Genomic DNA, 72,089 nt, shown 5'->3' with positions numbered 1-72,089 from the left:
GGATCAAATCTCAGGAACAACATGATGAATAAAAATACACTGTTTTAACTAAGTTTCATTTTCTCCTTTCACTGAAGCCCATATGTCTTTTAAATACAGAAAAGGAAACTGCCTTCTCCTTTTGGCAAATCCTGTAAGAAAGGTTCTGTGGGAAGGAAAAAAACAAGAGGTGGAATATAAATGCCACTTCATCATAATTTTAAGCACTTGGCCCTGGGAAGAAATCCAATCCATATGACATACTGCTCTATACAATCACTGGAGAGTAATCAAGTTCAAACACTTCCCCCTCTCCTCTGGCAACATACCACAGGGACTATATGCACCCCAGCCACAATTCAGTCTGCTCGAGTGTGTTGTTTACCTCCTTCACTAATAACATATGGAACTGGGGGAAAAGTTATGCCCCTCCATCCATTTGGCATTGTAGCCACAGGACAGATGCCAGAAAGACTACAGCTGGAGCTTATACAGTAGTCCTTCAAGGTCTAGGAGTTAGAGGCTGAGTTTTGAGGTATCTGTGTAGCCCCATGTCAGATGAGAGCTTTAACCACCTGGGCTGGACACTCTGGGTGAACATGCTCATGGCTGACCTTTGGAAGTCAGACAGCAATTGAAATCTGCAGGACCAGGCAGAAAGCAGGGTAGAGGGATCCTCATGATCGCCTGGCAGTTGGGTCACTTTGCTTATGGTAAAGCAGAATTGATGTTCAGATGCTGCTTTCTGCATCAAACTACTTACCATGGGATAAAAGATTGTTTCTCTTCTGCCACTGACATGATGTCCTATTCTCCAAATGCATCAATCTTTTAAAAACTGAAAGCAGCCTCAAATCCCACCTCCAGCTGTCACTGCTTTGGCTCTGAAGCTTCCTGGCACTGTACTTGAGAGGCTTCTCTGCCTTTTTCTGATCCCAAGAGCTTCAGAAGCTTCATTGACTCAGTAAAACCCAAGTCATTTAAAAATAACATTTTTTGGATGGCAAAGTCAGTCACTTAAAAGTTAGGAAATACTAGATCTGTGCAATTTCAGTTTTGATCTCTTTGAAATTCATTTTGCCCTGTCCTGTCAGTGAGCATGTGAACTACTTAGTTTAATTACAGTTCTGACATTACTGTCAGCACCGTCCTGAGCATGCATGGAAGGGAAATAATTACAGTGGCACAAGCAGTCAAATAATTTCCTCTTCTAAGCATTTGCCTTTGTAACCTAAATAACATTAAAATGGTCTTCCTCCCACCCTTCCTCTTTCTGTCCCCTTCTTTCTCTCTTTCTTCCTTCCTCCCTCTCTTCCTTCCTTCCCAGCCATAGTAGCCCTCCCCATTGAACTATCAGCAGCATTTTGAGCTCTGAACCTTGTATATTGCACTAAGATTCACGACTAACACTAACTAGCAAAAAAGAAAGCTATACTCTTAAAGCCATGGAGAGTTTGTAGACCCCCAGCTCAAGACTGAGAGCATCAGGATAAAGCCTGACCTGATAGTCTTTCTGTCTTGTGCAAAAGACAGGGAACTTCTGCTGTATGTGTTGCTGCTGATATACACAATAATTAGGTACTAGGGCCATGGGCCATGTCCACTTGATGTTAGCCTATCCGCTTCTTTCTGCTTAGGACCTGAAGAGTGAGAGAAGGATTGGTGCCTCCAGTATCATGTTATTCCTGAAGAAACCATAAAATAGGAGCATGTGTGCTGTGTGAAGGAGGTAACCCGAAATATCTCTCCCAACCTTCAAGTTTTTTCCCCTCAAAATACAGTCTGAGTGTCTTTGTTCTACATTAAAAGATTCAATGCTTTATGCTTGGAGAATAAATTCATAATCAGTTGACAACACGTGATTTTAATCAGTAAAGAGGTTCATGATCCCTTATGATCACTTATTTTCCTGAGTAAATAGGTTAGCTAGTTCAGCTTACAATTAAGTAAGTTGGACATTTTAAGCACCTTCCTATCTCAAAATCTGTGGAGGATATTACAGGTTAAAACCTAAGATCTGTGGAAAGCCAGACAGTTTGTAAAAAACTAATTAAAATCTTATAAAAAAATTATAAAAAAAAGTGGACGCAATACCCACTGTTCATTACATTCATTATCTCACCTCTTCCTCAACAGGTTCCATTTGTAGTATAATTACTGAAGTTCTTTATCTTGAGGATTTTTGTTTCTTGATTGACTGCCTTGTGTAGATAAAACCTTAACATAGGTCATGGTACACACGGTTGCCAGCCATGTGCTATACACCAAGCTCAGCTGTGTGACCCAGCTGTCAGGATCAGAAGTCACTAGGACAGATCTTGTGCTCAGTCAAACTCAGTTCTCTCCTCTCCCTAGTAACTGGTTTACACTGGGCATGTAGGAACACCATTTTATATTGAGACATATACCCCTGTATTAGATGTGGTCAAAGCTGTCAGTAGACTGAAAGATGTTGATGGGAGGGACACACAGACGTAGAGGTGATTATACAATTTTCCTTCCCTAGAAATAGTGGTGAGTGGCATGTTGCATGCTGGTGGAGAAACAGATGGAAAACACCATCAGAGAGGCTTAGTATTGGATTGGTCCTTTGCTTCCAGGGTTGTCACATCCAGCAGTGACTCCATGGGGTGCTAATTCCATTGGAAGGGCTCCTGCTGCCAGCTCAAATGCATCACAGCCATCTGACAAAAGGTGTTGAAGGGGTGCAAAATCTTTCTTCTGCCAGTTCAAGTGTGTTAAAAAGAGGTTAAAAGAAGCAGTTTTGTCCCTAAAGACTTTTTTTTTTTTTTTTTTTTTCTGATCAGGTGTAATCTGTCCTCATCCAGATGGCATTAACATTACTGTTCTGGGAAATTCAACAGAAATACAATCCTGAGTTCACATCAGACCTGCATTAGAGTAGTTAGTGGGTGGCTATCCACAGTTTTAGCAAGAGCAGAGCTATGTCCTGATATGCTGTATGGTGTCTGTATGTGCAAAGGACTCAGAAGTCATGAGAAATAAACTCTTATTTCAAGCTCTCTCAACTGCCAACTTCACCTTTGGCAGGTCACTGAATCTCTTTGTCTCCCTTTTCTTACCTGCAAAACAGGAATGATAGTTTCCCAGGTAATGAGCTAGGGATTTCAAATGGGAAGCATTGCTATCGTACAAACAAGTCTTAGCTCCTCAGTATTAATTCACATCTATTAATCTGTTCAGGAGCACCTTGTTAGTCTCAGGACTTGCAAACATTTTTGCTTCTGCTGTCACATATATAGGAACAGATCAGGATTAACTCTGCTGAAGTTAATAATAAAGCCTGGCTGAGTAAATGCAGAATCAAACCCTTCCAGTAATGAAACACCCCAGACCCACTCTTACAGGAGCTGAACTTTCTCTAGCCATTTTCAGCATCTTTACAATCTTCCTGTGACAAAAGACACCTGTTTTGCACTTTCACTCCACCAGAAACCCATACAGATCTAACATTTCTCAACCTGACCTGCTTCCCAAGTCAAGAGTTTAATTTTCTCACCTGGAAAGCAGTTAGGTCACCGATCTTGGTGTTTTACTCCCACGCACAGACACTTTGCAGCAAGAAGCTTTCACAACCTTTACCAATGTTGAAGACCACACACTGAATAAATCCAGTCACTTAATCTCTACAGTATCCATTTTACTCAGCTATTACTCAATGTTGGTGACTATTTCAAATGGAGAGTCCGTGACTGTACAAAGGACAGTGAGCACCAGCTCTAACATCTTCACTGCCCATGTAACCATGCTGTCTGAAGTCAAGCAGTCCTGTTGCATGTCGTACCTTCCAGGCTCCTTCTAGGTTTTATATGCCACCTTTTGCATCCAAAACATGCCGGGCAGAAACCTGTTAAGATGCATTCGGCCTCTCAGCATAAGATATAAAATAAGACATAAAACTGCAAATTTAGCTGCAGCTATATTACAGTGCTTCAGAGAGCTGAAACATAATAAGTAAATCCCATATACATCCCACTGCTTATAGATCTTGAATAGGTTTGTTTGAGGTTTTTTTAATGCATACTATATACCACCTCCCAAAATAAAGAAAATTCTCTCTGTAACATTTTTATGTCTTTTGTAGGCTTCCATCCCAGCCTGAAGTTAAGTAAAAATGTCTCTGCTTCGGTGTAAGGTAGGTTTCTTTTTAAGGCATGCATTACTTTCTGTAAAGAAACCAGGTAGTCTGTAGCTCTGGACTCCATAACTCAGAAAGGAGCCCTCAGGATATACAAGAGGAGGTGGGCTGCTCCAGAGCACAGATGCATGCAGAGCAACTGTGCCTCCCACATCAGGGACAGCAAACTTTTAGGGTGATTGACACCAATTATATTTGAGAAATGACTGTAGCTTCTGATTGCTGGACCAATACTGCCCCTCTATATAAGTAGCCACAGCACAGGCTAAGGGCAGAAGACGGCAAGCCAGTTGCATGCTAAGAATTTAACTCCAAATGCAGTGGGGATCCTGGCTTTTATGCAGCTCAGAGACCACCGCTGTAGCAACACCGATACCATTTCATTCAGCCTCTGCTGCTGCCAAGAATTTAGTTTGCAAACTACTTTTCCCTCTTTCTCCCTCAGCTATGATCCAGCCTTGGCGCCTTCTGCATGGTGGCTGCCAGGACGCTCATCTGCAGGACCCCGAGATCCCCCTCACCTCAAACGGCCCGACCTTGCTCCAGCGTCTACGCTTGGGCTCCCACTATAGTCTCCTCACCCAGCCCCCCTACCCTATTTTACCTAGAGGTGGGAAATGAGTGTAGGGGAGCGTGAGGCTTCTCCACCCGCCCACAGCTGCGCAGCAGCAGGGCACAGATCATCCCCGCCAGCACTGCCTCGGCTGCCCGAGAATTGTTGCCTTATAAAGACCGTTTTGTCTGTGGCTCACACCCATGCCCTGTATACATAAAGAGAAACTGAAATTTTCCAGGCTCCACCGTCATCTTGTAAGCAAAGTAATAATATTTAGCCCTGTGTCTCCTTTTCACCAAACCAGCTGCTTCGGTTGTGTTCCTCTCCCCACGTGTGGCTTCAGCGCTGGCCAGGACAGCAACAGTCCGGTGACCCAGCTGCCATGAGGAGCTCCCTGGGATGGCTTTACTCAGTCTTCACAGTTGTCACTGCCGTTTTTTCCCAAGATGATTGTTGGTCTGGAGTCTTGATAAGAAAAGGTCTCAAATTCCTGGTATTAGCAATAGACCGTGTTGCCTTTACAACACACAGACCATTCATACAGCTAACAACCACCCCTACTTTGTCAGCTACCTGGTAACAAAGCTGTACAATTTGCTGGAGGGACTTGTAGTGGAAGATACCTCAAAATCTCAGGCAGGACAGCTCACATCTTTCCACTTAAAAATCTGCAAGAGCACAGAAGAGCAGTGTTTCATCCTCAGCAGCTCATCATGTATTTCATGGCAATAGAAGGGCACAGCCAGAGGTTGGATACACCAGCCCTCAAACTATAACTCACTAAAACAGCTCAGAGCAGAAAAAAGGCTGCTGCCACTGAGAGAAATGAATTTGGCATGATTTCTGTTCCAAACATGTCACAGCTGAGGCTGTGGCATCAGGGGGGAACATGGGGAGCTGGTTCTCGGCCCCTCTCCTCCCTCCTTCTGCAGTTACAGGGGCTTGAAGGGAAAATCAGGCTCAGCGGTTTTGCGTAGTGCCTTTTCCAGTGAGAACGATCAGGAAACTCTTCCTTTATTTACAGAAACACTGGGCAACACCTGTTTTGGACACAAGTATATTTGGCTACTGGTGGTAAAGAAATCCTTCTGTTTTATTGATCTGTTACCATTCACTGCAGACAAGAAAACACCGTGAAGTCTGTGACCTAAACCTCTCTCTTATAAGCAGAGATTTAGACTAAATATGTATTATTCCCCTTAGACATATTGCATTGCGTATGCCAACATATATTCTGCATTCGGTTCTAATTATACAAGTAGTGACCTCTTCTATTTACAGAAGGGGAAGCTGGTCATGCAAGCATTTCTCTTTTTTCCCTTTTTGGCTACATGAGCCCTTCTGACACAGATATGTTAAAAGCTTCTAGATTAGTTGATTTATGTTGAAAACCCAGCTTCAGGCTTATGGTAACTGATTCCTATTGAAGCCGTTCTTGTTAGCCCATCAATGCTGTATTTCCTCAGCAAAGATGTTTCACAGCAAAACACTCTGTACCTTTCCATATGATACTTTCTGTTTCTCCCAGGCAGAACTCTGCAATACAGAGAAGTGGGAGACCAGAGGAGACCATCACAGCTTACCATGCTTTGCTGTTTTGCTTTTGCTTTACCAGGCTAGCAGGGGCTTTACTGCCTTTCCTCAGGATGGGAGTTGGCCATCGTCTCCCACTCATTTCCCAGTGTGAGAGAGAGGTGGGCAGCCCAGGCCAGAAGGGTCCAGGTCCTCTTGGATGGCAGATAGTCAGGAGAAAGGAGAGGCTCTGCATGCAAATGTAGGGAGAGAAGATCTTGACATGACACAAACTCAAATATACTGCTGTCCTATAAAGACTGAAGTTGGGACAAAATTATATATATATATAATATTTCTATGACATATATATATAAACATACAAGAAGCAAACACTTTCAGGTCATTTACAACAGATTAGCTCCTTCTTGGTTCAGTAGCCTCAGAAGATCTGTGTCAATAGGAAGGAGAGAATCAAGACAAAGTTCCTGACTTAAACTTGGATTATTTTTTCCCCCACAAAATAGGCATGTGTGTTCTGCAGGCTGGCAAAAGACCAAGAGCAAATTCTGGAGGACAAAGGAGATAAACAAACAGTGGTTTAAATTAGCAAACCACAGACTGATGCACAGCATACACAGCTAGAGCAAAAGTGAAAGCTTAGGGAGAAGCTTCAAAAGGCAAGAAGACTGTTTTGCCAGAAGCAGGATAAAGACTTGCCTGCAGCCTGGAAACAAGCTTGCATCAGGAGCACCCAGCTCCCCACAGCTGCTATATTTGCAAGACTAAAATTATTTTCTGCAAAAACTTCAGACAGGTTGATGTGGTATCTGCAGTTACAGTCCAGACTTTGCAAAGAAAATCTAGGCATGCTGAATATAGACTGGTAATACCTTTTAGAGTGGGGAAAAAACAGTTATTTTGGGAAAAAATATGTTTGTAGTCATTTCAGCTAGAGGGAAGGGTTGAAAAACATGAGTTCAGTAATAAGGACTCAGTTCGGTTGCCTAAATAAGTCATTTACTGCACTTAAGGTGCCCCAGAGAGTACTGTCTGACCCCATCTACTGTTTCAGTAGGGCATGGTGTCCTGTAGACCCCATGCTTTATCCATCAGGGTACGTGGATGTCTCACATGCCAGTCAGGACACTCTGGGGTACCGGCTACCAGTGTCCAGCAAAATCAACCTGATCCCTCTGTGTCACTAGCAGAGCACTCATGATAGTCAGACAGGCCCATGAGGACAGAAGAAAACAACACTAAATACAAGTATAGAAATTACGGGGAAATGCCCCCCAAATTTACAAGAAGTAATGAGTAGCAAATGGATAAAATTTTGCTACTGCTAAGTGTGACTTAAAAAAGTTACAGCAAAAACCAGAATCCAATGTTGTGTAAACTAATGTACTAAAAATGTATTTGCACTGATGGATGTAGATTTGACCCTTGGTCACAACCTGGGCCCAGAGGGCTGTGATGGGAGGCACAAACCCCAGCTGGAGCCTGGCCACCGGGGGTGTACCCCATGGGTCCTGGGCAACCTGCTCTAGCAGACCCCGCTTTGAGCAGGAGCTTGGACCACACAATTTGCAGAGGGGCCATCCATTCTGTGATTGCATGTGGAAAACAGTTACATGCTGTCTCTAAGTTATGATTTCTTCTATCCAGAAATATATGACACAGCTGATGAGCATATAGTTGACGTCATAGTCAAGGTATTTGCCAGAAATAGCTTACTGATAATGGCAGTGGCAGACAATGGACCACAGCTTCATTCTTATGAGTTTAGAAATCAAAGCCTTTGCAAATCATGCAGACATTTTACTTGGAGTGCAGGATGTTCACAGTATAAATATATTGTGGATAGTGGTGCTACAACAGCTAATCGTCTAAGGACATTACAGCATGCAGATTTTAGGGAAGCCACATGTTTTGTGAAAAATAACTAGAAAAATGTAGAAGAGCTCATATGAATGATAGAAAAGAAAGGAATACTCAAGTGTCAGCAGCCTATAAAATTGCCTAAGGAAAATCTGGAGTGAGTTATACCAGAGGAATGTCTGTGAAGGGAGGAAAAGAGATAGAACATAACCACACAGAGTAAACTTTGCCAGTGCAGGACATTCAGAAGGACTAGTCAGAAATGTAAGATGGGATCTATGAAAAAAAGATGGACATAAGCAGCCCATGACAGATGGTAGCAGCTGAAAGATTGAGAAGGATATGAATAAATGAGAAATTTATTTAAGGAAGAACTGTAAAGGAGATGCAATCACATCTTCAGCAAAATGCTTTGAAAGAAAGTTGCTCAAGGGGATCTCCAGTAGGAAATGGGATGGAAGAAAGATTGAAAACTGTGAAGCCTCTAATGTGAAAAGGAAGGAAGGAAGATTAGGCAATGATTGTTCAATCTATGACAGATTCTTGGAGAATGGAAGAGCTCATCATCCCACTGTGTGAGGAAGATAAAGACAAGGCAGAAAAGATTCAGATGCACATGCAAAATTAAATTTTGTAAAGGGCAATACTTTGAAAAAAGGAAACGTGTAAAAGCATTTGTTGTCCATGGAGAAGAAAAACTTCCACAGGACACATGGCCAGGTTCATCTCTGCATTTGAACTGAGCTGGCCACAAAACAGAGAAGGTGTCTGTGGAGTCTCTCAACTGTTTGAGCAGCTGGGACAGAGGAACCACTTCCTGACAAAGGTCTTTGTGCCAGGATCACTTGCAAGGGACAGACTGTTACCGAGACTGTTATGCTGACTCTGCCTGCTGAAGACTTTATTAAAAGAGTTTCTTAGGCAACCACAGGTGGTTTATAATTACCTTATTCACACAGGACCAAGGCAACCCAATAAAATACAAAAGGACAAATTCTGTGGAATAGGCCATAAACAGGACAAGAGATCAGACAGTGAAGGATGAATAACAGGTAAAAATGCAGCAAAATGCATTTGCACAACATGAGACTGAAAACACAAGAAAAGACCTTGGAAAGAGTGAAAGAAAGGTGGAAAAAATCGTGTGAAGATAACAAGTATCACTATTAGAAATGCTGGTATCACTATCTTCATTAGCCAAAACTAAAAGCCAAAACCAAACCTTCAAAGATGGATTTGATTTGAAGAATTAGGCACTTGAAAGGAGTCTGGACTTTCTCCAGCTCCATTCAACAGCCGAAGGTGTGAGTAAGATGAAAAGCAGAAACCAGTCAACACTAAAGAGTGTGACAGATGCCAGAATGTGAAACAAGAAGACCGAAGACAACTGCAGCAGGAGGACACACGAAGTCCACAACCAGCTCAGGGGAAACACTCCCTACCCCAGGTCACCATGTTATTTACAGGAAATGCTAGGACAATGGGGTTCATGGAGACTTTCATATGGAAGTTTTTCCAGTCTGTGGTATCACCTAAAAGGAGCTGAACCGAGCATGATCTGATTCAATGGCCAAAACTTCCTGAAGAGATGTGGCATTTTGTTTGTGACCCTGCAGGCCACATATCCCCAGTGCAGACCAGAAGCTGAATGCCATAGATAAAAGTATAATTTGGCAACTTTGCTGAAGACATTTTGCAAGAGCCCACAGTGAAAAAAAGAAAGGGATGGGGAAGAGATTTTCTTTCCAGCTGAGCTCTTGACTCCTTTCTATGCAAAATTATTCCTTTCCATACTTCTCTGAAGAAGGTGTGACTGAAGGAATCTCTTCTTTGCAGAGTTTACCAGGACAGGCTGACAAGAATCTACCCTAACTGAACTGCTCAGCAGCTAGCATCTGCCGTAGTCACAGTATTGACTGGGACTTCTAGAGAAAGCATCCATGCTCACTAGCACTAAGCTAGTGTGTATTAGGTGTTGTGAGAGAGCTTGTCTACCCTTGCTGATCCCAGGGCAGAAGGCTCCTAGTCCACCAGTGTTTGCTAACACGTTCTGCAGGCTCATCACACCTCTCTCTTCTCCCTGCTGACCCACATGGATTCAGTATAGGACATTAATCTGCTCCTGCATTTCGCTACCCTGATGACTCACAAGGATTTAAATCAGACATACAGGACATGAAGAGGATATGTCAGGAATGATACATGATTTCTGAAGGCAAATTTTGATGATGTAGTCACATGGGTTTGCTGGTGATGTGACAGACTGAAGGCATCTGATGCAGGTTGTGATATTTTGTGTATAGTAATTCCCAACTTCGGTGCAGCTCCACTGTCCTGAAACTTTGAAAGAGTTAACAGCATCTCCAGAATTTACAGGGAACATATAACCCAACCATCCAACATTGAAGGAGACTATGAGGGACACTCTCCTAACTCAGAAGCAGGTTGCTGCTGCTGCTGCCTGGAAGCTTACTAACCTAAATGGCCACAGCTTGGTGGCTAACCAGCCCAGTGTTGGCAAGTCAGCTGTGGGTACTCCGTGGAACATCATGGTCACTTTTTAAAGACACAGACCTGAAAACTTGATGTAAACTATGTAACCAGCAGCATGCGTGCTTTATCTTATGATACAGACTGGGACATTCAGTAAGAACATCAGAGTAACTTTGTGAGTCCACACGCTAAGTGATGAAGGTACTTCACATTCTCTGCAGAGTACGAACACCCACATGGGGATAAAAGTGCAGCTGAGGCATTGCCTCTTTATATCTTAACTTGTTTGCAGTAATGTGAACATCTGTCTATGCTTCATGCCATTGAATGTATAATTGAAACAGGACACTCAAATTTGCAGTTTTATCTTTCCTGAACATGATGGTAGGTCCATAATAATAACATTATTTATTATCATCATCATCATCAACAACAACGTCCAGGGATGTGGAGGGGAAGGGAAGCAGGGGGTAACTAAAGGGTCTGTAGTCCTCCCCATTAGCACTACCTGGTTTAACATGCACTCCAGGCCATGTAATTCTAGAACATTCCTGTGCCTGTGCTTCCAGCTCCAACAGCAGCTGCATTCAGTTCAAAGGACTGAATCTGCATCTGTATTTATTGGGTTGCACACATTGGCCAAAAGCCTTCTGGTAATAAGTGTGAAACCACCTTTGCTGGTAGGTGAGGGAGAGAGAGCAGGAAACTGTATGTTTTTAATTTCCTATATAACTTGACAATATTATTATTTTTTTTTAAGATGAGGGTAAAACCAAAATTATACTAGATTTGCAGGAACATTCAGCAATGATTCTTTTCCAGAAGTCTGAAGCAAAAATTGCGCTGTGAAAAATCCTACTATTGAGTGTCATTTACAGATTAGTTATGCCATATATTTGGATTAGATTTTCAGGAGCAGTCATGAGTTACCATAGTTCACAGTAGGTAGTTCTGTCTTGAAAACATTGCACAAGCATGAATTAATTAATTCACTCGAAAGAGTAGAAAAATTCATCAAGTGCATTTGTTAATTGAGAAATATAACCAAAGAAGGCTAGTGGTGATGTTTCGGCCAAGAATTTCAGAAAAAAGACATGGTTCTGTAACAGCCATTTTGAGCAATATGATAACTCTCAATAATATTCACTAATTTCTTCAGACATACTTCTAGAAATACTAGAAAGCCATACTTCTAGTTAGAAATCTGTCTACTTGCCATCCCACCATAGCTTACTTTTTACTTTAACCATTTATTTTCAAAGTTAATAGTTGTTCAGATAGAAGGTTTAATATATTCAAGATTCAAATAGTTCATACTAACAGAATTAATCCTGCATTTTTGTTTTCCCACATGAACATTTGTTCGTGACTTCTATGTCTGTTGTAGATTTAAAATATTGGCTTCGATACAAAACATGCATTATTTATGAAGGACTGGACAAGAGGCAAGTTGCTAGTATACTTACTGAGCTATTACACAAAATGTTATGGAAATGTTACTAAAATGCCCTACCTCACACTCAGATCAGCTTCCGGAGAAGCATTTAATGAGAAAAGTTAAGTGATAGGTTTATGCAAAACTTGTCAAGGAAGATCTTGTTTTACATCAAGCTAAATTCAGAATCCCCTTCCCTCTGAAAATTAAGAAGTGTCAGTATCCATTTACATCCTGTTTTATGATCCCAAAGAAAGTTGACATTTCAACATTTCCTGCATGAAACTGGCACTTAGTCATCACCAAGAATCAGACTTCAGCAACAGGCAAGACGTGAACTTGTTAAAGCTGGTCGAGAGGATGGCCATGAAAATGATCAGAGGGCCGGAACACCTCTCCTATGAAGAAAGGCTGAGAGACTTGAGGTTGTTCAGTCTGGAGAAGAGAGGGCTCTGAGGAGACCTTATTGCGGCCTTTCAATACTTAAAAGGGGCTTATAAAAAAGGTAGCGAGAAACTTTTTACCAGGGCCTGTAAGTGACAGGACAAGGGGCAACATTTTTAAACTGGGGTTTAAGAGGGAAGGTTTAGACTGGATATAAGGAAGCAATTTTTTATGATGAGGGGTGGTGAGACACTGGAATAGGTTGCCCAGAGAAGCTGTAGATGCCCCATCTTTGGAAGTGTCCAAGGCCAGGTTGGATGGGGTGTTGAGCAACCTGATCTAGTAGATGTCCCTGCCCGTGGCAGGGGGGTTGGAACTAGGTGATCTTTGAAGGTCCCTTCCAACCCAAACTGTTCTGTGATTCTCTGGATCTATTAATAGACACAAATTCTGCTGCAGTTTTATTTATTGTTATACTAGTCAACCAAGCTGTTCGTATTTTTCACCAATGGTTACTCTCCCACACTCAAAGATATCAATAGCTGCATTTGACTGTTTAAAGATACTATTTCAAGGTACATCCTGGAGAAGCACAGAACACAAATTCCAAAGCTTTTGATTAGGAAACATCATGGTAGAGAATCATGTTGAAACAAGGCTAAAAATCTTTGCTTCCATTCATCTCAATATTAAACTTTCATTCCCCATTGTGGTGCAGCTCCATAGCTTCAAAGATCTTGTTGTTTTAAGTAAAGATGCCCCGTTCTTTCCTGCAGGCACATCAAGCTGGTCAAACTACATCTTCCATAACATACCAGCCAGAGTGGTCAGAGGGAAAGCACTGTGCTACAGTGATAGATGTCATTTCCCAGGAACATCAGCCAAACAGAAATATCATAACAAAATACAAAATTACCTGTAAAAAATCCAACTTTTTTTCAGAAAGTACATTTTCCAATGTAAAACACAAGTTTCTAGCCAGCCCTAATCATTACTAAAACCTAGACTGCTTTCTTGTCATAATCAGAAAAGCAGTGAATGAAGTATGAAGTCAGATTCTTCCCATTCCTACATGCATCTGGAAACCAGATCCTGGGTGAATGACTTGCTATAAACGAGGTAGGAGCATGCAGCCTGTCTTTTCTAGTACTTTCCCTTGTGCGTAAGACACAGGGGCGGAAAAAGTCTTGACTCCAGCTTCGTCCCAATTCATGCAATGACTGGGAGAGATAGCAAGGCACCAAGGATGAAATAAACTTCACCCCACAGGTAAAACAGTAGTGTACCTCCAGGAAGGCTGGGATTCACTGTCCTGTGTATTAACTATTTGGACCCAGAACACTTCTTTGAACCAATTTTGGAAGCAAGTAATTTAAAGGTTGATCTATATTTCGAGTTGTGCCAACAAAGCAATCCAGCTTTATGATCCAGCTTTAAATATGATCCAAGAAAGCCTCTTGAAGTGATCTCAAGAAATTAGCTTATTTTACAGCCAGACACAGCTAGAGTCAATAATTTATAGTAATTTACTCATGGTTCCACAGTCAGAATGCCACTGTGGAAGCAAGAAAACAATAGAAGAATCATAAACAAGTAGTATTCAATTACAAAATGAATATATAATGCCTGTTGACCTGAAATGAAGATTTAATTCACACTGGTGTAGCTTTTTAATTGAGTAGAAACAGTAACAAATACAGTTTTCTATCACACGCTAGTCTGTTCACATTCTCATCCCATTGCAGCAATACCCAATTGCTTTCCAGTAGTGCATTAAGCAACACTTTGTTTGTTCTCCCTTCCTCTGCCCCAGGGGATAGGTTTGTAGAATGATTTGCTTTGATAATTTGGGTGCTTTTCTTTAATGTATATGTTGCAATGTATTTATGTCATAAAGGCAGGTTAAAGAAATCTTGTTTACATTTGGATGATGATGTTTGTGATAGTCTTAGTTCCTGAGGGAATTAATTCCATAGTCTTGGACCAGACTTTGAAAGTCCTTAACCTCCTGCACGAAGTATATTAAGGTCAAAGAGTAAATAATTTTTCTTTATTTTTGTCTTGGTTTTTTGTCTTGAGCTTTAGCCCATCTTCTAGATCACTGGTTTTGAAAGTGAAGTGTGCACACCCAAGGGGTGTGCAAGACAATCCATTGGGGTGCAATAAGAAAATACATTTTTTACCATTAATAAATAAATAAAATTTAAAAGGTGTTTATTTTATCTTTAGCTTACCCTTTTAAATCTCTTTTTTAATTTTTGTGTATGTTTTATAATGTACATAATATATTAGGAGAGTAGTACATGTATATAATTTACAAATAAAAAAATATATGTACATTAGGGGTGCATGCTCAAAAGTTTTTTAGTGATAGAGGTACACTATCAGAAAAGTTTTGGAGACCACTGTTCTAGATAGCAATTCCCTGATGATAGTGCACCCTAACAACAGACTGATATTCTGAGTTTCGATCTGTATTCATAAATCAGTGCAAAAAACCCTGAAAATATGTGTCAAGCATACTTAAAAGAACCGCTGCTGTTGTGGAGAGTTGCTACAACCTTCCCATACCGCATGGATTTCCCTGGTGCCAAGAATTTCCTGCAGAAATAGTGTATGGCTACTTTCTAACCAAGGGGTGGAAGGAGTATGAGAATAGGGCACAAGAGATCTGCTGACACAGGAGTCTCCCAGATGAACATAAATGTTTCAACAGTGCCGGCTTCATGAACTGCTATTTGGGTATCAAGCAAGAAACCCAGAATTGCCCCCAAACTGTTGACTGAATGGACTGTGGGTTTGTGCATTCGCACAAAGGAAACTATGGTGGACATGTAAATTCTTCAAAAAAATTTCTGTGAACACCTCTTCTACCTTGCTGAGATTTCTGATCCAAGAGCCGATACCTCGAAAACTCAAACTGCTGAAATGAGTGTGTTGATGTAGCTGGGTGACCAGCATTAAGTGCTTTAGCATTAGCACCTGGTTTTGAAAATGTAGCCTCCCTAGACTAAACCAAAATATTACAAAGGTGCCAACTGTAATTTTTAAAATCCATGTGCATAGATGTGTCTGCAGGGCTTTTTTTGTTTACTCTACTTAATCATAATTAACTCAATTATGATATATGCCTAATTTCTAGGAACGCTTACAGAATACACTGACTAAAAGTCAAGTAACCACTTTGATTTAATGCTGATACCTTCACCCATTCTCTCACACACAAAAACAATTAAATGTTTTCCAGTTTACTAACAAGTTCCAGAAAAGCCTGAGTAGTTACACTGAGGTAAGCTTGAAATGTTCCTGACTAAACCACGATTTTACAAAGCATCAGAATTCACATTTTAGCAATATTATAAAAATGTGGGGTTTTTTTCCTAGTGAAAATAGACATGCCTTTCTGAAACACCCATTTGGCAACAACAACGATGTTCCCTACAGCAACATAAGGCTGTTAAGATTCAGTAGATTAGAACAACAGCCTGTCCATACCACAAAGAGGAGGAAGAGGAGGAAAATAAAAGATATTGAGCAAGAATACTTCAGACAGGCACCAGAGGTGCTGATGCTTCTCAGACACACTCTAGGTCCATGTCATAGTGAAGGGAACAGCCACCAATGTTTAGGCAACATTTTCCCAGGCCCTAAACAGGGTATCCAAGATGGCCATGGGTATGACTACTATTATAATTTGGATAGGGGAATGCAGTAGGCATAAGGTCATCGACACTGGATGTGGGAACCCATGCAGCACTCTGTGTAGAGAGGAGCATGCTGGCACGGCTGCGGGCTTTGATGGTTTGGGGAAATGTACGTTAGGGAGAAGAATGGCACGGAGGCAGTGTGCAAAGGCAGTCAGCATTGCTGTGGACTCTTTCCCTTGCTTGCACTAGTCTGTTTTGGGAAAAGAAAAAAGAAAAGGAAGCATTAGGTCAGGGAATGGCTGGTGAAGTGGGCAGGGGACTTCAGTAAGGACAAAAGGGAGTGTCAGGGCCCTGAGCCCAGTCCCATCCTCCCAGGGGTTTGGCTGCCTGGGCCCAGAGCCAGCTCAGAGATAGTGCAGCTGGTGACCTTGGGGAAAGCTCTTCCCAAAAGCAATGCAGGAAGGCTTCAGCCAGGGCTGCCCCTTCTTTCCCGAGGGACCTGCTTTGAAGTTGAATTTCTTCCCCTTGGTCCCTGCCTGAGTTACGCTGCAGCTGCACTGAGCCATGCCTGTGCATTGCCTGCCAAAGACTGACAGAAGAAAAGATCTGCATGACCGTGTCTGGCATTGGCAACAGCATAAACCACAACATCCTACAACAAGTACATCAGTAATAACATTTGAGAGCACTAACCCTGTTCCTTACTGATCTGGTATTAGCATCTTTGCTGACAGATGTCACTCAATTTAACGAATTTTGTTTTAAATTTGTTTTTCTGAGTGGTTAAAGATATCCTGTAAAAATATTTTTAGGAATCACGTCAATTCCCTCCAGCAAATATAGTTGTAATTATGACTGCTGTATAGAACTGCAGGATTAGCAAAGTGTGCCACAATAAATCAGTTTGCTTTGTTTCCTTATCTCCTCCCAAGGCAGAAATTCACAAACATTGTCTTACAAGGACATTTTAATATGCAAAATTTTCAAGTTTCACTCCTGTTCACCACTGCATGGACTAACTCTGCTCAGCTGAGATTCTGCAGCCCATGATAACTGTAATAACTGCTTGTTAATTAATATGAGGAAGGTTTAATGGAGATAGATGCTTTCTATGAACTTTGGTAACTTAAGACAAAGAGTACCATTGGCCCATTGGCAGACTTAGAAATAATATAAGATCATCTAGAAAAATAAGAGATGGAAAGTAGGCTAAAAAGAGAGGGCTAAATTGGATTACCTGAAGTCAGCAGTCAGATCATTTGGAGAAGGCTGTAACTTAACTGAACGGGCACTGATCAAAGTCACAGAGAAAGTGCAGTTGTTTAAATACCCAGAAGGGAAGCTTCATTCCCTTCCTGATTAGGGCATACCTTTCACAGCTCGTTCACTCCCTGATAAAGCACATCTGTCCTAGCTGCAGACTAAAAAAACCAGGACTACTATGGAGGACCATCAAAGAAACAAAAGACATGAAATACCAAGAATGTACTATTTTTCTCAGTCAGGTAAAGGTTGAATTCAAGCGACTTTCAGAGCTGACCTCCATTCAGAGTAGACGCCTAGCCCAAAGACAGACAAAAGGATCAGAAAGATCAGAAATACGTGAATAAGACTAACAAATCTTAGGTAGAAACAGGCTATGCTACTTTAAAAGAGGGCTGGAACTAAGAGGAAATGCCTTGCATTTGCTAAGGCTAAACTGGCCATAACTGTAGCCATAGGAATACAGAAAAAAATCCCTCCATTGCCTGAGCACGTGGCCCCAAGGAGTGAGCAGGTTTCTACCTCCTGCAGCACTCTTCAGATCAGCTCTTCCAGTCCTACTTCAGAAAAAAAAAATCTCTTTAGCAAAACTCCATGTCCTTTCTTCATGGAGGCGCATGAAAATGTACTTATCTAGAGGTAAACACATGCTCCAGTGCTTTGATGGAAAAAAAAAAGTATTTTTCATTTAGGCTGCAGGTGACTGACTAAAACAAATAGCAGTGCCGTCCATGTGTAGAATAAGAAAAAAGTGGAAAAAAAAAAAAAAGAAACAACAAAAAACAACTGTGCAAAGCTACAACATTAAGAAGATCAGACTAAGCAGAATTTTCCAAAAGAAGCAATATAGTTAGTAGTGATAACATCAACAACAGCAGTGGATAAAACATAATCTCTTGGTAAAGATGTCTAGAAGCCCCAACCTGAAAATACAAGAAAATACAAGCTAAAGAGATTAGGAAAATACTGAAAAGGAGAAGAAAACAGAAAGCAGAAGATAGACTCTGCAATGAATCTGACACATGGCAACAGTTCCCCAAAGACAGCAGGGGGATCCATGAAAAGAGGGAAGCCACTACACATCCCGTGGGCCTTTCAGGCAAAGTGATGGTGCAGCCAGAGAAGAAGGCTCTACAACAGGAAGGACACACCTGGAAAGAGGGTGACAAGGATATCTGTTCACAGCCAGGCAGATAAAACTCTTCTGAGGCCTGTGTGCAATTGGACCCCTCTACGTTTAAGAGTAACAGGAGTCACACACACAGTGACCATGAGAAAATGTGCAAACTGGGAATGAGGGCTGGACCCTGCACCAGGAAGTGAACTTCCCTCAGTAGTGTAAAATCAGTGTGACATAGCACCAAGGACTGTCCCTCGGCTGAGAGGCAGCAGTGCCACCCTGCACCCAGGGATCCCTGTGCATCTGGTACCCTTTAGAGGAATAGCTCCAGTTCTGGATAAGAAAATTATGGATTTAATTCTGCAAGACTAGCCACTGATACTCACCTGCTTGAGCTTTTCACATCGTTTTGCCAAATAAGAAGGCTTTAACACCTCTGGATGCTTTCAAATTGGTTTGTATCGCCAGAACAATATAAAAGTACTTAGTATAAAAGAGAATTAAGGCAGGAATGCGTTAACAGAAAAGGCACGGACATGTTTGGAAGAGCTATAATACCCACAGCACATGCAGGACTAAGTCATGCGCTGGCACTCAGCTCGCAGACAGGTGTGCCAGTCGGTGACATTATCATTCTTTCAGTTGTTTCTTACCACTCCTCTTCTGAGAGCTTCCACCCCTGCAGCTCTGTTGGCAGAAGGAATTAAGCGAGCGCTCCCTCGTGTGCTTCCAACCAGTCAGATGGATTAGTCAACGAAGAGGGTTTAAACCAACCTGCTCCCTTTGCCTGAAGCAAATGAAAGCGCTCTTAAACAAACCATTTTACCAGCAGAGCTATGGCAGTAGTAACTTCAGCATCAAAGGGGTTATGTGTAGGTGCAAACTGGCAAAATCTTCAAATGGCACAGTTAGATCTGGAACACAGTGTCTGTCCATAGCTTTACAGGTACGCACAAGCTATAGCATCTGACATGCACAACACCTGCCCACGTGCATATTTTGTTCTGCAGCAAATACAAAGTTAACGCAATTACACTGAAAATTCTTCCATCATGAGCTAAGTTAAGACACATTATCTCATACTCATGTGCTAACAGCATGCAAGGGAGCCATTATCAGACAATGGATGGTAAGTTTTAGTTCATGATACCTTCTTAACCTCTCTAAGGTCACAAGGTGTGATTGTGCAAAATTAAGTAATTAACCTGAAAAACATTGTGATTTACCTTTCCAAATACCATTTACAAGGTATTCCAAGAAAAATAACTGCACAAACTCAAAACTCAATCTGAATTCAGTTTACTACAGAAACAGCTACTGATTGTAGTCCAAACATTCTGCTGACACTTTGCAAATGTGTGATTCCCAATTTCTATTATTGGGAATTACACTTTCAAAAGCCTTCCCTAATTGTTATCTGGAAGCAAGGATTGTGACATGAACAGATGTGCTTGTGCCAAGTTGGACAGCAATGAAATCTCAGCACACAAGCCTTCCCAAGTTGCTCAGTGCTCCCTAGGCAGCTGAACCCCTGCCACCAAAGTCTAGTTTGGTGTGTCTGCCTCAGCAGCACCTGAGCGTGCAGCGCAAGCATAACCTCAGACTAGGGATGGCGTCGAGATTTCCGAGTCCTTCCTCATGAGCTTCGATCATTGTATTCTCTTCCTGGTACTTGTTCTGTGGAGCAGCACGGTTCGTACTACAAAGTGACAGCTTATACTATTTATTTTCTGCTATGATCTATTTTTCCACTTTTGGCATATCAGGACAAATGGATGCTTGTTCCTGCCCCAGTAATAAGGCTCTCATTCCGACAAACTCACTTTGCTGTGAGATCCCCACAATAGATCAGCGTATTCTGCAGAGAAAAGCTTTTGCTTGAGAGGCAAAAGAGGCTCCTCTCCTACCAGCGAACTTCTAGCTTCCAAAATCCCCAGTATGCAGGAGTATTTGAACTGAAACTTTACTATGCCCAAGAATATAGATTTCCAGTAACCAAAAACCATGTTAGTGAAACTTGAACTCTCTTTGAAAAAATTCTTGAATCTTCCTCACTGTATGAACATCCATTGCAGAGAAGTGCTCTAGGGATAGGACAATCCATTGGTTTCAGAAGCTATCTTGGAAGAGTCAGCCTCATCATGAAAGTGTTTCTTAGGTCACAGCAGGAATTTCAGGACAAAAACCTTTCCAGATGTAACATGCTGTTAGTATCAGTAGTATTTTGTTGAAAATGCTATGATTGGTATACACTGGAATTGCACGATGTCTCTCACGGCATAATCTATTTCTCGCTCATTTTTGCAAGAGTTAGATCAGACTTTAAATACTCTCCTCAGCTGCAACAAAAGGAGACACTGTGTGTGTGTAAGAAGCTTGCTACCCCTATGGATAACACACTGTCCCTAATCAACAGGGTACTCTACATCAGGCATCATACAAGTATGATAATATAATCCTCAGGGTCTTGCACAAGGGGTTTTATCATCTAAAAGCAAAAGATTCTATTCTCTGTGTAGGAGCTTGCAATTTGTTCATTGAAACCCTAATTCAGCAGAATATACAAACACACATTTAAATGTTTTGGCAGAATGGGCTTTTAGTAGTATTAAATATGGAATTGATCAGTGATGATATTCACCCACAAAGGAGTTTTATAGACTATTCTCCCCAGATATATATCTACAGCTGGAGTGGATTTTATGCAATGTTCACTCCCTTTCAGAGCATTATGCCCATTCAATTATTTTTAAATATTGGATTTTTACACCCTGCAAAACAAAAATAACTGACAAGTGATGCCTTCCTAGGGTGTGGCCCCTGCACAAAGTACTACCAGAGACTGGCAACCACATCGTTTAGATTTGGGTTATTCTACATTTGGAGCAAAATGCCACACTACAGCAGTGTATATATCATGATGTATCGATTATTAATTCTGCTCTCTCATGAGGCACTAGCTTTTCATTTGCAGGAAGCCAAATCAGTTTATGATTCCTTCCCAATGAACAGTGGGAGATTTTTATGTCTTTCTGCCACACAGGAGAAAGAAGCAGAAGGAACCGAAGGACTATCAGAGAAATGAAGCTGTATGTTGTACCTGGAGAATTAGACTTCAGATGGAATAAAACAGCATTTACCATCTACAGGACTAGGACGGTTAACCACTAAGGATTTCTTTCCTATGCTGTCCCATCAAAGAATGGAAAAGGAAAGAGATTCTAGCTGTTGTCCAAATGTATGAATGTTGGCTGTAAATACTCTCAAGAGACTATGGGTGAAAAAGGTATGTTAAAAAATTACCATGAGGTGTACATCAATGATTATTTTTAATTATGAAACTTAGTAGCATGTGGGTTTGACAGGGAAACTGAAAACCAGTTGATGAAGAAACAGCAAATTAATGTTTCTACAAAATAAATGCATTTTTGCTACAGCATCTCAGGATGCTTTTTGAAATATTTAGTCCCATCATGAATATAATAAAAAATCTCACTTGCAACAAAGCAGTCTGAAAACAATAATTTCTGCAGTGGTTTGTAAATTTTTGCAGATTACTCAGTACCAAAAAGGTGTTATGCAAAAGTTAAGACTACCTGGGGAGACCTGTGCCCATGAAGACACTCAGTGAAATGGAATTATCATATAGACCAACACAACCTCAATTCTGGTGTGACAGAGCCATTACAGACCAATTAAATTAGCCACAATGATTCGGTTAAGTTCCCTTTTTTGAGTACACTGCACAGCGGTGGAATCCCTTGTAGCAAGCTGGCAAAGCAAAAGTGTGATGAGACAATTTGGGAGGAGCTTTACCAAAGGTCTTGTCATCACACAGTCCAGGGGAGTCTGAGACATTGCCCCTGAGCAACCTACTGTAACTTTGAGGTTGTCCCTGCTTTGAACTGAGTGAACTCCAGAGGCTTCCTCCAATCTAAATTATTTTATGATTCTGTATTGATTTGTTAGCACTCTAGATTACCTGCTGCAATCAAATAACACTTCTTTGCACTCCAGAACAGGGACCCTATAGCCCATTATCCTACTGTTCCTCCTACGTATCTTATCCCAGCTCATTCCTGGATGTCCACGGGGTAGGTTTTAAACATACCAGCCCTGGGGGCAGGTTATGTTCCCCGAGATCACAAGTAGTCTGCTCCGTAAATGTGAATCCCGGCAGGGATTCTTCATGTAAACTTCCTGTATACAGTCACTGTAATCACATATAGTGAGAAATAATCTACACCACCAAACATTTCTTTAAAAACAATATAAAACAGCTAAGAAATTCTAATGTAGTTAAGTGCTGAGGTGCTAGTCAGCTGACAACAGCGACAGGCAAGGATCAAGTGCCACTGGAATGCAAAAGCACTGATACATCACAAAGCCTAAAACGTTACGAGATACGGGTCTGGTTTGTATTTTACGGAGGCTGTATCATGGGAACCCTTTGCTTTGATGGACCCAGATCTGAATCGCTATCTCCACCCTGTGCCCCAGTGAGGCACAGCAAATTTCAGAATTCCTTATCTCCCATCACTCCTCTTGTGCCCTTGCCTAAATTTAGACCATCTTTGCCCTCCTTCTGGAAATCTTATACTGCCTTTTACAGTTTCTCTGTTTCTCCATGAATGACTCTCCCCTGCTCTCTCGCCTAGAATTTTAGAAAGATTTTCTTAATCTTTCCAGAATATAATTTTCTACCAGAGGTCCCCTTTTCCCAGGTAACTCTTTAGAAGGAGGAAAGCACCCTTGTTTACAGCATTTATAGTATTCTTGCAAAGTCTTCTCAAAAGTTTTAAGTCCAAGTCAGCTCTCCTTCGTATTTTCAGGCCAAGACACAGAGGCGTATCTTTTTTTACTACTGAATACATGCATCTGCATTACACGACAGCAACACCACCGCACAACTTCTCCTGGAAGGCTCCACAGCCCTTCCTCTCTGACATCTTTTGTTATCCGTTGTGCGGGGTCTGGCTGGGGTGGAGCTCATTGTCTTCCTGGCAGGCCGTATGGGGCTGTACTTCAGATCTGTCACTGCTGAACAGCGCTCGCTCAGGTTCAAGGCTTTTTCTGTTTCTTACTCAGCCCCCCGCAGAGAATAGATTGGGGGTGCCAAGGCGGTTGGGAGGTGACACAGCGGGGCAGATGGCCTGAGCCAACGCAAGAGGTATCCCATGCGGTGTCACACCGTGCCCGCAGCAGAGCAGGCAGGAGGGGCTTTGGGGAAGTTAACTGTCTTTTTCTCAGGATCTGGCTGGGCACTGCTCTCCCCCGGGGAGATGGAGAGCAATTGCCTTGGCATCACTTGTTCCGTTTTCCTTCTTTCTTCTCCCACTTCTCCATCGATTAAACTATTTTGTATCTCGACCTACGAGTCTTCTTGCTTTCCCTCGTCTGTTCCCCCGAGCCACCGGCTGCGGGAGCGAAGCGACCGAGCAATGGGGCAGGGCGGCGCTCCGCGGGGTTACCCCGCGGCAGCCGCCCACCGTCCCCCCCCGGCCTCCCACGGGCCTGGAGGGACGATCGCGCCCCGCGCCGCCGCCGCGCCTCGAGCCTTCGCCCCGCGGAGGGACCCGCCCCGCCGGCACGTGCGGGCAGCGCGCACGCCGCACGCGCCGCCCGGCAGCCCGCGCCTGCGCCGCGCCGCGCCTAACGGTACCGCTGCGCTCGGCCCCGCCGGCCCCGCCGCGCAGACGTCCCGCCGGGCGGCCCCGGGAGGCTCGGCCGCGCCGCTGCCCCCGCCGGACCCGTGAGCCCCCCCCCGCGCGTGCGCAGGGAGGGGGCGGAAGGAGGAGGGCCGCGGCCCCTCGGGCGGAGGGAGGGGGTCGCGCGCCCCCCCCCCCCCCCCCCCCCCCTCGCCGCGTAGCGGGCGGGACGGGGCGGGGCGCGCGCGGCGAGGGGGGCGGGCGGGCGGGCGGCGCAGGGGCGCGTGACGCGGCCCAGCTGTCGCGCCCGCCCCGCCGGCCCCCCGCCTGCCCGCCCCCCGCTCGCGCTCCCCCTCCCCTGCGGTGGCTCTCCCGGTGCATTGTGGGAGCAGTCCGTTGTTCATTTGCCATTCGACCTGATCCGGGGCCTGTTGGGACGGAAGCGCCGCCGAGCGGGATCCATTGTGGGGAGCCTGCGGCGGTGATCTAGGCCGGAGCCGGGGGTGGGGGGGGAGCGGCCGGACTTCGTTTCTCTCGGCCGCCGCCCCCGCCCTTCCCGCACGGCAGCCGGCGCCTCCTTCCCGCGGGCAGAGCCCTCGGGCCGGGCGGGGAGCGGCGGGCCAGGGGCGCGAGGCGGCGGCGGCGGGCGGGGGGCGCGCGCGCGCGCCATGTTCGCGGAGATGAACCGGCGGACGCTGGCGTTCCGGGGCGGCGGCCTGGTCACCGCCGCGGCAGCGGCGGCGGCGGCGGCGGCCGGCGGCGGCGGGGCCGGTGGCGCGGCCGAGGCCTGGGACCGGCAGGACCCCGAGCCGCTGAACGGGCGCGGGGCGGACGAGGAAGTGGAGCTGGAGGGGCTGGAGGCTGAGGAGCTGGAGGCCACCGCCGACGAGAAGGAGCTGCTGCTGCCTCAGGACGCGGTCTCGCCCCCCGCCGCCGGCCCCATGTTCGCCGAGAGGAATCGCCGGACACTGGCCTTTCGGGGCGGCGGGGGGCTCCTCGCCGCCCCCTCCGCCGCTAACAATGGCTGCGAGGCCTCGGCCTGGCCGCGGAAGCACTTCAATGGGCGGGGGGCGGACGAGGAGATGGAGCTGGAGGGTGCGGAGGGCCTGGAGCCGGAGGGCCTGCTGGAGGGGAAGGAGCTGGTCCAGGACGGGGGCTCCCTGAGTGACAGCAGCGACGACGAGGAGGACGGCGAAGGGGGCAGCCTGGGCGACGGCAGCGGCGCCGAGGGCGGCAGCTGCAGCAGCAGCAGGCGGTCGGGGGGCGACGGAGGGGACGAGGCGGAGGGCAGCAGCGTGGGCGCGGGGGAGGGGGAGAGCATCAAGCACTTCCCGCTAGCCAGGCCCAAGTCGCTGCTGCAGAAGCTGCACATCTCCTTCCAGGGCTCCTGGCTCAAGGAGTTCCCGTGGCTCTACTACTGCCAGGAGACCGGTCTCATGTCCTGCGCCTGGTGCACCGCCGCCGCGGCCGCCGCCGCCCCTCCCGAGCTGATCATGGCCGGCGCGGCCCTGCCCGGGGGGCACGACGAGCTCTGCAAGGGCACCCGCAACTACAAACGGGCCCTGCTCCTGCGGCACCACCTCTCCGCCGAGCATCGCCTCAACGAGCCCGTCAGCGCCGAGCAGGTAGGGGACGCGGCGGGGCGAGGGCCGGGGGCGTCCCCGGCGGGGTCCCGCGGGGCGGGGGGAGGCTGGCCTCCCCTTTGGCATAGGTCGGGTGGGTTTTTTTGATGCCCACGTGTGTGAAGTTCTTTAAATGGCTTGCTGTGTTTGTTGTTGTCCGGCGGGCTGGGCACGACGCGCTGCTCTCGCACGCCGTCTCCGGAGCGGGAGGCGAGCCCGCTCTCCGATTTGGGGTGACTCTCCCGCGGGATCCGGGCAGGCACAGCGCTGTCAGCGCTGCCCGCCCGCAGCCCAACAGCGTTTGCACGAACTGTTGCTTACGGCCGTGCCTGGCTAACGTTACCTGTTCGGAGGTGGCGGGTGCCGTTTTCGTTAGTTTATCTCGTGAAGATAAACCGGCAATGTGGGAAAAAGTTGCGTACGGATACCAGTGTTGCAGCACTGATTTAAAAACACTCGTTACAACTTCCTCCTGCGGTACCGGAGAAGGGAGGGTGGTGTCGGGCTAACAACTGCGTGTGAAACTGGTGCTTGCCAGTGTGAAATTAGAATTACACTGCTGTTCTTAACGGTGCACTAATCCGGTAACTCTGTGGAGTCAAGATCTTCTCGTTTAAATCTTTTTTTCCCCGGTTGTGTTGGTTTAGATTGAGTTACCAAGCAAGAAGTCTGCAATTGCTTGGTGTATGTTTGAGATAAACATGTGGTTTCCTGAAAGCCATGTTAATATGCCAGCTCTCCTCTAATGCTTTAGGACTAGTGAAACTCTTCATGTTCCCCGCAGAACTTAAAAGCATTGTGTTTCTTGGCTGCTCTTACGAGTAAGGCAGGGCTAACTCTAGAACATGTGGATGAAAAGCTTCTAAAGAATACTCGTGTTGGATCTCCAGCCTTCTGCAGCCTTTCCTCCTAAGGATGTCAGCGTTGTAAAAGCGCCCTCAGATCGCGTAGCTGGCGTTAAACTTGCCAGCGGGCACAAGCTAATGTGCATCACCTTAGGCTGGTACTCGAACTGACTTGAGCTGTTAGCTGGAATTAATCCCCCGTCACTCCGTTTTTCACTATTAGAGCTCAGTTTTAACTAAAACGCTCACCTTGGTTGTATAGATGTATCTGGAGTCCGAATTGTTGTGCAGTGGTTAAATTGAGTTTATTGCTTGGGCGCTTTAAGGAGCTCAGGGTACCTTGGACAAGAGCTGCTATTCTGTTTGGGTAGGATATCAGGATGACATATGAAGTGTTAGGTGAACATAGGTTTTCTTAGAGCTAATTCGAAAAGGTATGCAAGTTTTATGTGAAACTACTGCAGGACTGCAAGGAAAACCTTATGATGCATAAATATCAGTTATCCAAAATATTTTGGGATTTACAAATGCGGCGTTCACCTTCAAGATGAGTAATACTACCTTTTGAGTCAGTGTATTTCTAAGACAGCTACTGTTGCAAACATTTCGTGGCAGTAGGTCATTTTATCAATTTCCTCCAATCTGGGGTTTGCTATTCACTCTGCAGTATTTTAACCCAACTTGCTTTAAATAACTTGTTCCTAATTTTGAAGCTTCCATTCTTCATTTCTTTTACCACCTCTTTATATCTTTGAAAATGTTCTTTTTGTTTAATGTTATTGCAGTATATTTCTTAATGTCTTGTTGCCTAGTTTCTAGCTTGTTGTGAATGATTACCCTGTAAAGGTATGTCCTGTCACTCTGTAGCCTCATGTGTCACTAGATGTTGCTAATCCATACCACACTTGGAACTTTCTCTCACTCGCATTAAGCTATGTGTAAATAAAACATATTCCGGACAGTTTTTCCTACTAAACTTACTAGCTTTTTCTTTCTGTCTTCCTATCCCCAGTCTGTCATAAGACTAATAAATGCTGGTAGGGTAGAAGGGGGAACAGAATGTTGGCTTGCATGTCACAGTAGCCTAAAAGTTCATGTGTTTATTTGAAGATTAACCTTTCATTGTCATGGGAATCTTCATAAAAATGAGCCTCTGCTTTTATACCACTGATAGTTTAAGAAAAAATATTTGTAGTAACTGTAATAATAAAAGAAAAAGTAGGATAGGTGAGATGTGTCAGTGGTTCTTTTGTACTGTATTAAAGGTAAGGTTTGGACAAAGTAAGCTTCTATAAGGTAACTGAACAGAGACTGGTGTTTTTAAGCAGAAGACAGTCTGGATGCATCTCCGTGCGATTACATTTCAGTTAAAAACTTCTTACAAGGGAAGGAATTGCAGTTTTTCAAGGGTCAATGTAATTTTCTTTGTGGTGCATTTTTGGGTTACACTTGCTTTATCAAAAATCTGATTAAGAGTCTCTGTTTTCTTTCTGCTTTTATGCTTAATTTCCATATCCTTTCACACTTTTAATGGCACTTGAATTTCTCTTGATATGTATGTTTAAATTAATACCAAAACATAGCCCCATTTTTTCCTTAATGCCATGATACCAGATACTTGGAACAAAAGTAGGTAATTTGTACCCTGACCGTATTTGCAACATACATAATGAGGCTGCAAAGCCATTTAGATTTAATGAAACTTGCGAGAGATCTTTCAGCCTTTGTCTTGGAGACAACACACATGTATTCTTGACTTGACAAGCTTCAACTGCAGGGCATGTTTAGCAGCTGCTAATAAACATATGGCATAGTGCCACTGTTCAAGTGCGAAAAGGAAATTATAGGTGTTAAGGCAGTAAAGCAGTGGAAATTTCTATAGGTCTGTTGGATATTACGCTCATGAAGAAATGAGTGATGATTTTGGTTTATTTTTGGGATACATTTAATTTGGAATGCCAAAATACATCACAAGTGGTTGCAGCTGCTGTAATTCAAGGGTATTGAGCTGTCAGTCGGTGCTTCTTTCTAAGAGAAAAATCTTGACTTTTTTCTATGTTAGTTTTTAAAATAATCTGTCTCCATATTAAAGCTTAAGGAAACATACAATCAGCTTGAAACTACCTTAGTTTTTTTAATAAACGGACTCTTGGGTTGTAATAATCTTAAGAAATAGATACTTCCAGGGAAATCACTGCAAAAGATTTCAATTCCGTGATTAATTTAGCTCCATAAGATGCAGATTTATTGGCTGCTGGGGGTTCCTCCCCTGAAAGCAGCTTCTTAAAGCATTTTCTCTCTGGACATAATTTGAAGCTGAGCATTGGAAGTACTGCCAGAAAAGCTTTCTCCAGCCTAACAGTCATGTTGGTTTAAAGCAGAAGCTCTCCAAAAGGAGGAAGGCCTTTGATGTGTTGTTTTTTCCATGTGAACTGTAGTTGTTTGCTTTATGTGAGTGGTGATGAATAGAAGTCGTACTTCAGATGTAAGAGTTACATTGTAGTGTTCTAAGTTAACTTCTTGAATTACTCTTAGCAGAGCAAAAAAGTTAGGGAGGAAGTCAGGCCTTCAGAGCAAGGACTATAATTTGGTTGTTAGGCACTTAATGGAACAGTTTTAAATCGCTGAGTTTTTTGTGAGTGATGCTATAGCATGTAAAACAGTAGTGGAGCATCATGTGTGCAGCTGATAAGACCATATTTTGAGATAAGCACGTGCAACTACAGAGCGAAATTAAGAAGTTCCTGATAGCTTGTTTTTGTTAGAGGATCCATTTTTCAGGATAAGAATTAATTTGGGGGCATAGGGAACTGCTGTAGAGTAAGGTGTGGTAGTGGGGAAGGGATTACAAAAATGTGGCATAGCTACTTTTCATTACATACAGCTGAGATGGAATCTATGGTTAGATTGGTTTTGGTTTGGGGTTTGTTCTGTGTGTTTTGTTTTTTTGGTTGTTTTTTTTTTTTTTTAATTTTTTTTATTCTTCCACCCCTCACTGTTCTTGCACCCAGGCGACAAGAGTGTGCTGACAGCACAGGAGGAGAAAGAAAAGCAAGTTTGTAGTTGCAGTTTTTGATCATATGTTTCTGCTCCTATTAGCTTTTAGGGAAGTGTAAATAGCGAATTACACATATGAAATAGTCGTTTATCTTTGGGTGTATTCAGATGAGTCTGAAACTGAGCACAATCTTAGTTTCCATGAGCAGTCTCTGTTCTGTTAGACTGCTGCTTAATCTCACCTCAGAGAGAAGCTTTTCAGATTTAGAGTAGTGTAGATTCCACAAATAAAACTGAAATAGTCCTGATTTTTATTCTCGATTTCTTACTAGTTTCTATTAAAGGATAAGGTAGTTTGGTGTTGAGATAACTTAGGTAATTGGAATATTTGGTCTGTATTCTGCAAATGTAATTGACATCTAAGCAAATATCATTACTTTGTGGTTCTCATCAGAAAAACAGTACTCTTATGATGATGTGCCATGAACACAACATAAGTAACAGAAGCTTGAAAATACACTTCTTTTTGATTTCCTGTAATTATTTTCTGTACCTTACCTCCTATTGAACTGTATTGTACTTTTTCTGTACGAAGGGGAGATGTTTAAAACTCTCCAAGGGATATTACATTTTTTGCGTTTTTCTCATAGTAAATGTTAATTCTATTTGTCAAACTTGGTGTACAAAGGCTTGATAACTGTTCAGATGTCAGGACTTGCATTTCATTTGAGGTATAGTAGGTTCTATACTAGCAGTTAAACAGTTGTTTCCAATATTACAGTTAGTTTAAAAATCTTTATGCACCCATTTCTGTAAAGCTGTAATAACAATCTCTTTCCCCAACACACACACCTATAGCTTGGACATTAGTTGTATAATGTCTCCTATTTTCACTCAGCCTTCTGATCTTCTCATAATGAAGACTTCAGTCTTGTGGTTATGTAGCACACTTGTGATCTGCAGCTCCTTTTTACCATGCTGGCTTGTCTTTTTCTTCAGAAAACAAAAAAGAAAAACATTGTAAAGCTCTATTTCTTTCTTCATCAGCTTGATTGGATACATACACATGCTCAGTTAAAAGGTACTCTCTCTTCATTCTTTAATCAGACATTTGTAATAAAAAAAAAAAAACCTACGGCAGATTATTTTTAAATTTTATGTAGTGTTTAACAGGTTCTCAGAAAATGAAATTGTCAGCTATCATAATATCTACCTAACATTCACTGTGTGCGGTGCAAGTCAATGATGATTGACTTTGACTAGAGTGACAACACTTTAGGGTACAATAATTTTCATCTTAATCTGATCCAAAGTCAGTGTAATTTGGTGTTCTGAAACTACGCAGTGCTCTGTTGCTGGAGTGACAGGAAGCTAGTCCAGATCCAAAATCTGCTGAGAATTTAAAGAACAATAGATCTAGCTGTCACACGTTTGGGATATGCATGTTTCAGAGCTCTGATCTGAGGGAATACTTGGGTATGTCAGAGAGTACGCAGAAAAAATTAAGACAAGGTTGGACAACGATCTGTTGCTTGTTTTCACTTAAAAGCCTAATTGCTTTTATTTTTACCTATTCTTTTCACTGAAGCATTTTTCTGAGAAGGGTAGAGATTTAGAAGCAACTTGAATGTGATGGCAAATGAAATTTCTCTGCAGGAGATGCTGAAATGGTACAGTTTCTGGTTTGGTTATACTGGGCGTTATTTGTTTCTTATAGATGTAAATACCATTTTAGAGGATGTAGTTACAGCCTCAGTTGTCATCCCAGTGTTCCACACTGGGATTATAGCTTGAGGTGAGTACTGATTTAATACACCAATTCCTGTGTGGCAGAAAGTGACTTTTTTTTTTTTTTTAGATATACCCATTTTCTGCCATAGTCCCAAATCAAAGGTAGTACTTTGCTGCAACATTTAGGCCCAGTATAGGTTATGGGCTCATGACAGTATTAACATTACCTTGTTAATGCTGATTTTGACCTGTAATGTTGAGGCAGTCAAGCCTTAATCATACCTCTTGCCCGCAAATCTGTGAGTTTTAGAAAATGAGAGGAGAAAATAATGATATAATTTGTGAAATCTGATCTTCTCTCATCCTAAACCATACTGGAGCCAGCCAGTTTTGAACCGTTCTTATTTGCTAGAGAAGAAGAGAGGGAGTCTTAGAGATCCAGTATAAAACAGGGTCTGTCATCACTGCTGCTCTTGATGGCAGCACTGTCACTCAATGTAAGTATGGTCTCAGATATGCAAGTCTGTGATGTTTTCTGCTTTCTCCTAGCTGCTGCTTTGTAGCAGCTCTGAATCGTCATTGCCTAAATGTCAGTTATAAGTTTTCTAAATGCTTTAAAATCCAGTTCAGATCTTACTACTTATCAGCCTTGCACTGTCTGAATTAATATTTAATTTCTTGGTGTTGGATTGTCTGATGCTAATTTTAGCAAAATTTTCATGCCATGTTTGAGATCATGTCTTTAAAAAGTTGTAGAGACAAGTAGATATTGTTTTCATAATAAGTATGTACCAGTTAAAGGTGTTGCTACTGGAAAGTTTCAGTGAAGCTTGATTCGAGAAAGTCTTTGTTAAATAACGTAATGGAAGCTTAAGTTTTGTTTGGTCACCTGAAGTATTCTGTCCGCTTGTCATGTCACATAGCTATTTAATCCTAAACCTGTCGTAATTAGAAAATAAAGAAAAAATACCTAATTTGTAGAACTGTGTAAGAAATATATCTGCTAACTACTTAAGTAATATGTTTTCTTTAAAACATATGAGACGGATGGGGAGATACAGACCTAATCTTCATGTATTCATCTCAGCATGAGAAAACAATCCATTATCGGGGTTCTACTTACCTGTTTAAGTGGAGATTTCTAGGGAAGAACAGGGGGTTGGATATGTGAGAACCATCTGGTTAAATCTGTGGAAGGAGAGACTCCTGAATCTTTAATGTATGTGGGTTAAGAAAAACAAGTACTTCACACTAAACTAAATCTTTCCTTCCTTTTGGCCAAAATTTCACTTCCTTTGCCCTCAAGGCAATTTCTGCTAGTTCTGTTTTTGTTTCACATTTGGGGGTGGAGGGTGCAGAATGAGATTGTGATTCTTAGCTTTCAGAAATATTTTTTTAATTATAAATTCCTGCCTCCCTTTATGACCAAGAACATAAATAAAAAAAAATCGTTTGATTAACATTATCTTAAGTTTATTTTCATATCCTTATCATAGTGTTGGATGATGAAGGAAAGCATTTATTAAGAGCTAATTATAGTTGTGGGTTTTTTTAATTGCAGGAGTCAGAGTTACCATCAGAACTCAACAATGAAGGATACTGTGATTTTAACAGCAGGCCAAATGAGAACTCTTACTGCTATCAGCTCCTGCAAGAGCTCAACGAGCAGAGGAAGAAAGGCATTCTTTGTGATGTTAATATTGTGGTGAGTGGGAGGGTCTTCAGAGCTCACAAGAACATCCTGGTTGCAGGCAGCCGCTTCTTTAAGACTCTGTATTGCTTTACAAACAAAGAAAGCCGTAACCAAACCACTGTTACCTATTTAGACGTTGTTGCTGTTCAAGGTTTTTCTGTCATCTTGGACTTCTTATATTCTGGTAACCTCGTGCTTACGAGCCAAAATGCCATTGAAGTGATGTCGGTGGCCAGCTACCTTCAGATGACGGAGGTTGTCCAGTCCTGCCGCAACTTCATTAAAGATGCCTTAAACATAAGTATAAAATCAGAAGCTCCAGAGACCGTTGTCGTGGATTACAACAGAAGATCTGTTAGCAGGGATGGCTTGTCTCCAAGGGATCAGAAAGTTGCCAGCTTCTGGGCAACACGAAACCTTACCAACTTGGCAAGTAGCATAAAAACTGAGAATGATGGTTACTCTATTGACGAGGGCCAAATGGAAAGCTACCAAATGAATGACTGCAGTTGGGTCCAGGACAGCTCACCTGAAATGGCAGAAAATGAATCTCAAGGTGAGGGAAAAGTTTTCGTATGGAATGACATGGGCGCACAGGGACAATCAGTTCAAGAACCTGGAAAAGCAAGAAGGAAAAACCAAACTGCAAAGAGGTTTATTTATAATATACCACCTAATACTGAAGAGAACTCAGAAGATTGCTCAGTGTTGCAACCATCAGTCCCATATCCAGAAGAAGATTTGTCATTTATTAAAGAAGAAGCAGGTAAATATTGCTTAATGTCAATCATGTCATTTGAAAACTAAATTATTGAATAAAGTACATGACTTTTATAAAGGTATGTTGGATAGGATATTTTACTAAAGTCAGCACACCAATCAGGTTACTAAATCAGTAATCTGATTCTCCACCTTGGGGCATGTCGTGGTTTAACCCCAGCCAGCAGCTAAGCACCACACAGCTCCTTGCTTGCTCCTGCCTTCTCCCAGCGGGATAGGGAGGAGAATTGAGGAGAAAAAAAAAAAAAAAGTAAAACTCATGGGTTGAGATAAGAATGGTTTAATAACAAAAATGTAATAATAACAATAATAAAATATAATAATAGTAATGAAAAGGAATAGAACCAAAAAAAGAAATAAACCCAAAGAAAGACAAGTGATGCACAATGCAAATGCTCACCACCCGCTGACCAAGCAGCGATCCGGCCCCCAACCAACTCCCCCCAGTTTATATACGAGCATGACGCCCTCTGCTATGGAACATCCCTTTGGCTAGCTCGGGTCAGCTGTCCTGGCCACGCTCCCTCACAGCATCTTGTGCACCTCCTCACTGACAGCATGTGAAACTGAAAAGTCCTTAACTTGGGGTAAGCACTACCTAGCAACAACTAAAACATCAGTGTGTTATCAACATTATTCTCTCACTAAATCCAAAACACAGCACTGCACCAGCTACTAGGAAGAAAATTAACTCTATTCCAGCCAAAATCAGGACAGGGCACAGCAGTGTGTCTGGCTAGAGAAAGGAATGACAGTGCTGTGCCATGCTGTATATAACATGCTGTTTGCATTTGATGCTTGAGTTGGGGATCCTTACCAGCTGGTAGAAACTAAAATTATTACATTTACATTTAATCTGTAGTCTCTATGAGGCACAAAATCAAGGAGTTATAACTGGTGGTTAATAATGTTAGCTGGTTGCACAGAGAGGAAGGACCTCTATAATTCCCTTCACTACACTAGCAAAAGGTTTTTCTGGTAATCTTCCTCACCTGAGCGTCACCCAGAAACAGAGGTCAACTTTCCCATGCTGTTTATTGTAGGGACATCTGGGAAGCTGCAAAATGGAGTAATCCTGGCTAGTATAATAGAAACTGTTAAAGCAGATTTGTGAAACAGATTGGAGAGAGATATAGTAGAGGGAATATCTTTTGTTGAACTATTCTTTAAACAAATCCTGAGAGTGACTGAATTCATAGGATTTTTTCCTTAAGGGTTTATGGTTAATGTAAATGCTAGAATAAGATTAAATATCTGTTAAACAAATATGGTCACACAAAGAATTATAAACAGACTGTTCGTGGTGTAACTGGGGCAATGTAATAAAGGTCTGGGTTTTATTTTTTAAATTATGATTATTATGATGATACTGTACAAATAGTTGAACTATATATTTGAAGTACTACCATTTACCTGTATCACTTCTAGATGAATTAGCAGTTTTGAAAACTTACCCTGATTTAGAAGTCAAATTAAAGGTGGATTTGAGACATAGCTGGAACAAAGTTCTTTAGATCTGTCTGTTTCTAACGCATTTTAAAATGTATGCCTCCTTCAAACCTCAAGGGACTGTGGATATCCTCTGCTTCTCAGCTTCAAGGGGTAGAATTAAGAGGGAAATTAAAAATAAATATTAAAAAAAAAAAAAGAAGCACTCATACCTGTGAGTATAGAATATTTCTGGATTTTTTTTGTATTCTGGTGGCAAACCAGAAATTTCAAAGCAACCTGAGTTCTGTGAGGGCCTAGGAACCTATATTTGTTTTGATGGCTGGAAGGAAGGATGGCCTTAGTTTCTTACTGTATGCCCAGACTTGTTTAGAAACAAGGCTGAAAGAAATCCTTTCAGTAGTGGCAGGGACAGGCCATTTCTCCTGGGGCCCTGCAGTGCCCCTGCCCGCAGCGCTGCAGATGCTGTCAGTGTGGCTGGCAGCCACTGAGGTGCGAGGAGGCAGTAGGGGAGAGAAGGAAGGAAGGAACAGCAGTCCAGCAGAGGGCATGTGGTGGCTCTGCGCTGTGCTGTACCCTACCAGGGTATATGCATGAGCACCACGATGACATGTGACAATATAGCGATGCAGACTGGAGCTATGGACATGTACATCTGGCACGTCAGCAGGAGCAGCCAGTACAAGGTACGTCCATGTAGTTAGCAAGAAGCGTGGCACAACAGGAGCAGCTCTGGAGGAGCAGCTGTGCTGAGGAGCTAACATTCAGTCTGTAAATGCTTCAGGGGGTTTGCTTATCTCTAGTCTTCATCTCTGAACTCAGTGGGTAGGTCTACTTTAGCTTTGTAGCTCAGCTTGGGAGTGTGCACTTGGAAGGTGACTTTCCTGATCTTCTCTTTCTTTTTAAGCGTTCTTAGACTGCACAGGGTTTCTTTTTTGACTGAAATGAAAATAGAAGCTGTGTTTCAGAAACATGCCTATTGCATGCCAGCTGCTAACAGGCCTTGAGTCCACAGCACCAGGTTCGATCTAGCCTTAAGTAAAACACCTTTAGATGTGTATAGTGGGGATGTTGAGTCCTCAGCACCCACACAAATCTACCTGTGCTGGGCTACACTACTTGCTAATACACGCTTAGTTGCAGTGGCATGAAAAAGGGCAGCAGAGGGTCTGGAGCAGGAGCTGAGGACCTGTAATGTTAATTGTACAAGCATCAAATTTCTAACACAATTTAGCATGTGATTGCTATTTCTGATTTACATGGGGTAGATATTCAACCTCTTTTACTGTTGGAAATACCAAAGAGAGTGTGGCTACTAAATGATGTCCCTGGCAACAGAAATAAATACTTGGTGTTTGCATTCTGCAGAACTTGAATATGTGCTGTGGAGCTTTCTTGAAGAAATAATGGAGGATATGGGCAGTGCAGTAATGATTAAACAAGTTTAGTCCTTGTTCAATTTTTTTTGGACAGAAGCACAAAGGTTTCCAGTAACTCGTGCTAAAGAATTAAATTACAAAATACATCCATGCAACATCTGTTGATGAAAAGAGCTGTATTAGAGGCTGGGGGCACACTGAATTTGTGCTGTGGTGTCTGTCTAAAACCATTGAAAGCTCTGTGAATGCCAGAGGGAGTTTATTTTATGGAACTGCAAAATAGTGTCAACTAATGATCTCCGTGGGACAACTTATACTGTACTCTGAAAGTACCAACATTTTCTGTTGGTGTTAGAACTATTTTGGAAGCCATATCTAATATGTTCATAAAAAGACCTTTACTTTTATGAAGTTCTTACATGCATGCACATTGTTTGAAACAAGAAGAGATATTGGAAGTAGGGCTTGGTATAGCTTACTTTCACCTGTAGTCTGTGCTTCAGCATTCGGTGTTCTTTTTCCTCTGCTGCTGGCTAGCTTTTTCTTCAGTCTGCAGGTAGATTCCCCTCTTAAACACTCTTCTTTTAACTGTTCCCTCTATGCCCAAGAAAAGGTGAAAGAGGGAGGAGTGGAGAATTGGAAGAATGACAAGAATGAGTTGTAGAGTAACCTGCAGGTTATACGGTAACTTTTTAGTTGTGGATTAAATTTCTTGTGGAGATGAAAAACTACTGAAAATAATAGGCACTGGAAGTTAAAAATGTGTAAGAAAATGCTTTCTGGAATAAATATAAGACAATCTGTGAGAAGAAAAAGAAAGAATAGTAAAATCTTACGATGAAAGTTAAGGCGTGTGCTGTCCTTTTGGTTGCTAAAAGGGAAGAATGAGCTTCTACTGTTACGCTTTGTCATGTGGTGATGGGGATAACCGACACCAGCTGTGGTTATGAGATGTCCAGTTACATGCAAAGTGAGTTGCTGTGTCCCTGATTATGGTTTTGGGTCATCTGGTGTTTTTGTGAGGGGAAAGAAATACATAGATATGGTGGAAGGGAAGCCTGTTTGAGAACACTCCTTTGAGTACAAAAAGGTACCCCAAAAGCCACTACCTTGAATTCTGTAGTAAATGGACTTTCCAGCTGGGTACTGCTAGGTAAGTATTAAGTAATCAGCAATAAAAGCTTTCTGAACTATCTGCTACCCCTCTTGTCCTAGTAAAGCAAATGTGTTAACACCTTCCCTGTAAAGTAGCACTTTGGTGAGCTTCAAAAAACTCCATGAAGTTGAGATAGTTTTAAAATTGCATGTACTGTCTTCCTTCATTTACCTATTCTTACTGAAGCTTTCAAGCCTTCTCCAGTTTTAGCTATATGAATTTAAAAGCTGTGTTCTTCACACTGTATGTTACTGCCTATCTTACTATTTTCCCTTCTAGTTGTTAATCTGCTGAAAAATGTCTTTGCTGTTTACAGCTGTGGTGCATCCTACAATTAACCATTTACCATGGTGCAAATAACAGTGCAATCAGTCAGCATCTCTTAGTTTCAGTTCATAAAAGCTCAGTGATTCACATTCATCATATTCTTAATGTCTGTTCATAGTTAGTTTTTTTTATAAATTTTTATCACTTCTTGAATTTGGTTCTCATTTGTGTCTGTTTTTTGAAGTTGTTCTATCTTCAGGCTTCGGAACACAATTGTGAAGATTTGCTTATGTTTTAGACAGCTGATTGTGTTGATTCTTAAGAAGACTTGTATGTAATATCCCAGTAGCTTTATGGAGCTACCACTGGATTATTTGTTACTGTGATTTTCAGGATAGATAATGCTGTGTCACACGTTATGTTGGGGGTGGGGGTGAGGGGAAGGATAACAAGGGCAGGAGGAAAACAGCCCTTTTGTGGAACAAGAAGGTTCCTGAGTGATTCCATAGGGGATTGTTAAGGAATTTAATTCAGCTTGCTTTAGAAGCAACTGCTTTTCAGAAGGATACAAGCAGCAGCTAAACCTGCTTACAAAAAATGTAGTGCTGGTCACAGTTTTCCTCATGATGTGAGGGAGCAGCATAACATAGTTGATGCAGACTTTAGAATAAAGAAAGGTAACTTTGTATTTGAAGAAATCAAGATTGATGGAGTTATCTGGACATGTGTAGGGATAAACCCCATTTGACTGTCTGAGTTACAAATAAAAAACCAAAAATTAGTATAAGAAAATCAAGCATTTATCCTTACTCTTCCATGGTACTATGACTCTCAGATCTCCAGATGATACCCCGATGAAAGATTTAAATTGCTTAATGGACCTTTAACTTCTTTGTCCCAATCCCTATGTAATATGGTATTGAAGGCCCCATAGGTTTTTAGAAGTCATCTAAAGATAGTACAGTATCCAAGGGTCAACATCTTCCCCATTCATTAAATTTACCTCTTCCAGGGATGATCCCAAAGACAAGCAGATCCTCACTTTCTCATGGTGTGGTCAGCCACAGACCTTGCAACTTTAGGCAATGTTCTGCATATTACTGTTGTACTGGCTTTTGGTGTTGGTTGGTTGGTTGTTTTTTTTTTTTTAAAAAAAGGCAAGTAGGGTGGATGGGTTGGGGAAAACTTTTTCTGCCTCTAAGTTTTTTTTCTGTCTCAGCACAATTGAAGCACAGGCAATATGTTCAGTTTTGAAAACTTATCAGTCTGAAGTGCTGATTTGATCTTTCTGATACTTCATTTATGAAATAGTGATGATGATGGCAGCAACTCCATAAATAAAGAAAACCAGGGACTGCATGTCTTGATTCACTTGGGGGGCAAAACTCCAGCCACAGAAGTTAGCTGTGCTATTTCTTCAGCTAGCTTCCCACCCACATCTCAAAAGATGTAGCTCAGTAAATCAAATCTAATTAATTTTATCACATGCTGAGCTGTGAAAATGTTTTTACTTTAGACACTTCAGGTCCTCTTGGTTTGTAGCTGATTTTCAGAGTAGTGCAGAGCTTTTTTAAACTCTCATGAAGATTGGAATACAACTTCGTTGAAAAAGTCTTTTTTCCAGATTGTAATTACCCTAGAAAGTAAAGCCTTGTTATTATTCACAGCCCCTTTATCTCCTATATGCTTGTCTTCACATGCCTGTCCATTCCCATTTGATATTTATGAAGCTAAAAGACCACTAAAGGGCTTTAAAAAAAATATGCTTTATGCCTTCACTGCCATATGGTACAGAAAACAAGGTTAGGTTTCTTATTTAACCTGTAGGTTTTCTGCATTGGTAGGCCTGTTGAATTCAGTTACACCACCATAACTCCCTGTGAGAGCACTCTTACGCTAAAGTGACATTGTCATGTAAGAGTTTATGGAAGTATAAACTGATCAATTGCTGTTCAGTTACTCTGGGCTTACAAGTCTTAACATGTTGTGTGGTTTGGGGGTTTTTTTGTTTGTTTGGCGTTTTTTTAAATTTGAGGGAGGAGATAGGTCATCCCTTGTGTTGGTAGCTGAGTAGAATAGGTTTTAAATGATATGTAGTTTGGCTAAAAGGCTGTTTCTTCAGTTTCACTTTTCTTGGTTCTCTGTCCTTGCCGAGTTGTTTTGCTTGCTGCCCAACCATTTATTCTCTGTACAAGCTGGAATTCTTGTGTACAGACCTTGGATTTGGTTTTTGGGGTGGAAGAGAGAGGCAGGCAGCATTTCTTACTTGTGCCAGTTTCTGGCAGGTATCAGTAAATAAATCGAACTGGAAATGTATTCATAGAGTAGAAAGTTTATACTGAATGTGGAATATTGTAGTATAGAAAGCTTATAATGCGCATTTACCCTAAAGCTCATTGTATTACTTGCAGTACACATGTTGGTAGGAGTACTGCTTTAGCAGAAAATTTCACTTTAATCACTAGCCTTGATGGGTGCAGCTTTGTTAGTGATAAGCTTCATCCATCATACTGGGAACAATGGATGAGGCAGTTAGCAAGATCAGAGTTACCATTTTTACTGTAAAAACATAGCCACAATTGCAGAACTTTGTCACTTCTGGAATTCCCAGATCTCAGGGGGAGTTGAGGGGACATTTTTAAAAACATGATCTTTAAAGCTGGAAAAAAACCCCTTTGTTAAGCAGCAGTTGTCTTTTCATGGTCAGGTCATGTACAAATAGTGTGAGCTGCATTATGGTTCCAGTCTTTTACACACTTTCTTGTAACTTGAGTTGATCCCCTTTCTTTAGGGTGTAATGTTGCACATTACTTTGTAAGGAGAGCGTGACGCTAGTCCAGCAAGCTTAGTTTGTCATGTACTCACCAATCTTATTATGCAGAGTTCCCAAGGAAGCATCTGGGGTGGTGGTGTTGTTGAAAGGGTTGGTTTGTTTTTTTTTTTTTTGTTTTGGTATTTTTTACAGATTTGCACCTCTGTCTTGTACCTTTTCTTCAAAGCCCAGCGTAAAGACAGAATCCCTTGGTATTTCTGGACAAAGTTAGGTTTTGGCAAAGTAGGTCTGGAATGAATGATACTGAAATGCCAGTTCAACACAAGGGCTTTGGTCAGTTATGCTACTGCTTGTAAGGCTGCCTGCAATTAGAGAAGCTAACAGGAAGTGAAGATCTCCTTAGCATTTCCTTTCAACTGTTTTAGCATAAGTTGTTTGGACCAAAACAGTCGCTACACAGCGATGGTATCTGTGCTTATGTCTTTACATAGGAATAAATACAAGTGAAGACCCATATCAGTTCTTGGTGTATTTATCTCAACTACAGTGACATCAGTGGTCTTTGATAGTGATACATGGTGACATTTCTATTTCCTGTCCCTCAAGCTGACGTTTAATTCTTCCTTTAAGAAAATATGTTGCCAAGCTACAATGTGTATTTGATAAAATGCTAACAATAGCAGTTCTTTTAATGCTGATGCAGAAAGAAACTAATGGCTTTACTGTGTAGAGAACCCTTGTATGATGGGAATAAACTTAATTTTCGTTTTCTTTTTTTATTGGATGCTTTTTTTACCTCTTCATGAGGGATAAACTGGCAGCTTCGAGGACAAGTCAGATTTCCTTGGATTTGTTCTACAGTTGCTTTTTCAGAGTTAGCAAGAAAATAGAAGCAGAACATAATGCCAAGACATTTAATTTGGTTACTGGAGTATCTAGAATGATTGGTGTGTTTTACTGTATTGAAGGATCTTAATCCTAAATGCCCATCAGTCTCTAGGATTTTCATGCAGCCTTTCAGGTGTATATTTCCTTGAACTTATATTAACACTTTAAATATAAGACTTGATGAAAAGAGGATGTGAAATGTTTATATTAGAAAGTCATTTCTTGAATACTTTACTTGAGAAAGCTCTTGAGGTACATCCTTGAATTGACTTGTTTGGTATGTTCATGATCTGGCCCTTGAGCTCACAACATAGCCCAGAAGTTTATGGATTAAGTTATTTTCTTGACAGTGAAGTCGAGAAGGGCTACGTTCCTGAAAATAGCTTACTGAGTCTTACACTGTTTAGCATCTTCATCAGTGATCAGGATAGTAGGATAGAAGGTACTCTCAGCAAATTTGCAGATGACATCAAATTGGTGGGACTGGTTGATATGCTAGAGGGCGAGGCTGGGCTGTTGTTCACATGGACCTCAACGATACAGAGGAATTGGCCAACAGGAACCCCCAAGGTGCTGTGCAAAGTCAAATATCAAGTCCTGCATCTGAAAGTAACAACCTTGTGCATCACTACAAGCTGAGTGCCGAGTGGCTGTGTAGTAACTCTGAGGAAAAGAACCAGGGGGTCCTTGTGGACAGCAAGCTGAACATAAGTTGGTAGTGCATCCTAGGAAAGCTAGCCTCATAGCGGTGGTATTAGCAAGAACATAGCCAGCAGGCTGAGGGAAGTGATAATAATACCCCTTGTACTCAGAACTGGCAAGACCACATTTGAAAGCCTGTGCCTGGTTTAGGGCAGCCCAGTAAAAGAAAGATGCTGGCAAGCTGGAGGGAGTCCAGTAGAGGGGCACTAAGGTGGTTAGGGGGATGGAGAACATGTTAAGTAGAGGCTGAGGAACTGAATTTATTTAGTATGGAGAAGGCTGAGGGATCTACCTGCCATCTTCTACCACCTTAAGGTGATTATAGAGAAAATGAACCCAGATGCCTTTCAGGGGTGCGCAGTGCAAGGATAAGAGTCAGTTGTCACAAGTTGCTAAGGAAAATCCAGTTGTACATGAAGACTATGTACATGTACTATTCTCATGTTGACCATGAGAATAGTGTGTTGGAACAGATTGCTTGGAGGGTTTATCGAAACTCCTATCCTTGTAGATATTTCAAACTTGGCAAGGTCCAAAGCAACATATGGTCCAGTTAGCCCTGCTGTGTGCAGGAGGTTGAACGAGGTGACCTTCAGAAGTCCCTTCAGACCTGAGTTTTTGTTTGAGTCTGTGATGGTCACTGAGAACAGGAACTCCCCCACAAATAAATGGTCTGGATAAGGAGGCTCTTACTATCTTGTGTTTCACTGGTATAGCCTTTGTGGGGAGAGCTCAGCAAAATAGCTTTCAAATGTGAATGGCACCCCTTTCTCAGGGAGGAGTTTTTCAGGGAATACATGATAAACAAGTTGAAAAAGCAAGTAGACAATGTATTTGTCATCAATTGATGGTCATCTGGCAGGGTTAGTTGGTGATAGATCTGCCTCTGTAGTCAAGGCAATAAATAATTTTTCTCATGAATGAGACATAGTAAAAATAAAAAGCAATTGGGAGCAGTACATAGAGTATGAATAAGATTGCACTGGCAAAGTATCTTAAGTTTGTCTGAGCTTTCTGTTGCATGAGGCAGTTGAGAAGCAATATGCTTTGACCCCTTTTCAGAAGCAAGGTTAAAGATGGAACACTCTGGGAACAAATGCAGTACAATACACTTTCCCTCACCTTCCCAGTATGTCAGTCTTGGCAGTGCTCTTTTTTCTGTCATGTGACCTAACATAAACAACAAATCCATCTCTCTAGTAGCAGTCTAGGTTGTATCAGTAGATTACCACTGCTGTCTTTACAATCCTTGATATCTATGGCCTAATTGTTTGTCCTGTCTACTTTCTCTCTTTTTTAATTGATCTGAATGAGCAGTCAATGTCAGAAAACCTGGTGGAAGAATAGTAGTGTTCCTTTTTCTCTTTTGGCACTGTTTTTAGTGTTAGTATGTATAAAGAAAACAGAAGTAAAGTTCATTACTGACAACTGTATCTAATGCAAAGTTTTGTATCGTCTCCCTCAGCATACCCTACATCCATATCCCTTTCTGTAATGACCTGTTCACTGGCTTCTGTCATTGGTATTCTCATTAATCTCCTTCATCATCCCCTACTCAGTAATGTCTCCTTTTCTTCCCCAAAAATAAGCATATTTCTGGTTACAGAAGAAGAGCAAAACTTGTCAAACTAAGAGTGTTTCTGCTCAGATGCATTCTCTCTTTCTGGTTAATACTCCTCTACCTCTTGCCTTCAAAACTGAAAATCAATGTGTCTGACTCCTGGTTATCCTTTTTGCTGAGAACAAACACAGCCGAATGTAAAATCCTTCCATAAAGTTTTTGTTAGTTGTGTAAAAGCCTACACAACCAATTCATTGTATTTCAGACTGTCTTTATCTTTTCTCAGATTGACATCTTGAGAATTTTGCTGCTGACAGTTAACAACCTTATTTGTATTCTGTTTTATTTTTATTCTTTTGGGGTTTGTTTTTTTTGGGTTTTTTAAAGATAAGGTTACTGATAGAAACCTCTTCTCCATGCGGGGTGGAAGAATGGGAAGATGTTGGAGGCTAGCTAACTGACATTTGAATTATTAACTTACACCCCTTCTAGGAATTGACTAAATTGTAAAAAGGTATCCTTAGATTAGAGGAAAGTTGTGGTCAGATGACCTGGTCTGGAGATACAGAACATTATTACTTCTAATTATTTTCTCTTTCTCTTTAAAGATCTTTCTTACTGCTGTCTATATTTGCACCCCACCCCCAGTCTACCAGTACAACTGCGTATGTAGTTGATTTCAGTCTCCTAACAAAATCATCTGGGTTTAAGTTGACAGGAATAGGTTAGATAATGACTATATCTGCAGTTTTGCAAGCAGATTTCAGGGGGCAGTAGTCTGGGTGGGAGGAGGAATGGGAGGTGATGTTATGAGCCACAGTGGTCCGTAATGTGTTATAATTGGCTCGAGTACAGTCAGAAGCTTATCTGACTGTAGGCTGTATGTCCACCTGGGGAAAACTGGTAGAGGCTAGGTATTGCACATCCAGTTCCCAGTCTATATATGATTCATGTCTTTCCTGTATGGATGAGACATTAGACATTAAAAATGCCTTTTTTGTTGTTTTGAACACATTACATGTGTGCTTAATCTAGAAAGCAGGTTTTCTAGGTCAGCGAATTATTCTAAGAATAAGCATTAGCTTTAATTATGATCTACTTAGTTCTGTACTGTGCAGAGACTAAAGTGTCTGTAGCAATCTCTTATCTCTTGTGGTATCTGTGCCGGGGTTCTTTTATGTTATAGCAGATCTTCTCTTCAAATTGGAGGTAGAAAGATTTAGTAGCTATTACCTACGTTAGACTACAGCTCTTAAGTCTGTTTTGCTCTGTGCTGAGTCTTATGCCGAGATCTAAACCTATGCAGGGATTTGAGCTCCTAACTTCCCTCAAACTTCAATACCAGCTGTGAGCATAAATGTTCCTAATGAAATGCAATTTTTGTTCCCTTAGATCCAGAACTGTCCAAGTGACAGTGCTACAAATGTGCTCAGCTTGGTACAACTCTTAGTTATGGTCAGTCTTTGATGTATGCTTGTTTTGAAGGAAACTATGCAATATTGCCTGTACACAGCATATACGTTACATCTGTGAGCAGTAAAGTCTTACAGATATTCCTCTCATAAGCGGGGAAAAAGTGGTTAAAATATTTTGATCACTGATCTTCCACTGCTCAGCTAGAGACAGAACAGCCCTACTAGAGGGGAAAAACCTATAAAGAAAAGGTCTAATATTTTAAACGGATTATAAAAGTTGTTTTCTTTTTTCTCTGCTAGACCCTGAAGCCTGCTTTAATTTGGAGGCTTTTAGCCTTGAGGTCAAGTCATCTTTGCTCTTGCCCAGAACTGTACAACACTGCTTCCTCACTAATCCTTGCTTTTGTATTACAGAAGGAAGTTTTGCTGCTCACCTCAAAGGAATGTGTAGTTGGCTTGTCTATAGGGTATCTGTGTTGTATTCCTTGAGCTGCTGTGAAATGCCATTGCAGAGTCCATAGTTCCAAATTAGTCTGAGGGCTTCTCGCCTCTTTTGGATGTAACAACAGCTATTAGAGTCTGTAACTAAAAAAATTAAAGAAAAAATTTTCCTCCCTACTTTGTTTCTTAGAGAGGGAGATTTATTCCCTTGCCCTCCCCCTTCTTTTTTTCTATACAGAAATAGCTAGGTGGATGAGCTAAAATACTGGGATTTCTCTTCTTTCATCCACTCAAGCTCTGCTTTTTAAAAGCTCTGATGGAATACCTAGTTTGGCAGTCGTGATCCAGCTTTGCTTATCATTTGCCATTGTCTAATGTAGGATAGAATTATAAGCTTCCTATTTGTTAATTGATTTCCTTTTGAACTGTTGTCTTATGTTGCAGATGAAACCGCTACTGCCAACTGTAACACTGCCTGAGCAGTAAATGAAACTACTGTGTATGTCTAATGCTGTGAGGATTTGTAATCTGTACTTTTTTCCAGTAAAACTAAGTTGCGAGTCTTTCAGTATGCAGCTTACCATTAGCTGCATGAAATTCTAGTTTAAGAGAATTTACTGGAAAAATCCTTAGAATGAGCAGTATAGGGACAGTGGAAAAAAGTCTTTGGACTATTAAAATGTACACTCTCAGGCTTGAAAATACAAATGTATCTATTTGCTATGAAGCCCTTCTCAAGACTTTTCACAACAGTGACATTGGGAATCCAATGTGAGGACCTGAGCACCATCCAGACAAATAAAAGGAAATCTGCCAGTTTCCACTGCAGTTTGTTTAATTAACAACCTGTGCCTGTGAGGAAAGTAATGGATTTATGAGTTCATGTTTTCCAGTGAACTCCTGTCTTGGGGATTGGGGAAAGATGATTTGCACTCTTGCCAGAAGAGTCTTTGCCCACAAATACGATTTTGTCAAATGCCTAGTACAGCTTTCTTGTGTACTATTTATAGTTCTCTGTGCTGTGTAATAGTGATTCCATATTCACTCATGCAATTCTTACTGATTAAAAAAGTAGACAATTAAACAAGCAAGGACCTTTTCTTTTTACGACACTGTTCACTTCTGGATGCTTTTGTTCTTTTAAAGAGGAAGAAAAGCTACGGAGACCGTACAAACTGCATGAAGAGCTTGCTGAAAGACCAAAAATATGCTGGTATATTCCAAGTAATTATGGTCTCTTGAATTGATGTGGTTATAGAGTAATGGAGATCATTATTCAAAAAAGGATTCAGATATAGCTGTAGGATACTTTATATAAATAAAGGTATTTAAAGTACTTTATATACCACTGAGATATTTTAAGGCAATAAAGAAAATCACAACTCCAGTAGAAAATGTTTACTTTTGTACCAACTAGACTGCCTGTGGTAGGCCAGATGAAGTCACTGCACAAAGCAGTTGTAAAGAGAATCCAGTGGAAAGCTTTTTAGCCCTGTCATGATGATAGTGACGGAATAAATATCCTTACCATAAAAGTTCCTATGAAAAAGAGGCTTTCAGTTTTTCTCAGGATGGGGAGAAGTGGTGCTGTGGAGAATAGTTCAAATGTCTAATTTAATTGAAATTAAGAATACAGTTATTTCTTCATTTCAGAATTGAAGATTATGTGAAAAAAAGATTGTAATTACTGTTCTAAGGTTTGAAGCTTTCTTGTCACAGTTTAAGAAGGATATATATTTTGTTAAACGACATGACTGATTAGAACTCAGGAAGCTAAAGTAAGACTGTGTCTGTAATAGGTACTTCAAGTGACTTCAAGTATGGACTGCTGCCGGGTACTTCAAGTGACTTCAAGTACGGACTGCTGCCAGGTACTTCAAGTGACTTCAAGTACGGACTGCTGCCGGGTACTTCAAGTGACTTCAAGTACGGACTGCTGCCAGAATCTTGGCCAAAAGAAGCCTGGGAAAATGGCAAGTATATCTGATGGTTGTTTTTTGCCTCTGATAGGGGTTCTTTATCTTCTGTGTTGCTGCTGGTAATATTTGATTAATTTGTTTAGAGATTTATAAGATTAAGTGTTTACATAATCTTCTTCCATATTATTTGCCTTTCTGGATAATGTAAATAGGAGTACTTCCTTAGAGGGAGAAAAAGGAATTCAAGTATATGGAAAAGTAAAAACAGAACGTGATTTATATCAGCTCTTGTGTTGTGCCTGAATATGAAGATACCCGAGGTCTTTAATGATAGCTTTTTTCCCTCCCCGCTTAGTAAGCTAACTACAGATAAATGGGCTTTGAAGTTGAACACTTGGATGTTGAAGATAGAGTTATATTTAACTTTAAAAGTAGATCTCAGAGCATTCTTTTTGCTGTTAAAAACTTAATTGCAATAAAGATTTTTAATTCAGTGCAGCCATAACTAAAGCCCTCTTCAGTCAAACCTTTCTTAATACCTTTCTTAATACAAGTGAGCAATTATCTGTAATTATTATTATGTCTGAAAACATACCAAAAAACCCCACCACATCTAAAATAATATTGTTAGATCCTTAAAATACATAAAGTCTTCAGTTAAAAGAAGATCTTAAGGACTGGGTAAGAGTAAAGCCTACCTCTTCCCTGTAACTTTGAGCTATTAGTGGGATGTGGTTTATGGTTTACTTTAAATATTTTGGTTTTTATAGTGGAGAAATTGGGTCATCAGAAGGTGAAATTCACTAGCAGGCAAGGGATTAGAACTCCAGTTTTAGGAGGTCTGCCTGTTCTTAAACCATTAAATTCCCATATATCTTACAGCCCTGATGTCTGCCTGTCTGTCACACCCCTGTTGATGTGTATAAGACTGCAGTATAAAACCTTTTTTGAACTTATTTTTCTTCCTGTAAGCCATTACGTGACATTATGTGACATGCGGCTTGCATGAGTGCTCTCATATACCAAGGCAAACTTTTGAGTATTAGCAAAATTTAACTTCCATGTTATGATGGATTTTGAACCTGGGAGGAAGCATCTTAGATGTAGGCATGCAGGCCCATGCACATAACAGACAATTACTTTTGCTCTCTCCCTGCCAGCATGAACATTAGAAACTCTTAAACATGTAATGATGTAGCCTTAGACACTGCTTTTTGGATGTTTCTAGATGGTTACAATCATGTTCATAAATTCACCTGTAATAAGTTGAGTCAGTACCCTATTCTCAAAATAATCGTTGCATTCCTGTGTGGCCGCCTTCATAGCTGTCACAGCAGCCTGTGCTTTTCTATTTCACACAGTAATAGGCAGCTGTAGTAAACCTGTTCTGCATGTATCCTTTGAGCAAACTACATTATCCTTGGTTGAAGGATATGTAAATAGCTCTCTTCCATCATAAGGGAGAAGTGGTATATTGCTATTTCCAGAAGTTTCTTCTGCTCTTTTTATTTATTTTTTTTTCCCCCTACTGTTAGACCAAAATAGACTTTGGGTAGAGAATAGCTAAAATCTGAACCACTGACTTCTCTTTTTAGCTATTTCAGAATTATGCTACCTCTTACTGTCCTACTCCTTTTGTCAATATTTGTTCTTGCTTAGTTATACTTTCGTTTTTATTTATCTGTGGAGTCAGATCTTGGCAGGCAGTTCCTGCATATAATTCTAAATAGAATTTTGGGAGAGAAGACTGTAACTGTCTAAATGCCACAGAGCTAGAGGGTTTGTAATCCAGAATAAAGTGTTTTCTGGTATAGGTGACCTCTAAAAAATGGGATACTGCTAACTTGTAGCTAACTGGCTCAGATTCATGAAATAAGACTTATTTTCAAATAATTGATCTGTGTCTTTGTAGTAAAAATTCCTTGGTTACAAGTAGGTATTTTTCTAGTAAGATCATACATGCAGAACCTACCAGTATTTGTAGTTTCTGCAGACAGGCATTGTCCTGATTTGCCTGATGAAAAGTCATGTGGGTGCTCTATTGTTTTGGCACCTGTTTATTTTTGTGCACCAGGCAGAACATATTGAAATAGTTTTTTTGTGTTTCATCACTTTTTTTTCTCCTGATGGCTTATTATCTTGTAGGCGATTCCTCTGCTTTAATCATGAACAAGTTGAAGTGTCCACACTGTAATTATGTAGCCAAATACAGAAGAACACTAAAGAGACACTTGCTCATTCACACAGGCGTGAGATCTTTCAGTTGTGACATCTGTGGGAAGCTGTTTACTCGAAGAGAGCATGTAAAGAGACATTCCTTGGTAGGTAACCTCGGGGTGAGGGCCGGGGGGGTGTACATATGCACATGTACAAGTGGGTTTTTATGTTTTTTTCAGATGTTTTGGTAGTTGGGAGAAACACTGTTCTCTGATTTGCCATAATGTAAATTGTTTTATCTTAGTCTAAAACAGATTAAAATAAACATCTCTTTGTGATAACTATACCTCTTATTCTTAATGGAAAATGCAGTATCAATTAAGACAGTCACTGGAATTCTAATAGCGATAATTTCAAGATGATTTTGAAAGTGATGTGATAAAGAGATGCAGTATATGTATGAAAGGGAATTTTGACTTAGTGTTACTGCAGTAAAATAGCACATCATCTTGTTCTATAATGCTGCAGCACCATTTTCTGTGAGGATACCTTGTTAATCAGCAATTGCACAATATTTTGAGGTAGTTCCAAAATACTTATTTCACAACTAAACAGAGCTATAGTATAGTATCTGCTTTAAGATTTAGGAAAGAGTGAAAAATACCTGAGATGTAGAAAGTGAGCGTCCTTGTGACTTGCATTCTACCAATACCATAATCAGTAGTTGAGCTTACCTGTCCTGTGTATGTTGCATAACTCAGGATTTGACTTGAGTGCTGTTTATCCAGAGACAATATTATCTGACTTGGGTGTTTTGTAGGTACTTTGCATCTAGTCTGTAAGACTCCATTATAATATTTACTGTCTAAAATCCAAGGTGTGTTTTAGGGGAGTAATAAAAGCAAGATCATATTGGTGGTGAGAAGGTGATACCATTTCTCCAAGCTTTTAAAAACTCATTTTGCGACATGTTTTGCAGATACTCAAAATAGGTTAGTACATGGAATGGGGTAAATTGCACTTCTCTATTTTGGTAGCTTTTCTCAGTCCTTAGAGAATCAGTGGACCACCTTGCTCCCTCATGGAGGTGTTCTGTAAGTCTCCATAGCCTCCTTGCAGTTGGCTTTTTGTTCCTCAGCGAGTAGAAAAAGTGGTTGTGAGCTTCCAAGTTTTAATGCAGATGCAGAAAAGAGCTTTTGGTGTAGGTCTTCCTTTCCTCTCTAGCTTGTGCTATCATGTAATAGAGCCAGTAGTATTATTAAAAGTAAATAATAACCTGAGTCATATCACAATATAATTCTAGAAGATATTTATAAGACCACTGTAGTAATTTCAAGTATTCCTTAAACTGCTCCACAGGTAGGAAAGGTGTATATTAATAGCTTCTACATAAATTTTAGAACTAGCATCTTTCTTATCTTCCATGGGACTCCTCTAATCTTAGACATACATCTTTCTACCCTGCTACTGCTGCCTTTCGTCCTCCTCTCATACTACCTGGTGAAGGCTTAGATGCCTGAAGGGACAGGAGTACCTATGGTACCGAGTGTGAAAGGACATTTTGTTCTGTAGTGTATGTAGGTGACTGCAGTGATGGAGGTGGTGATGGTATGGGGCAGCTCTGTGGCTGGGCAGGTGAGAGGTTAGGTCGTTATCACCTTGGTGATACCAACATGTCACAGCACCTACACTGCTTCTTCCTTTGAGAAGACATCAACAGTGGGCAGTAGTTGGTCTACCAGGAAGAGTAGAGTGGGACTTCAGGTTTCTGTCCTGCAGTATCTGACCAGGTCTTGTAGCTGAAGATTTTTTTTCCCTCCAGGAAAGGAGGTGAAGTCAGACAGGGTGAAAATAGCTATAGAGTGAGCTGAGCCCAGTCCTGTGCTTGAACTGAAGCGTGCTCTCCCTGATGGAGTCAGAACACTTTTTTTTCCTCTTCCCCCCCACCCCCTCTATTCAACAAACACCTCAAACATTCTGCTTTGTGGGAAACATTATCATAACAAGTCTAGAGACTGAGGAAAAAACATGTAGTATCAGCTGTACAGATTATACAGCAGGGCTAAAGTAACTATTTGTATCTTGACCTTGGTTTGTTTCCCTCATCTGGGTGGTAATTTCTGTTTTATCTAAAATGGCAACTTTTTCAATGTGACCTCAAATGAGATATTTAAGCACATAGTTGTAATCTGTTGTGGGAACGTCAGCTAGAAGAAAGAAGTATTCAACTTAATTTTTCTCCAAGATTATAACTATTATACATGGTGTTTGAATTCAGTTACTTCTAGAAGTAACATACAAATTCAAAATTAAAATTTATGTTTAGTCAAGTTAGTCAACAGCAGCCTTCTAATTTTACACACAAGCTCACTCTACCTACAGGACAAAAATTCACCAAAGGGCCATGGAAAGATGATGTTGGGTTTGGTTGTGCTGGGAGGGAGGTGTCATGGAAGAAGGATCTTGCTCTTTGAATTCACACAGAATTTAATAACTTCTGCTTGTTCTTAATGTTTCTAGGACTTAAAATTGTAAATGCAATTTTCTAAACAAGTTATGATCCTGTGTGCAACATAAGTGCTTACACTGTTCTCAGTGCCTTTCAGAGTCTTGTTGTGTACAGCGAGTAATCATAAAATGAACACTCACCTGCTTTCGGAACAGGCAGCTATTCAGCTACCTTCTGAACAGTAAGCAGGTAGTTTGGTTGTGAGCAATAGCTCATGTAGTCAAAATGGATCTCTATAATACTTCTCTTTCTGTGAACAGTGCTTGGGGTATCTTTCAGAAGAGTTCAAAAAATTAATTTTTGTAGTAGTAATTATTGCTATTATTAATAGTTTTCTAGTACTATATGCAAATGCATCCTGATATGCATATTTCAGCTGTTAATATTTCTCTTCCACAGGTGCATAAAAAGGATAAAAAGTATAAATGTATGGTGTGTAAGAAGATTTTCATGCTAGCAGCCAGTGTTGGAATAAGACATGGATCACGACGTTATGGAGTTTGTGTAGACTGTGCAGATAAATCTCAACCTGGAGGGCAAGAGGGAGCAGACCAGGTGCAGGACACAGATTTCCCTAGGGATGAAGAATATGAAGAAAACGAAGTGGGAGAAGGTGATGAGGAGCTTGGTGATGATGTAGAAGAACAGAATGACCAGTCTCGATGGGATGAATCTGGGGAAGTTTGTATGCCTTTAGATGACTGACAGAGCATATGACTTCGGGGTGCCACAAATGGACACTATACAGATTGACTTGGAATTTTTGGACTGAAGGCTTGCGAAATATGGTACAGGCTGGATGGTAGTTATGTTGCTGTGAAAAATGTAGGGTCAAAGCCTTATAGCAAAAAAGGATTATTAATTTTTTTATGATATTTGCACAGGACTGTACAGCATACAACCATTTGGTTGAATTATACAGAGTCCTCACATCTACAGTCAGTTATCAAAAGAAAAATGTATTTTTTATTATTTATAGGATATAGCTACTTGGGTCCTATTCAGACATAGTAGTAACTGTACTTATGTTACACATTCATGTATCTGTTAACATGAATGAAGAAAATTGCAACTTGGTATGGAAATGCAAAGACAGCTTTCCCAAATCCACTCGTACTTTGTCAGTGAAACAGTGAAGCTAATTTGGGCTAGTGGCTCTTGTTTCCACAAGCATGTCTTTGCCATGCAAACCTTACCTCTCCCATACTCTGATAGGTGAAAGCCAAACATTTAAATATGCATCGCAGATAATGCCAACACCGTATTGAAATTTGGTTTTAAAACTTTTGGCTCTATGCTGGCAGGTGGTATAGGTGATAAGCACTGGAGAAATTAATAATGGCATTAATTTAGTGTCCGTTTCTTCGCAGTTTTGAATTTTCAAGAAGGTTGTTATTGATCGATCAGTTCCAGAATGATCCTGCAGAAGAAATGACCAATAATGAAAATAACAGACTGATCAGAGCATGGGTAACTCTTCTGCCACTTAGTCAAAAGAGATAGTCATGCTAAAGATAACTGATGTTACAATGTTTGCTCCCTTCTCTAAGGCCCCCCTCGTCAGACTTTTTGACTTCCCTGGTGTATACCTCAGTCCCACAGAATAAAAATACACGGAATGGAGAAAGTGTCATATTAAACAACTTTTTGGTTGATAATTTCTTACTTGTCCGGTTTTTGGTTAGTTTACGTGATGTGAATTGGACACTAGGCTATTGTGCCCATCGTTCGTCATTAAATGAACACAAACTATTTTTTATTCTTTTGTACTTAATGGGTTGTTGCTAGTGTTTAATATAAACCAATTACATTTGTTGACTTAATTTGCTGGAATTGTTTTTAAAAAAAAAACCAAACAAAAAGTCCAAAGCAAAATAATGCTCTCTGAGTTGTCTACTTTTCAGGATTATATGCTCCCTACACTCTTTATTTCAAATTTTCTAGGAGGCATTGAAACTTGAATTTTTGTAGCCATGTGGATTTTTTTCCTAAGCTTATAATATTGTACCAATGATTTCAGGCCTCTTTCATAGGGAGGGGAGGGCGTTACACCTTCATCTTAAACTCCTCTGTGTTGTCTAGCCTAAGGCAAATTAATTCAGGCAATCATTGGAACGATACATCTGATGTGCTATTATGTCACAACGAGTAAATATGCAGAGCATTTATCATGACACATAGCTAGGCCAGTGTGACAGTACTGTATAAAAATCAATTGAAGGTCACCATATTTTTCAGCTTTGTTTAATTTTAAAATGAGTATATTTTTTTCCTATTTTATATCAGGTAACTAAATTATGCTAGTTGTGTGGATAACTTTGAACTATGCTTTGACGGACAGAATCTTAATGGTGCTCCATCTGATCAAAGTTGGTATGTATTTAAAGAGACAAGCTTTACTGTTGTCCTTTACATCAGTAGAACAGTAACATAATGTTAAGACATTGTTTTTGCTGATTGAAGGTGAGATAAGTTTGAACTACAGTTATATGGGAATTAAAATGCTTTTTTTTATCGTTCACTTGTTTCATTGGTAGTTTCCACATCATTGTAAACCTGACAGATGATTAATTTTTTGGGGGGAGGGTGGGGTGGGTGGGATGCCTTTTTTACACTGAAGGATACATCATATTCTCATTGTTCTAGACTGAAATGAGTAATGTGTAATTCTGGTGGGGTCCAAAGTAGAAATTAGTTGGGCAAAGATGATATGAATGAAAAAGTATTTTAAACGTTAAAGTAATGTTCTGCTTTGTGAATATGTAAGTATAGCATAAAGATTTTTTCATCCCATTTATCCCCTTTAAAACCATAGTTTACAATTGGTAGATCTGTCTATATATATAAATATATATATATATCTGAAATTCACCTAAATCTGCTTTATTAGAATACTGCTCACTTAATGCTTAGAAACTGGACCTGGCTCTACATTCTTAATGTATTTTCCTTTTTTTTGTTTTGTTTTGTTTTTTTTTTTTTTTCCTCAAGGTATGACTTATTCTCTTGGAACTGAATCTTCTTTTACTACTTAAATCATTTATGTATATCTGGTAAATTATGACCAAATTTGTTGTTAGACTGCATACAGTAAATTGAAATATACACTTGGTACACTACAGAATTGTTGTGCTTTTGTTCTGGTTATATTTGGAAAAGCAAACTTTAATAGAAATTAGTGTTATTTATAAATACTCAGTTATTATTCACTGGCCTTAATATTCTGTTGCATTGTGACAATCATCGTTTCCTTGGTAATACTTAACTGCTTGCTTTTAGAAGTTGCATGTAATTGCCCTTGGTAGGATTGGAGGGAGAGGGATGACTATTAAAATAGTTCAGTGGAGGTCCACTGGTTTTGTCTTGGAGGACCAAAATAATTTGTTCAGGTGCTATCTGCAGTCTGGATTTTCTGAGCTGTTTATTCATTAGTTTTTTAACTATAGTACTTTGATTGGGGAGCTCTAAATTAGTAAAGGTAAGTTTCCTAAGAATTACCTTAAAAGGAACAGCTCAAGTATCTATACTATTATAAAAAGTAGGAAGAGATTTCTGTTTGCACTAGAAATCGCCTTCCCCTTAAGAAATGCTGGAGCTATGCTGTTGTAACATGGCTGTGAATTTTAGTTTATCTGTTTCTGGGATTTTTGGGGGGTTTTCCTTTTTAAAAAGAAGAAAGAATAATGCTCTTAAACTGTCTTTCTTATCAAATTAAAAGATATCCAGTCTTTTATTTTGTCTTCTGATGAAATACTTCTCAAACCGTCTTGAGACTTGCTTATCTGGGGCAATGTCACACAAGAGTGGTTTTATGAAAAGAACCATGTATGTTATAAAACCAGACAAACATGGAGTTCTGATGTTGGGATTGCCCCGTTTCTGTGAGTTTTTGTTTGCTTTCTAGTATCTTCAGGCAGTGGTGGTTATCTTTTGGAAATAAACATACAGAGCATTTTCTTGCACAGGGAACTGTACAGGACAAAATCAAATCAATCAGTAAATTCACTTTGATTAGGCGTCCCTGTCAAAGTAGGTGTGATGTAAGGAAGACAGACCACGTGAAATGCATTTGTCTTCCACCAATGTTACTACAATGCAATAGCAAGCATTTTTCAGTTGTAATGTCAGATCCATCTTGCAGGAAAAATGGCATTTTCTTTAATTGTGTAGAAAACTTTCATGGTTCGGTTTGCAAACACATCTTCTGATAAGACGATTTTCTGAAACTAAACCAGTTTTGAAAGTCAGAAGAGATACTTGGTTGTCAAAACAATGTTGCACCCTAAGAAGTAAGAGTTGAAATTACTGGTCCCCATAGTATACACTGTTACTTTTTGAGATGCATATACTTCTGCAAATGCACAGTTTTCAGGTATTACTATGTGAAATGAGCATTATCAGGTGAAGAAGAGTTTGGAGCCAGGACACTGACGTGTGGTAGGCTTCTAGTTGTGGGTCACAGCAGTAATGCTGTTAGCAGAAGATGATTTCTTTGCCTAGCTTTAAGTTGATAATAGGATTTTAATAGGATTTTCTTTAATGAGGCCAATCTCTGTTGTTTGCTTGCTTTTAAGTTTTGTTTCACTTGACTTTTCCTGTTCTTGCCACTCAGTACCACAAGTCTCCTCCCATTCTAAAATATTTCTGTGGTCTGCTGACTCCGTGCGGATGCAGAATTCACTTTGCAAGAACTGTACCTTATTGGCTGTTCACTTTGTACTTTGTTGTATTTAAATAGATTTGGAAATTAATAAGAGAAACGAAAGCAAGAAAATTGACACCACCAGCCTGAAAAACTTCTTGTGTTAGAAGAAAGTGAAAAAGGAGCAAAATGTTGAACACAGTGTGATAAGAAAAAGGCTTTTGGATTTGAGTTGTTACATACAATTCGCCTGGTTTGCTACTTGAATGTTTCGGACAATTCACTGTATTTCTCTCTAGCACAATTTGGTGACAACCTTCTGATGAAGAAACTATGCAAGAAGCCCAGTTCTGAGTTTATTCAGTGTCTGCAGAACGTGGTTCAGGCTCTGGAGAGGTAGCACTGCTGCATAGTTTTCTGTAGATATTTTACCATATATCCTTCTGTTAGCATCCCTCTTCACTATGTAATCTGTTACCCATTTTTTTATTTGATAAACGTTTGCTCCTTAGAACTGAGATTTGCCTTTTATATGTTTTAACAGCACGTTACTCTGTTTCACAAACATTAAATATTGACACAATGGATAAAAAGATGTAAGTTGGTTTTCATATAGTATCCTTTAACAAACCTGTAATAAAATAAATCTGTTGTAACAAAGAAAACACAGGTTTGAATTCCAGGAGCAGAGGCATTGCTGAGCTGAACCCTTTGAGATGTTGAAGATCCCACATACAATTTGCTATGGGTTTTTAAAATACTTTTATGTGAAAGAAGGTAAAAATATACTAGAAGGATCCTGTGACTTAAGCTGGAAAATAAAATCGGCTTAACAAGTACTTTGTATTTAACATTACTGCAATTTGAAGAGAACGTAATGTTTTGCTTACCTGAATTGCTTTGGATTAGCCACTTCAAAATACAGACATCAGTAATTTCTCACTGACATATTGGTGTGTAAACATCCTTTCAAGACTTATAATGCTATGTGCACCAGTCTTTAAGTTACCACGCTGCAAATAAAGTTAAAAAATAACTATTTCATTCTATCTATTTTTATCTGTGCCCTGCCTCCTCACCCTCCACAAGTAGATGCAGAGAGATTTCTTCAGATGGCAAAGTGTTAACCTACAGTTATTTGCAGCAAATGACTTAATTTCTGCTTCTGACATAAATTCTACTTTCTATAAATTCTATTCTATTTTAAGGTTGTATTTTAAACTTTGCTCATAATAAGGCAGATCACTTTAAGGTAACTAGTTTCCAAAAACCAGCATCCCAGATAAGGTGTGTATACCTAAAACTGGATCTTAGACAAACCTCAGTGCAACACTGAGCAGATCACTTTAAGGGGTACTTGAGACACAGTTCTAGTGAATACCAGAAGGATTGGGGTCCCCTCAGAAATGCAGTTGTACTGTGTGTGCCCAAAACCTTTGCCTTGGTGTTTTGTTCCCTCTCTCCAGCGCCACCAACCTGAGATGTTTGGAAAAAGTCCTTTCACCTGGGTTTCTCAAGAGCTTCTTGACTGAATAATGCTGGGATGTGTGTTTGAACTGATACTTTAGTTTCTGTTATCTTCCTAAATAAGTGTTATTTTTGGTAGGTTATGCACAAGTGGGTTCCTTCAGTTAAAAAGTAAGCCCACCATCAGTTCTTTCAAGGATTTCAAAACCTGAAAATTTACTGTTTGCCCTGTAGAGAAAGTTTTAGGTTCCATATCCTGGATAGGCAAGTCTGCTTGTATGTCCTGACTTGGCTCCTAGGGGTTTCTGAAGACTAAGGCCTCTGGTTAGCTTTTCCTATTAGCTGGCTATGCACAACTTTCTATCTGATATGTAGGTGAAGCATGTAAGAAAATTGTCTTGTGGGGGACAATAGCTCTGGTTTTGGGAGAGCCTGGAAAATAACTTGTAGACCATTGAACAAACTTCTGCATTACTTTTAAAATTATCTGAATGGTGTTTCTTAGAGAATTGTTTCAAGACTTGAATATATTTTTAGTTTAAGTGCTATACGGTAATGTGATTTTTTTTTTTTTTCTTGTTTAACTTGCGTAAACTACTATGTTTTCTCTAAGTATGTTAGGAAGAGAGCTACAGATTCCACAGAATACTGTTAACTTTGTAGCTAGAAAGGAGCAGCAGGAAAAGAAATATGTTTGTTAGAATTCAGCAAATTCAATCTGATTAGGTAAGAATTAACATTGGGACAGCAAGCAATCATGGAAGATGAACTGCAGAGTTTGTCAGAGGGTCATGGAAGAAGCCAGTGCTGAATGAAATGGACTCTAGCAGCTTTCTTAATGGACCTGAAGTCTAGCTCTGTTCATCAAGGACAGGAAAAGATGCTTATTTTTGCAGCATTGTTGAGTTGATGTTGCTGTAAAACCCTTAACTCTTGAAATGCTGATCTTTAAAGGGTAGACCTAACATCAAACTTTTAAAGCAGTCAGTTTCTTTCAAGCCCTTTAACTTGAAAACACCTACAGGATTAACTGTTAAGAGATACCAAACTTGTGCTGAGAAACAGCCCAAATTATTTTCAAATCAAAGGAAGAGGGATTTTTTTTGAGCATATAAGCAATTATACCACCTCAATGCACTTATTTCCCAAATTCATACAGTAGAGGCACACTACTAACTAGTTCAGTTCGTTCAAAGATTTTATTGATACTGTCAACTTGATAGGAAATGGTGCCTGCATCCCATTCCTGTTAACTCTTGGAATGCCTCTAATCGGAAGGGTTGCTTTTGTCAGTCAGTGTGTGCTGCATTCTCCCGAGATACTGTCTCCCTAGGTTACATCTTGTCCAAACAAGCCTTGAGTTCCTCCTCCTGGGTATAGACTGCAAAATGTTGTCAGTGAAGAAGTGTCACAAAATAAATCCTACTTGGGAATGTTTTTCTTGTTGTGTTTCTCATTACTGAAATGTAGGAAGTACATTTCTGAAGTGCTGCTTTAATTGAAAGATCCTTTCACTTTACGTAACTACCCTTCTCAAGGAACACTGATTTGGTGAATGACCTGCATGTGCTCTTTGAATGTTGTCATACCATCTTCCTGCAAGTTATTCTCTGCATCCACTTGAAAAGTCAGGCTACTGAGGTCCTAGGATATAATATTAAGATGTCTATGCATCTTTCTCAGAAATTAAGGTAATTGGAAAAGAGGGGGGAGCGGGAAGATTTATCTTTAACCTCTGAGTAACTGGAATTTAGGAAGCTGCTTGCTTTTAAACCTTACTGACACTTGATACACTAAGGTGTTTATAAACTGCATATCTAACATTACTCTGGCTAAGTTTGCAAAAATTGCCATTGCCATGTTTAATTATTTTTTCAAAACTATTGGAGTTGTAATCTCAAAGTCATCTTTACTGTCACACCTCTAACATAATTTACAACCTCAGAGGATCTACTCTCTTTCTAGAAACAGCAAGGTATGAATATATAATGTTCACAAAGCAGTCAATAACTCTTTCTGTTGAAAGGTATTATTCTGTCCTGGATTCCACTCGAATGATGGTTTTTACTTTCTGGAAGATGTGGAAAGGGGCATGGTGCCCACTGTACACTTGCAAGGGAAGAAACAGTTAACCTGCAAATAAGGCACACGTATATTCATACTGAGAGCAGACTTTTCCCTTGGAATTTCTTGCACCTTCCCCTGAATCATTTTAGTTTTGAAACCTGAATAGTAGTACAAAGAGGCCACTAGTCAGTCTGAACTGGTACGGTAATTTTGGTGCATATACACCATTTAAGTTAATAAAAATATTATAGTGCTGCACAGGTCTTAATTGCAGTTGTTACTGTTTGCACTGCTTTAATAACAGTAGCTGTCAAAGTGGCACAGTCTGGTTACAGTGTTTGACAGAGCTTTTTAAAAGCCCTTTTGTTGTCCATTTGTGCCATGGCCTGCTGGATAATCTTGGGGAGGTTATTTTGTGCCATATATGTCTTTCCCCAGTTATATCGTGGTCTCTTTTTTCCTTTTTGCTGAGATACCTCATAAAGCTCTCCTGAAGTACTGAGACAAATGCTGTTCAGGAGCCTAAGTACTGTAGTACCTCTGTAAATCTGTGGCCTTTAATGAGAATTATTGGAAGTTCCTCCTCTTTGATGTAGGTTTAGAAAAGAATCTAAAACTGAATGTGGTTTTAAGTTACCACATCAAATGATTTAACTTTAGAGTATATTCATTGTGATGGATGATGACTCATTTCTTTATCATCACAAGCTAAAATCTCAAGCAACTGTTCTCTAAGAAACACTTCTACCTGTGTATCTTGCACCGGATACTCTCTTTTTTTTTTTTCTCTTCACAGGCTGGAATGCTTCAGTTGAACTCATAATTACCTTTTCTTTACTGTTAGCTGGCTCTGAAGTGATTGTCCCTCTAGATCCATGGACTTCCTTGCTGGAGACATAAAAACTCTGGAAAGGAGTTCTGTAGGAAGAACCCCAGCGGAGTTAGGGAGAACTGGGTCTGCTTGATGTGAGCTGGTATTTGCAAAACATACTTGATTTTTTATGAATGTGATTATAATAATTAAGAATTAAACAGTGGAAAAAGAATCATGAAATTGTTTAACGTAAGTATCTTCTACTGGGGTAGGTGGGGCTTTTTTGTGATGCTGCCTTGCATTTACTGATGATGTTAATGAAGATGGTTGGCTTTCCCCATACCTACTGAAGGTAGAACAGTTACACTAAATATTTAAAGTGAATGCATGGTGGACATTGGCCTAACTACTCTGACTGTAAATTGCCTGCAAATTTGGTGTATCCTGAAGATTGCCAGCATGCAAGAATACTTAATAAATTATTTGTAAGCAAACAAACAGTAGCTTTTAATTTTGGATTTGATGCCACTCTTTTAAAACATTTCAGGTGAAGTATCTTAAAATGTAGTTTGGGGTTTTTTTATGTAACCAGTATTTGGAGCTGTATTGTGCTAACTGTAAATTACTGCAAGTCATTTGTATTTCTATAACTTGACATGGGGTTTATCAGGATGATAAGCAACATGTTTAATACCAACAAGCACCCACCTGATCGCTGGAACCGACACAGAGCCTGCCAATCAGTTCTCTCATGAAGAATGGAAGGCCACAACTGAAAATATCATAGGAAAGGGAATCCTCAGCTTCGGCACAGCAGGGAGGAGGACCCCTGCTTTTAAGAATTCCTTTCACAGTAAAACTGCATGGAATTAGATTTATGTACTTTGGAAGGCGGAAGGACTGAGTCAGCCCTGTTGGAATTTGAACTTTTGTGCTAGGGCGCTTAGATATTTCAAGTCTGAGCTTACACCGCATCCCTTTAGCAGTATATAAGAGCTTTGTATGTTGTAGCACTAAGTCTGCAACCTGTTGTTGCCATGTGAAGGTCAGATTTTGGTTTTAAACTGACTTAAATTCCCAACTTAATGTTTAATTTATTTTTTTTTAAAAAGCTGCTTCTACACGTGCATTTGAGAATCCACTATTTGACACCCTGTGTGTAGTCAGTATTTAATGCAACAGATATATAAAAGATATGCAATACCTTTTCACGTGCAACAAGGGCTTTGTGTTTCATCTTGCAGTTGTTACTTCAGATAAGCAAGGTTGAGCTCAGGTTGCCTTCCTTTGTTCCTGTGGGAGGCTAGCTGAGGATTCCACTTTGAAATGCAGCTGCTCTCTACCTCTCTCAGCTGTTTTTCCTGTACCAAATCAAACTTCAAAACCCTCATACCCCATTTGGCTTATTTGGTAAGCACATAGTTTGAAACAGTGTTTTTTACACTATATAACCTCTTTAAAAAAAAAAAAAAAAAAAAGCTGCACAGTGTTTTTCAGGTTGTTCCTGAACATTTGATCTCTCATGTTCAGGATGGCCAAAGCAATATTTTATTAATGCATTTAATATTAATGTAATACCAGCTTTGCCTTGAAGCAATCTCTGGTGGTTCCACGCCTTCAGGCACAACTGTAATTATGAATGAAATATGGTACAGAATGCAATTAAAGAAGTGCAGCAGATCTTTTGGGCAAGTGAAGTGGGAGAAATCAAAGCTTGAGCTGCTAGGGCCTGAACATTGCCAGCCAGCCTTGTGACATGGAAAGCTTTTCTGAAAGCTTGGTCATGTCCTTCTTGTTTGCTCTCTGCCAAGCAGCAGTGCTCATCCTCTGTAGCGTGTGGCTTTCTCTTTAGCATCATCTCTGAGAGACAAAGTGCAAGTACATCAGGTGTCCCACTTTCTCTCCAGGGAGAAGGTTATTCTTTTGAGCTTGCTGTTATTTAATTTGCACCCTTCTTTCAGTAGCGTGGGGAAGAGTACGACAGTTGTTGAGGCTTCAGATGTTTAGTAAACTTTGTCAGGAGAGGTGGTGTATATTCAGCTTTTCAAGTTTGCTACCAAGCTCTCTTACCTTTTAATAGAGATCACACGTTATGTAGGTGATAGGGATGAAAGGCTCGATATTGACAGATTTTATGTCAAGTCTGTACCACTACTGCTTCTTGTCAGTTTTAGCAGAGTTGGTGACGAAAACGTTTGGTAACCTGTATCTTCTGTTACCAGCTAAAAAGCAAGGGGTGGGGATTAAATTTCTGATTTAAATCCTTTTTATGGTGTTTGTTGGCCTTAGCTACCAGTGCCAATAAGCTACTTTACTCTCAAGCTTTATCAGTTTGTTACTACTGTTGTTAAATCTAAGTAAAGTACAAATCAGCCTCGTCAGATCATTACAATTTGAAGATATGATGAGGGAATCAGCATGGATGCTATAAAAAGGACAACTCTGCTGTTAGTCAGGTCTAGCTTGTTTAGAATTTATTGTATTCAGACATCTCTTTTCAGAATAATAAAAACTATTTTCTGAAAATTTATCCACGCCCAGTTTCTCACATACTTGTGACCAATTTTTTTTTTTGTTTTCCAGCAGACTACAAAATAATTACAACCACTTTTTCTAGTCCTCCTCTCCTACCCCTCTCATTTCCCCTCCGCGCCCCTTAGGCTCAATGAACTTGCTTTAAAAAAGGACTCTGTCGAGGTGCCTTCTGGCTTGCAGTGCTTGAGACTGTAAAAGGCCAATTTCTTTTGTCCACAATCTTTTGCCATTTTGTTGTGTAGACATTTTTCACCAGTGGAAAGTTCTTTTTGTTTGAGCTGTTTTCTGAAGTTTTTTTGGCTTCCTTGCTAAATATGTAAACTTAATTATAAACTTGAATGATGTATTGTTCTGAAATATTGCATGAATCACACTCATTAAATTTTAAAACTTTCACATTTGGATACAATTTTTTCACCTTGCAGAAGGGGAGTGCAATTCTTTGATCAGTTTAAAAACAAACAAAAGAACCCCCGACAAAAACCTAACCGAAAAACTCACCTATTTTTGCTAGTATTCTTGAATATCTCGGGCCCTCTCTGCATGTTATGAACACACAAACCCCAAGGGCTGACAGAAGGAAGGGAGTTTTCCAGGTGTCTTCTGTCACTGAAAATAATGTGACCCTTTGAGACTGGTGATGGGAGAAACAGTGAAGAGCTCCTATTAAAACTTCACACCACATGCAACGCTCACCTTTGCACCACCATGGGCTGTTTCTGGGCTGGCAAGAGACCAGAATACTTGAACTATCCTGTATCTCTTGCAGAGTCAAGGTGCAGACGTTTCCACTTTGTAAGTCTATGTTAGAATAACGAAAAGGCATCACTTTGCAGTACAATCAGTCAAAAGTGAAATAAATGCATCCAAGTCAGCGAGTTACTTTGGATCAGAAGGTCACTTTTGAAGCAGAACTCTCAGTCATCCCCACTTACCTAGCTTTAGTTTATATTGCAGAGCTCACTGAACACTTCATTGAATTCCTTTTGGTTGAAACTGAACTTGAAGATATGCTCAGGAGTGCTCCTGATATGCTTCAACCACGAAAGCCCTGCTGTCTGTGGGACCAAATTAGAGTTAATTCAAAGGAAAACTTCCTTGAAATGTGTACGGTCTGGACAACTGTTTGCAGATCTGCTTTTATGGGGCCAGGGAACTTAGAGACATGGGACAAAATGGTCCCAAATCAGTGTTACTTTAGAGCAGTGCTGCTTTTGCTTGCATCAGCTCTTGCCAAAGACCAAAATGAGGGCACAGAATTTCTTAACTTCCAAAGTAATTACTGAAAAAAGTGATTTGCAAGCCATGATGATTACTGGCGGTTTTTCCTACCCAAGTTCTTTAGCAGTGTGATGTCGCACAGCCTGGGATCTAGTACTGAAGAAGCAGTACCTGCAATCTTGCACATTCTCACTTATGTTATTGGACCTGCTTCAGTATCCTGCTGCTTAATTTTTATGAAGCTGAAACCAACAAAATTTCTTTAAATATTAAAATCTTTTAATTCCTTTTTAGGACTGTTCTTCAGCATAGCATCTTTACTGGAAGTATTGGCAGTAACTAAGGTGGGGGGAAAGTGACAGTGCTGATAGCAGGATTAGTTCTCTTGTAAGTTGTGGCTGTGATTATTGTGACCTTTTTCTAACATGGTGGAGGGGAAAAACTGACAACCACTGTCCTAGAGCTTTCCAGGTGCATTCCTATTCATGCGGTGTTGTGATGCTTGTGCTCTCATAGGGACTCAGTATTCCTCTGAAAAACATTAGGGATAAAATTGTTTGCTATTGAATTCTGTCTTTGCTGAACATCTTGCTGAAGAAGGCTGTCTAGTCAACAGCTATCACCACAATGGAAGTATTTCACCATTTTCCATTGTTGTATGTTAAATGCTTCTTGAAACTGTGCTGACCAAACATGGGACCAAATTGTGATACTTCTTACGCCCTGCCATCATCATTTCGGTAGAGTGCAGCTTTGGTTTTTCCTTCTGTCAGCAGTGCAAGCAGTGTCCAGGTGAGATGTGCACACAAGGAGCTGTCTAGCATGACTTGGGTGCCTGCTTTGCTGTTTATCACAGACCAGTTTCGGAAGGTGGACAGAAACAGTTGCAAAATAAATTGTAGTCACAGAGCTAAAGATGACTGAACTCAGCAGCTTTTTAGGCCCCTATATTTGATTGAAACTGCCTAGAATCCAATTTATTATTTTTTTTAAAAAAATCTCTTGAAGAAAAGCCAGGTAAACCATTGGCTTTTACATCCTTTTCCTTGGATGAAGTACCATTTTTCAAGCCAAGCCCTTTTCCTTCCTATTCTGGGAGTTGCAAGGTTGAGTCCTTGAAAGGATAACAAGCTACTTAAGGTATTTTGATAAATTGTCACCTAACACAAGGGAGTGTATTTATATACTGCAAGACTTGTTCAGAAACCTTCTACTGTCCATCTTTCTATTACATTAAGTGCTTACAATAACATTGATTGTAATCTTTCTTCAGTCTGATTAAATCTTCATCACATTTGTAAAAGTTACATTTGAACAAGCAGTCATTCATGTTTATGAAGCATATTGAGAGTGAAAAATATGACTGTTAATGTGAGAAACTAAGCTATACTTGATTTTTCTTGCACCCAGCTGCTAAAAATGCAATTGTGTGTGCTCATAACGAGGGTTAGCCTGGAAACGAGACTTTTAATTATTCTAGTGTTCACAAAACTCATGAATTAAACTTTAATCATGCTAAGTGGAAAACTTCATCAACCAGGCTTTATAAATGTATTTTAAATTTGTAGCAACAAGTTAGACACCTTCCGGAGATCACATCGGTTGTACTGTGATAACGCAAAGCAGGTAGCAATCATACCTACCTTACAGAGGGCAGAACACCTACAGCTGCAGGAAGCAAGCTGGTATCTTTTGTCAGGCCAACGGGATGAGTTTGGGTGGGAGGAGAAAGAAGGAGGGGGAAAGGGACACCTTTGGGGTGCAGGATCCAAAACGAAGTCTGAGTTTGTTCCTACGTGCACAATATCCATGGGTGTAATTTAAAGATAACCTCCCCCTACAATGGTCTTTTTCTAATAGCTGTTTGTGATACATCACAAAGTGCATCGGTCAGGGTACTGATGAGGTGTCCTTTTTTTTTCCCCAGCTGATGTGGCCCATCTGTTAGGTTTGACTGCAAGTGGCAAACAGATGTTGAATTAATTCAAGTGAAAGTGTCTCTTACCTACCAGGATCACAAGTCTTTGCCCTCCAAAAGATTCTGGACTAAGGTTAAACTCTGGATTAAACAGGGCAACCAGTATTTTTGCTTCTCGGCAATGGACCCAACGTGAATCCAGGAGATGAATTTCAATCCCATATTTGACTGGCACAGTTGGCGAGGGTCCCGCTGCTGATAGCTTTGCAGTTCAGGGAAGAGTGGTGTGGGGTTTTTTAGGAACCCAGAAGCTGTGTCATAGTCCCTGCCCCTCACCATGCTCCAGCAAGGCATGCCCAGTTAAGCCTCAATGGCTTAGTTTAGTTATGCACTTTGGATATGACAGAGGTGCTGTTTTATGCCTGCATGGAAAAGCATTAGCTATTGTTATCTTTTTGAATCTATAGAACTTAATCTGTGATTCCCACGTAAACCAGTGAAAGGTGGCTGCCACTGTCAAGCAGCGATAGCCAGGAGCAGCACATACAAAGAGACATTCTGAAAACAACCACCTTGTTTCACTTCATAATGCTGTTTCACTTCATAATGGGGTTGTAACACTTGAACCCAAGGGTTTTTTTAATATTCCCATGAGATTTTTGCAACAACTCAGTCAAATTATATTAACTGGATATGCCTTGGTCACTTATCCCTTCATTATATGCCACTTTTATTTTGTCTGGTCATGTACAATCTTACACAGATTTACTACTCTTATCAGTTACTCTAGACAGTTGACAAATCCAAAGCGAACAATCCAAAGCAAATATTTAGTTCTGGATCATTTATTTCAACTTCTTAAAATGCTAGTTCTTTGATTTGAAGAAGCTTAATCAAATGTTTCCTGAAGTTTGACTTCAATTTATAGTCTCTGATTCTTGAAAGCACTTGAGTACAGGTTTTATCTTAAGTGTCTTCAAAAATACAGGTCTTAATTTATGTAAACATCTATGGGCCTGATCCAGTGATACTGATCACTGAGTATGCTAAGATATTGGCCAGTTCAAAAGAAATTTAGTGCATGGACTTGAATGCTGAACTCCTATTGAAATATTTACTACCTCAAGTTATCCAGAGTTTTGGAGATTGCTTGATGGTCTTAAGAATTTGCAAAGGCTTTAATATGATACAGAAAAAATTCTAGTCGAAAAGATAGTTATAGGAATCAAAGCATGCAGTGAAAAACCTTTGCTCCCCAGATGCTTTCTAAGTAGGCTGGCTGGTAAACCTCAGATTGAGCATCCTATATCCAAATCATAAAAATCCATAAAAATTAATTTAGGAATTATGGTAAAGAGATTATATTACTTCATTTTTGAAAAGATGGATGCTGTATTCTTTTTTTCTTGCTGGTATTCTCTTTCTTTGTGAAATGTCTTAAATGGAAATATCAACCACCTTCAGCTATGTAACATCTTCCATTAATAACAGCTTTCCTGTCATTTGCATTTGTGTAGAATAATCAGTCATCCAGATAGCTGTTGCAGAGATTTTCATCTGCATTCTTTAGATTGGGACAAAGAATTCTCAAATTTATTTTTTATTAAATTGCTATATTGAATAGCGCTTTGGAAAATGAGAGGGAGGGGAAGAAAAACACAGTGTTTGCAGTTAAATTAGAATGTGTCAAAGAATGTTAGAGCACCTTCTTTTTAAGTCACTTTAAAGAGTGAATTTTAATTGAACAATTAGTTCTTTTTCAGAGACAAATATCTTCCTGAAATCCCACTCTATTCTCTTTCAAGTATCTTCTCAGAACCCATTTTTTTTAGATCCTTGTCAAGAAGTGACGTAGGCACATTAGATTTGATTTGCAAGAAACTGCATGGACCCAGTTATACATGTTGAAATGAAGTTGCAGCAAGACACAATTCCTTGTCCTTCACCTTTTTTTCTAAATGACCATGATGAAATTACAAAAAAGGTCTGTTTATCTTTAGTCTACTTTTCCACCAAATGCTAGTATTGATTTAAAGCTCCCTGTGTTGTTGAATCACAGTACTGTGGTCCTCTGTTCAGTGTTGTCCCCTACTCTGCAGCCCCTGAGCCGCTATTGCTTTCAGGGCAGTATGGTGTATACCATGTTGCTCCTACACTCGTACCTATGCAGCTGCCTTTGGTTGCTGCTGGAGAGCGTGACACCAAGGAAGATCCATATCTTCAGTCTGAGGCAGTATGGCAGGCCTTCCTCTTACAGTGTCCAGCATGATTTTGAACTTTTGTGCTAGACTGTTTTCAAATAGTTTCACCTCTCTGTACTTAATTATCTTACTTAATATGCACATTCACATTAATTAAAAATGATCCTGTGATAAATAAAATGCCTTTGTGACGGCCCCAGCTAAGTGTTGTCTGCAAAATGATGTTTAAATCCCTGACAGACTTTGCAGACATTTTCACAGTTTGATTTTCCTCTCCCTAAAACCTTATCATGGTTGTCATTCTTTCCAAGTTTTAGCTGGACATTATTTATTTCTGGCTGCTGACACTAAGATGGAAATGAAGAATAAAAATTCCGTGTCTCTTCAAGTTGTGTTGTCAGGAGACGCATCAAAGCTTCCTTCTGGAAGGGGGCCAGGCTTCTTAACAAACAATAAACTTAAGTAAAATGAAGAAAGAGAAAGCATGCAGGCAACATTTTAATTAAAGGAAAAAGAACCTAACTGCGTGCTCTAGAAAGTCTGAAATAGTCAAGTTTCATTAGAATTGGGGAATGTAGCTGCTAGTCTTAATTTGCAATGATGTATATGAAACATCTGCAATCTCTACCCTTAACACAGGCATGCTTTTCCACCCGAAGCAAGGCATATGTAAGACTTATGTCAGCACCGGTTTGCATCTCACCTTGATTGTCTATGTTCATCTCATCCGTTTCACACATCTGCTTTAGAACAAGATGAACTTAACCCAGGTGCTTATGCTTTTTTAGTAATTATAAAAGAAACCTCTTTCACATGAATGGAGCTAGGGCTCAATTCAGCTCCCCAGTTTCACATGTTTTAGGGTGTCTTACTTGGTCTTCAGGTGCTGGTCAGAAAGTGTGTAGGTGACTTACAGATCCTGCATGGTATCTGCCAGTCCTATATGGATGATTCAAAGAACTGAAGTACCAAACTGATCTTGCTTTGATGCCAAGAAACCAATGCAGGCATCTACATCTGAGGTATCCATCTATTAGTCAGTGGAGAGCTAGTCACTACACTGATGGTGTTGGAAGCTCAGCTCAGACATAGACTAAGCAACCATTTAGCGGACAAGCTATTGAGAGCCTCTTTTAGGGTAAACAGAATTGCTCTATAGACTATTGAGCCTGCTTAGGTAGACACCTGAATTTAGGTGTCTTGATATGGAGCTAAAGTTCGCCTTGTGTTTGGTCAGCTACCAGTTTCACTTGCTGTGTCTGTTGCTTTCTGAAAGTTCATGAGGCAAAAAAGCAGAGGAGCTGAAAGCTAAAAGAGAGCCCTAGTGAAGACCCTCAGCAACATCAGGTGTGCGACCTTGAGAAAGACCTGGGAAAGGTTTGTTGCCAGCTAAATGCTGGTAGATACAGTGATGCTCCCTCCTGTTGTCTCTTGAGGGAAACAGGATTTAAGTATGCAGAGATGCATGGAAAAGCCAATTGACAGTTGTCTTCAGCAATCCAGAGGACTCCAGGTTTTTGTTAGTTACTTGGGCCAAATAGTAAGACTTATCTATCCTTTATTCTTCATTTCAGAAAACAATGTGGTATAGCAACTTTCACATGTGTATGAGTCAGCCGTGGCAAACAGCACCCCAGAATGTCAGGCAATGCTACATCTGCCAAGGAAATCTTCAGATTGGAATCCAATTCTTTAGATCATAATTTCTTTAGAAGTGGCTGCTGCTTATGATTAGATTCTTAACACCGTAACGTGTGGAAAATATCAGAATATCTGTTGTGGGAGAAGCTGTATTATTCACCTTTGATAGATTCATAGAGTATAATAATTAAAGGGAGTCGTGAGTTAAGCAAAAGCTCAGCAAAACAAACTGGTGCTGACATACACAGATAATGTCAACTGATAGCTGGTTGGCATTATGAATTGTTTTATAATTAGGTAATTAAAGCAAGTCTGTACAAACTTTAACTTTCAGGAAACTATAAAAATACATGTAGCTGTAAAATTATACTTAGCCATTAATTTCTTGTCAAGTCTGTCATACCTGCTCATAAAATGCTTAATAAAGAAGCTTATACATGCACAGTCTCATGCATTTCTTCTAGAAAGTGCACTATGTAACAGCACAGTCCTAGAATACTGAATTACAGCTGTAAAAATATCTATAATTTTTTGCCCTTCATTCCTTTCCAAGTTGAAGTTGTTATTACATCTTCCATCTTTTAAAGGTAGGAAAGCATTCAAGGCCTACCAGAAGGTAGTCCCACTGACTTAGCCAAGACTGTGCAAAAATGTCAGGTTTTTTATGCAGGATCTCTAGACTGAGATATTAGTAGGTATTGAGCCCTGAACTATCATATGGTCTTTCTGTTGGATCTTGTAGATCCAAGTAGGTATTGTACACAATACACAGATATCTCAAGACAGAGATGAAGGAGCTGATGATGAATGAAGGCACGCCAGTGGATTCACAGCAAGAAAAAACAATCAGAATACAAGCCTATGGAACAGACTTAATTCTAGGATATTTAGTTTAACTCTCTGTTGCACTTGGAAGTCAACAAAATTTTGTACCTGTAGCCTGAGTATGGATCTTGGTTCCGTATATCTGAACTTCTAATTATCTGTGCAGTGGATCCAGGGTCTTTATGCAAACTAACTTGCTAAAAACACTGCATTTTTTTCAGGGACTAATGATGGAGGGTTCTTTGCACAGTTCTTTTAGTTTCATTTGACTGATATTTTTGCAGAATCAGGCTCTGTAAGGTATATACAACAGACGATAGGCTACTACAACCATCTTGCGTGTTGGGTATTTCCTCCCAATGTTGAATAAACTAAATGGAGGAATTTATGTAAAACT

General features: G+C 40.5%; 1 protein-coding gene across 2 annotated transcripts; it reads left to right on the top strand.

Moving 5' to 3' along the window:
- The first annotated feature begins 24,730 nt into the window (after positions 1–24,730).
- Positions 24,731–55,485, top strand: ZBTB10 (zinc finger and BTB domain containing 10). 2 transcript variants are annotated; one of them, XM_074816881.1, is made up of 5 exons: positions 24,731–25,702; positions 32,834–33,731; positions 47,576–47,749; positions 49,943–50,016; positions 52,761–55,485. In XM_074816881.1, exons 1-5 carry the CDS (start codon positions 24,746–24,748, stop codon positions 53,064–53,066), a joined length of 2,409 nt encoding a protein of 802 aa, XP_074672982.1. In that variant the 5' UTR covers positions 24,731–24,745; the 3' UTR covers positions 53,067–55,485. The 2 variants fall into 2 exon arrangements, with proteins under 2 accessions (XP_074672982.1, XP_074672975.1); XM_074816874.1 differs by having other exon boundaries at positions 49,841–50,016.
- Positions 55,486–72,089: the final 16,604 nt, after the last annotated feature.

The sequence above is a fragment of the Strix aluco genome, chromosome 1 (genome assembly GCF_031877795.1).
Source record: "Strix aluco isolate bStrAlu1 chromosome 1, bStrAlu1.hap1, whole genome shotgun sequence".
Classification (NCBI taxonomy): domain Eukaryota; kingdom Metazoa; phylum Chordata; class Aves; order Strigiformes; family Strigidae; genus Strix; species Strix aluco.
The sequence above is the reverse complement of the archived record's forward strand: the minus strand, read 5'-3'. Positions and strand labels throughout refer to the sequence as shown.

Excerpts from the sequence above, each read along its gene's own strand:
- ZBTB10 (XM_074816874.1), top strand. The coding sequence starts at position 24,746 with ATGTTCGCGGAGATGAACCGGCGGACGCTGGCGTTCCGGGGCGGCGGC. Across the intron at positions 25,703-32,833 it reads AGCCCGTCAGCGCCGAGCAG|GAGTCAGAGTTACCATCAGA; the intron begins GTAGGGGACGCG and ends TTTTAATTGCAG. Across the intron at positions 33,732-47,575 it reads ATTTATTAAAGAAGAAGCAG|GTACTTCAAGTGACTTCAAG; the intron begins GTAAATATTGCT and ends TGTCTGTAATAG.